Below are 59389 nucleotides of genomic sequence, written 5' to 3'. Positions count from 1 at the left end.
GTAGATAGATATACATAGATAGACAGACATAGATAGATGATAGATTGATGATTGATAGGTAGATGAGAGATAGATTAGGTAGAGAGTTGGATGGGAATTTTGTAGGAAAATTGGCTCATACAGTTATGGATGCTGAGAAGTCCCATCACACCATATACAAAATGGAGAATTGTGAGATTGTATCATGGCTCAGCACAAGATTAAGTCCTGAGATCTAGAGGAGCCAAAGGTGCAGCTCTCAGCCTGAGGCCAGAATTCTTAGATCTAAGAGGCCACAGGTACAAGTCCTGGAACTCAAAGGGTCAAGAACACAAAGAACATGGAGTTCTGGTGTCCAGGAGCACGAGAACATCAGTGTCCTAGCTCTGAGATGGGGGGCGAGGAGAATTTTGGGTTGTGAGCCTAGCCTTTAACGGCTGAGCCATCTCTCCAGCCAGAGGGATGGAAGAATTAATGGAAGAGGAAGGGACGGAGAAAGAAGGGAGAGAGGAGAGAAAGGTGAATGAATGTCTGCCCTTTGCATTCTTGTTCTAACAGGGCTGTGGCAGGAATCTCAAAAGTTCTTATTAATAAAAACAAACCCAGTGCCAGTTACTGGGATGAACGCTGGAAGATCAGAGAAGCAGAACAAGCCACAGCCACCTCACCAGTTCCTCAGCTGATCCTGTTTCCTCAGACTGGATGTCTCTGAGTCCTCATCCAGAATGAATCTCAGCTGAACTGTATGTTGCTCAAAAGCCTAAAAGCTTAACCAGCTCTAGTTCCTGGTTTCCACACCTTTATACCTTTCTGCTTTCTGCCATTACTTCCTGAGATTAAGGGTGTGAGTTACTATGCCTGGCTTTGAATTCACAGAGATCCGCATGGATCTCTACCTCCAGAAGGCTAGGATTAAAGGTGTGAGTGCCACCATTTTCTGGCCTCTATGTCTGTCTAGTGGCTGTTCTGTTCTCTGACCCCAGATAAATTTATTAGGGTTCACAATAGATTGGGGAACACAGTATCACCACACAGGGCTGCATAAATTGCTCAGCCACGTGACAGGACACCTGCTAACGACTTAATGAAGAAAAGGCTTGTTTGGGGTCCTATTTTCTGAAGGTCACAGTCCCATCCATCATGACTAGGAAGACATGGCCGCTGGAGTGTCCTTGTCTGTGCTGTGGCTCCTCCCATCCCTGTGGACTGGGCAGCAGAAATAGCAGGCCTAAAGATGAGAGGGTGGGTGGGTAAACTTCAGGGCCCACCCCTGGTAACCTGCTCTCGCCAGCTTAGCTTTATGTCCACAGCCACCCAAACAGCACCCCCAGCTGGAGACCAGGTGTTCAAACTCAGGGACTTGCTGGAGGATTCAAACTCAAAACCTGTCACAGGCCCGTGATCATTTAAAAGATGCCAATGTCACTGCGTGAGAGGGGTTTTCTGGTTTAGGCTGGTGATTTCAATGCCATTCTCTTCCTGAAGCACTCTCAAAGAGATGCCCAGAAATGATGCTTTTACCAACTGTCTGGAAATCCCTTAATCCAGTCCAGTTGGCACGTCAAGTTAAACCATCTCAGTAGGTGAATCACCTAAGGGAAACACAGCCGTGGAAGGCATTCAGAACCTTGTTCCTGCCATCGCCAGGGCCCAGCTGTGGTATACAGCATCGATGAGGGATGGAAGGAGGCTGTCTACGGAAATGAGATGGACATGCCCCAAAACAAATGTAATAAAATGCTCCAATGGTATCTAGGGCCACGGGCAAGGGGAACCTGGGATTCTAAAAATCCTACCTGGGAAGAGTCAGAAGAAGCCTCATTCAAAGGCAGTGGTTGTGCTGCTGTGTGCACGTGTGTATGTGTGTGCGCATTCATGTGTGTGTATGTGTTTGTATGGAGGTCAGAGGTTGACATTGGCTGTCTTCCTCAACTCCTCTCCACTTTATTTTTTGAGACAGCATCTCTCCCTGAACCAGGAGCTCACTGATTCAGCTACATTGACTTTCCAAAAAGCCCAGGGACCCTCCCTAGCACCTAGGTTACATGTATGCACCACCATACCCAACTTTTTATGTGGGTCCTGGGGATTGACTTTATACTTGTGTGGCAAACACTTTACTGACTGAGCCATATCCCCAGAGTCACACTGATAAGGGCAAGCTGAGCTACATTTTCCCAACTCTGTCACAATTAAGCTCCTGTGACCTTCTGAATTCCTTTTAGAGACCTACCCTGTCCATTGCCTCTCATCAATGACAGCGCTGACCCCCTAAATGGTCTCTTCAGCTTGACTTCAGTGAGATCAGACCGTCCCTCTGTGAAAAACCCTCCAGCGGTTTCCTGGAAAACTCCTGCGTCCTCTGCCACTGCTCCCCACAAGCTCCGTCCTGCCCTCTCTGCACCATTGACCTGTGGACACACCCAAGTCTCCCTCTGTCTTTGCAGAATCCATGGCCTGAAACCCCTCGACAGTTCCTTTCTCCTCCTTGGCCTCAGGCCTCAACTAGAACACCAGTTCTTCTCAGAGACACGCCCTGCCCATCTTTCCTAAAGCAGAACCCCTTCATCCTCTACCAACCGTGTTTCCTAGTCAGTATCTTATTTATTCCATCCCTATCCCTTAACACTGTCAGAAAAAAAATTGGGAATTTCTGGTATACTAGTTCACTGCATATCTCAAATAAAGATAATCATTCATTAATAATCCTCAGTAATAAGACATGAAGAGCTCATTGCGGCTGGAGAGCTGAGAAGATGGCTGGGGCAGTGTTCAAATCTTACCTTGCTCTGGTTGGTTCCCATACAGTCAATCAAATTTTCCTAAAATCAGTCTTCATATCTCTTGGCTTTGATAGCACCCCACTTCCCATTGCAAATAAAATTACTCATTCTGACTTGGCTTCAAAATCACTTGCTAGTTATTGTGGAAAGACTGGAAAGGCCAGGAAAGGAAGGAGGGAAGGCCTCAGCCGCACTATTCGGTGTACTTGCAGCCAGTGTACCATTTCTATGGCACTTCTTCCTGGGCCGACTGCTAGGAATAGTCTAAATGCAATTATCGTGTTGAGAAAGGCATTTCCCTCGTTATAAAAGTGTCTGTTCAACTGTGGGATGCTACAGCAAGTGAAAATGTAGTGCAGTGGGCAGAGCGTCGGCTTGGCATGTGCACAGTTCTGAGTTTCATCTCTAGCAATGTGCAAAGTGGTGATGGTGCATGCCTGTAATCCCAGCCCTAGGGAGGTCAAGGCAGGGGAATCAGAGTTCAAGGTTATCCTTGGCTACAGTGTGAGTGTGAGTGTGACACCAGCCTGGAACTCACAAGACCTTAATGCAAGAAACCAAAACTAAATACAAGAAAAATAAGAGAAAAGAGAAAAAAAAATCACCGAGGTTTTTTTTTCCATCCTTAACATCCTGTTCTGACACACCCAGACACATTCTTTGACAATTCTTTGTAATCCACGAAACAAACTCATTTTCACAACACACCGAGGATGCATGGCTACTTCATGAAAGGTGTTTTGGAAGATAGGAAAGAAATCCACACTGTACCCTGTTCATCAGAACCCTACTCAGATTCTTCTCAATCCCTCAGGCCCTTCCGTCCTTGGCAGTGGGATGTAGTGGGCAGCGCAGCTATGACTGTGAAGCATTAGTATTTTAGGACTAAGAACTAAAAACAAAAGGGTTGGGTGCGTGACTCAGTGTGACTCAGTTCTTGCTTCACATGCATGAGAGGCCAACTTCTATCTCTAGAACTGGAAAGTCCAAACCAACCCTTGCCTGTGATTGAAGATGCAGAACGATCACCATTCAGCTTCTTTATTATTGTGTGGCAATACTTAGCCTCTTTATCAACGGAAGGACGGGGAAATCAAGACTTTTTTTTTAGTTTAGCAATTCTCCTGGCAGAGCCTTCTCCCTGTCACCGTGCAGGTTGTGAGCCACTGCCACATCGAGGGCAGAACAGCAGCAGTCATTGTCTCCAAGCCTTTCAAGCATGGAGAACTACCGCTGCAATCATGGAGTGAGGCCATACCTCCTAGGGCTGAAAGAATGCCTTCTCAGTGGAGAAAATGGGGATGAACTAATGGTCCAGCCTACTGTTAAGTATAGATGCAAGGATTCTGGATTACCAGACAGGGCTCCAAATCGAACCACAAAGGACCTACAGGTACTTTTAGAAGTGATTTTACCAGTCTGTGTTTTAAATGTATCTCTTGGTTGAATGGAGCATATGTGCACATGCATTTATTTTTCACAAAAGCTTTTCTTCTTCCCATTCCCATATATAAGAACATCTTTCCACTGCCTCTACACAGCATACAATTTGGCTGAGAATAAAATGATTGAGTTCTTTCTTTGTTGAAATGCTTGTAATGTGATTTCCCCCTCATATTTAGTATTGTTGTATTATCTGTAACAAACTCCATACCTCTGCTTATTATGGAGTTCCCTTGTGTGGATGCTTACAGTTTCTGCAGTTCCTTGTAGTTCCAACTAGTTTTTTTTTTTTTCAAATCTGTTTTTAAAAAGTGTCTAGAAGTCAAACCGTGCTGGTTAACCTCGATTACCAACTTATTGGCTCAAGAATTGCCTTGGAGATTAGGAAAGGATTTGTCTGGGTGTCTGTGAGGGTGTCTCTCAGAACAAATCATGAGAACTTTGGCTTAAGTGATGGGTTAATCCCTCCATGGACTTGCAGGGTGCTGGGATTATTGGGAGATGATGAAAGGTAGGTAGAAATGCGTCTGTTGTAGTTTGAATATGAAATGTCTTCATAGACTCATGTGCCTGGACATGGGGTTCCCAGCTGGTGGCACTGTGTGGGAAGGTCATGGCCCCTTCAGAAGGCGGGGCTTTACAAGGGGGAGCACATTCCTGGGAGTGGGGTTTAAGGCTATCTTAGTTAGGGTTTCTATTGCTGTGAAGAGACACCGTGGCCACTGCAACTCTTACAAAGGAAAACATTTAATTGAGGTGGCTCGCTTACAGTTTCAGAGTCCATTATTATCATGGTGGAACATGGCAGCATGCAGGCAGACATGGTGCTGGAGAAGGAGCTGAGAGTCCTATATCGTGTAGGCAACAGGAAATGGTCTGAGATACTGGGTGTATCTTGAGCATATGAGACCCCCAAAGCCCGCCTCCACAGTGACACACTTCCTCCAACAAGACCACATCTACTCCACAAGGCCACACCTCCTAATAGTGACGCTCCCTTTGGGGGCCATTTTCTTTCAAACCATCATGAAGGATTTTTTTAGCCTTCGCCCACTTGCTGTTCATAGACGCAGTGCGATGAGTCAGCCTCCTGCCCCTGCCCCTTCTCCTGCCCAGACTGTTGCCGCCTCATCCTCCCAGACTCCCGATCCCCCAGAACAGTGAACCAAATGAACCCTTACACCCCTAAGCTGCTTTCTGCCAGTCAGGACCTTTTATCACAGCAACAGAAATGAAACACAGAGTCCTTTGGGAGAACACCCGCTGCCACATACTCCTGCCCCTGTGATGTTCTGCTCGAGAGCTTGGGGTCGAGTCACCCAGGAACCGAAAACCCTGAAGCTGTCTACCGCAGTGAAATCCTCCCTGCCTTAGACTGTTCTGTCAGGTATTCCGGTCTCGGTGATACAAAAGGAAGGAGCATGCAGACGCTTGGATTTACCTGAAATCTCCTCAGGCTTAGCAGCAGCTACGTTTCATGTCCTGTTCTTGTCCTTCTCCCTGGCGTCATCTCAGCGCATTCCTTGGGAGGACAGACCGGGACAACAGGAAGGCCACGACACGCTCTCTCCTAAGATGCCTTTCATCTTGCTTTCCCACTCGTTCTCAGGCTCGCTCAAGGTCAGTTGGCCCAGAAACTTGACATCATTTCCCCCTGTGGTTTCTGTCAGTTCTTTTGCTCTAGAACGGGGGTGTCTCTCGTTTGTATTCTCCGTGGTTTACTCCGTAGAGCAAGGCTACCGCTGCTTTTTTGCAGCGTGTGCTGGTTGGTTTTCTGTCAACTTGACCCAAGTCAGAGCCGTTCTGGGAGGAGGGAACCTCAGCTGAGAACATGCCTCTAGCAGATCGGCCTGTAGGCAAGTCTATGGGACATTTTCTTGGTTGATACTGGTGTGGAAGAACCAAGCCCACTGTGAGGAGGGTCACCTCAGGGCAGGTGGTCCTTCTTTATATAAGAAAGCAGACTGAGCAGCACATGAAGAGCAAGCCAGTAAGCAGCACCCCTCCAGGTCTCTGCTTCGGCTCCTGGCTCTGGGTTCCAGCCTTGAGTTCTTATCTTAACTTCTCTCAATAATGGACCATGACCTGGGAGTTGGAAGGTGAAATAAAGCCTTTCTCCCCAGGTTGCTTTGGGTCACTGTGTTTGTCACAGCAATAGAAAGCAAACCAAGATAGCGCCAATTCTACCAAGTTATTTCTATGACATATTGCTAAGTGATAGAGGTGGCAGAGGAGAATGAGGTGGCTTAGTGGATAAAGTCACTTTCCGACCACCAAGGGTGATGACCTGAGATGGACCCCAGAACCCACATAGTGGAAGTAGAAAACTGGCTTTCACAAGTTGTCTTCTGAACCTCTATGTAAGTGCCATGATGAGCACCTCCCAAATAAATTCAATAAAAAGTTGAAATAATTTAGTATCGATAAATTTTCCATATTTGATCATCCATGTACATATATTATCTATTATATATCTAATATATACATTTACATATATATGAATATTTCAACTGCTCAAACATTTGAAAACAAAATGCATGTGTTCTAGCATAGCCCTGTGAAGCACTTCAGTGTGTTTTTTTTGTTTATGTTTTTGTTTTTGAGGCAGGGTCTTATGTATCCCAGGCTGCCCTTGGGCTTGCTAATGTAGCTGAGGATGACCTTAAATTTCTGATCTTTCTTCTTCCACTTCCTGAGTGCTAAAACTACAAGGATATGCTGCCATGCTTGGTTTATGCGATTCCGGGGATCAAACTCAAGGCTTTCATGCATGCTGGACAATCACACTACAAACTAGCCATGTTGCTAGCCCAGTACATATCTTTTCAAAATAAGGCCAGTCTTCTTCTTTTTTTTTCTTTTCATTTTTCTTTATTAAGAAAATTTCTATTCACTCCACATACCACCCACAGATCCCCCCTCCTCCCTCCTCCCACCCTCCAGCCCTCCCTCCCAAGCCACCCCACATCCCCACATCCCCCAAATCAAGGTCTCCCCATGGGGAGTCAGCAGAGCCCAGCTCACTGAGCCTAGGCAGGTCCAAGCCTCTCCCTACTGCACCAAGACTGCACAAGGCGTCACACCACAGGCACCGGGCTCCCAAAAGCCTGCCCATGCACGAGGGAAGGATCCTGATCCCCCTGCCTGGGTGCCCCCTAAACAGTTCAAGCCAAACAACGATCTTTCATATCCAGAGGACCTACTCCAGTCCCATGGGGGCTCCACAGCCGCTAGTCTACAGTTCATGAAGGCCAGTCTTCTTAATAAGTGCCACACTGGGATCACAGCTAAGGCATTCAATAACTCCTTAATACCTGAACCTAGTTCCTATTCAAGCTTCTGCCCCCAGATTAGCGTGCTGTCAAGGCAAACATGTTGCTTATGTTGCTTTGCCTCTTCTGACCCCCCGGCTCTACCAGCATTATTCCTGATGCTGGTTTCAGGCTCTCCATGCCTTCCAGATTCATCTCATTGTTTCTTCTTGGGGGCACTTGCTTGCTCTTCCACACCTGCATTTACTACAGAGTGGGGTGTGACAGTGGGAATCAATTCTACTGAAGCATGTTGGGCGACCTTAGGTAGCTAGTTAGAAATGAGCAGACTTGAAGATCAGGGAGGATCGACCTGCCTTCCCTTATCATCAGCTTCAAGCCCCAACCTTGGTTGCTGGTAACACACTGATTTTGCAGGTGAAAAGCAGGGGTGGGTAAATGAAGGGGAACTCCACAGTTGTCCCTCCTTAGTGTTTAGAATACCACCCGTAGGCAGTAAACTACAGGCAACTAATGACTGCTAGGAGAAGAGAATTAGCCTCTCCCAAGGATGAGCCCCCTTGTCAGCTGTCATGGTGTCATGGTCAGCCCTAAAACCACGGACATAATAACAACCAAAATGGATTCAGCAGGTTGGATTTGTACTTATTTGCACATACACACACACATACATGTATGCAATAGTAATAGTGAAAGAAAAAGGAGGCTATCAACTTGAGAGTGGGAGGGGGTCCTGGGAGGGACTGGAGTGGGGAAAGGGAGGGGGTAAATGATGTAATTCTATCTCAATTAAAAACATACTTAGAAAATATCTAGAAAACCAAATGAAACGGAGGACGGTGGAAGCAGCAGCATCACGGATGCCCATTAAAAGAAAGTTATTTCCCTCTGGTAAAGCATGGGTGTTCTTATAGATTTATTACTATTTTTTCTTTAATCCCGTATAATCTACTCTGCTACATGATTTTTGCTTGGTCAAAAGAATGTGATCTGAGTCACATCTCTCTCCGGCCCTGGGAACTTCCTGAACTGCCAGGAATATTCTAAGATCACTACCCAGAAGGAAGCCTTTCTGGAAAGAACAAAGACATCATTGTCCCCACCCAGATGGGCCTGTGTGCTAGTTAGCTGTAACTGCCAACTTGGCACAGCCTCGAGTCACCTCAGAAGGAGTCTCAGCTGGGTGATTGCTCGAATCAGATTGGCCTGAGGGCTTGTCTGTGTGGGGACTGTCTTGATTATTCATGGACGTAAGAGGGCTCCCGGCCTCCACTATGGGTGGCACCACTCCCTGGGCAGGTGGTCCTGGACCTTATAGGGAAGCTAGGTAAGCACGAGCCTGCTCGAACCAGCAAGCAGCATTCCTCTATGGTTTCTGCTTCAAGTTCCTGCCTTGACTTCCTTCAGTGATGGACCTTAACCTCTAAGCTGAAACCAATCCAGTTGCTCTTTGTCAGAGCGCTTTATCACAGCCACACAGAGGGAACTAGAAGAGCCTGTCAATCACCTAGACAGGCAAGTGCCCCTGGGAAAGCTGTCTGCTCCACAGACTTGAGAAAATTGCCTAAAGGCTACCTTACCATGCAGGGCGGCATGATGGTCCCTTTGGCCATTGTGTACTCTGACCCCACAAGTGTGCTTCTCTTTCCAATGGACCCAGTGGCCATTGTCCACTCTCACCTTGTCAGTGTGTGTGTGAGTGTGTGTGTGTGTGTGTGTGTGTGTGTGTGTGTTTATGCAGCAGTTCCTTTGGCCACCGTCCACTCCATGAGTGTGCCTATTCTGTAATAATCTCTTCCTGGTTTCAACCCTGTGCTTTGTGTCTGGTCTGAATTCACCTGAGGGAGATCACAAGGACTGGGGTGAGGGGAGGCTTAGAATGAGGTCCTGGAAACAGTAAGAGCACTTCCTAGGGATGCTTCTGTGTTGCCCCTTGTTCCATTATTAATGACACCGTGTTTGATTGTGTGGCTAAGGCAGTTATATCTGGGATCTCTGTGGTAAAGCTCTATTCCTCCCCCCTTGAGATTAGCAGGCAATTTGGGTGCTTTTTTCTCTTTTTGAGACAGGGTGTCATGCAGCCCAGGCTAGCCTAGACCGAGCCAAAAAGATGACTTTGAACTTTTGATTCACCTGTCTCCACGGAGTGCTGGGGTTACAGGAGGTAGCACACTACTTTTGGTTCCCATGGTGCTGGAGACGGAACCCACAGTTTTGTGGATGTTAGGCATGCATCTGACCCACTAGTGTGAATTCTGTCTTGCGTGTGATTGTTTTGCCTGTGCATATGTGTGTGCACCATGTATGTGCAGTGGTCCACAGAAGTCAGAACAGAACATAATATTCCCTGGAACTGGAGTTACAAATGGTTATGAGCCACCATGTGGGTGCTGGGAACTGGATGCAGGTCCTCTACTAGAGCAGCGGGTGGTTTTAACCACGGAGTCACCTCTCCAACCCCCATTGATGGTTCATTAACTTAAAAAGGGCTCTGTAAAGCCAGTCTCTTTGAGACTTTGGTTGGTTTTATACTCATTAGCAAAAGAAAACAAAAACAAAAACAAAAGTCTTTAAAAAATACTTCATTAGTTCTTTGAGAAATTTGTACCACCTCTTCTGATCATTTTTATACCCTCTTCCAACTCTTCTTAGAACACCCCCTTTCCTACTCACCCAACTTTGTGCCCCCACCCAACTAAACTCATCAAGGCCAATTTTTACTGTCCAAACATTCTTGGATGTGTGGCCTTCCCCTGGAGAGTGGATGACTTATGGGGACTACATTCTTAAAGACGACTGGCATTCCCTCTCCCGGAAGCTGTCAGCTGCCTGTCACTCCTGTCTGAGAGGCGGAACTTTAAGCTCAACTGCCCTTTCCGCTCTGGGACGTGGTGTGCGTCAGGCTTTCACAGTCTTGTGCAGGCTGTCACAACCACCGTGAGTTCCTCTGTCCAGCTTTCACGCTGGCTGTGCCCAGGTGACGGCTTCCTCGTAGTCATCTGCTGCCTCTGGCTCTCACAGTCTTCCTGCCCCCCTCTTTCTTTCTCAGCAACTCCTGAGCTTGGGAGGAGGGGTGCAGTAGATATGTTCCATCTAGAACTGAGCAGGCTGGGGTCTCTTATTTGAGTCTTGGCCAGCTGTGGATCTCTGAGTTCATCCCCATCTGCCACAAATAGAAGCTTCTGCGATCAGGGTCAGGAGATGCACTGGCCTGTGGCTATAAGGGCAAGTCGCCAGGAGTGGCTTTAGTACTGTGTCTGTTTTCCAGAGCGGTAACAGTAGGTTCTCCCCCAGGGCCCTGTGTAGATGAGGTTCTCAGCCCAGTGATGGCCCTAGGTGCCGGGCTTCATCTTGTGGAGCAGGAGAAACCTGAGTTTTAAGCCTGTTATTGCCGGCCATGCTTTTTCTTCCCGTCTTCTTCATGCAAGCACAGCTGTGGTCTTTTCCACATGGATTGCCTTTCCCTTCTATTCTGTGTGAGCCACATCCTCACTTTCGCTCCCTTGAGAGAATACTAAGTCCTCCTTCCCCTTAGTTTCTGAGGAAGGAAGGAGCGGGGGAGGGAGGGATAGAGAGAGAACTACTTCTAGAGATCTGGGCGTTCCCCCTTCCCATACAGGACAGCACTTGTTCCCAGCCTGGCTTGAGCTGTGTGCTCCTTCTCTGCAGAGCTGTGACTCCATGTGACAACTCTCCAGTCCTTTAACTGCTTGCCAAATTCTCTTCCCAGACCCATCGCCAGACACTGAGCCAGGGCCCACTCCCTACGTCTAGCATTCTCCTTTTCTCTGCTCCACTAGGCTAGACTGGTCCCTTCTCAAGCCTCCCCTCCCTGGTTCTCTGAAGTACCTTCTATAGGGCTGGTTGGTACCAGGGCACTTCCTGACAGTGTCTCCTCTTCCTCCCACCTCTCATCATTGCCTCAGTTACTCTAGACACAGCTATAGAAAGAGAGAAGAGCTGATGAGGGACAAGGGGATGCTGGGGTGGAGGTGGACAGAACATAGTTCTTTATAAGCAGCCACTTGGCTGTCCAGCTGTTCAATGGTCCAATCAATACAGACTTGGGGTTTTGGAATCAAGATCAGGTAGTGCGGAAGAGATAAGGGTCCTTTTTTCTACCTCTGTGGTGACATCCAGACAGCCTCACGTCTGTCTCTCTTTGGCTCTCTCAATTTATTCCCCTCCATCTTCATCAGCATTATGGTGGGAAGTTAGGCATTTCAGTGATTGACTGAAATCCAGACTACACTGGGATATTTACCTCTCTTGGCCACGTCTTGATTAAACTGGGTTCTCTGAGAGGGAATGTGTGTGGTGAATATGACGGGCTATAGTCAGGAAGGAGCAGATCAGAGGCCAGACTGTTGGCTCCCTGGGAAATAATGACACCAGTGACCTACTAAGTGTGACAAGTGACCGTTTAGGGTGTGATGTAGATTGGAAAGAGTTTTCTGAAGGACAGAGCTAGGAAGAGAAAGCTTCTGAGCTGGTGTGGTTGGTACAGTGGACAAGGACTCCAGAAAGCATGAGGAACCTGTTCCAGAAGCATGGCTAGTGCCTGGTGAAGATGGAACCCGAAGAATTTGTTTGCAGTTCACAAATTCAAGTCACCTCAGCTGCTGCTACTCTTCCGACACAGTGGGGATCTGAAGGTTTCAGGTGACTTCAGGACACAGGATCTCAAGATTTCAAAGATGATTTCACTAAAGGCACTTGAGGGAGATGTGGGCAGATGATTGTTCCCCAGATAACAGTCAGCACATTCCTCGGCATTCCCTAGCCTAGGAGATGGCTTGTCCCTGTGCTACCCCGGCTCATTAGCCTTGTGTCCACAAGACCCCCCACCCCACCAGGGCCCTGTGGGCCCCTTAGCAAGGTGGACATAGGGTCTGTCTAGTTTCCCACACTCTCATCCATAAATGTCCCAGAATCTGGTCAGAGGAAGTCTGAGGGCGGGCGGGGGCTGGGAGGGCGTCTCTGTGACCAGCACAGCCAACAGAGTAATGATCCAGAGGAGGAAAGAAGGCAGTTAGGTTCAACAGGACTCCATAGCCAGTGTTGGTTCAAACTTTGAGAGTCTGACTCTGAGTAGTTTACTTTAGGCATATTTAAGCACAGCAGGAATTGTTGAAAAATATCCTGGAGATAATGAACTCAATCCCATATGCAGTGCAGTCTGAGATGGGACTGTGTCAAAAACTCCTTGAAGTACGCAGGACATCTTCCATAAAGGTGGGCTCTATGGACTGACTGCGAAAAGCAAATTCATGGTAATGGTCTGGGGGAGGATCCGGTGTGCTCTCAGCCACACAGATATTGCAAAGGTCACCAGGCTATTGACCACCTCTGCTCCCAGCCTTCTGGGCAGAAAACAGTTGTACGTTTCTTCTTCTTGAAAAGTCAACCCTCTGTGTTTAACATTCCTGGTTCCCTTGACGCTTATCTGTGAGCACAAGGACCTTTGTGTCTCCCACAGAAGTCAAATGTTAGTATTTCTCCACTATTTCCACGTTGAAACCTGATCACCAACGCAATAGTTAAGAACTGGAGGTTATTAGATTGTGTGGGTAGAAAACAGGATTGGTGCCCAAGGAGTCTTGAGGCCCCCCTTTTTTTTTTGCCTGTTTATTCTTCTTTTTAGCATGTGTGCATGTGTGGAGGACAAAGAACAGTTCCGTGGAGTCTGTTTTGACTTCCACTTTATGCAGGTCCCCGGGATTGACCTCAGGTCACGGGGCTTACAGAGCAAGCACCTTCAACTGCTGATCCACCTCTTTGTGTTTTGGTTTGGAAAGTACGTTTCCCCTGGCCTAAAGGCTCCTGTGTTAAATCCTTGGCCATTGGGTGGCACTGTTTTGGGAAATGGTGGGGACTTTGGGAGGTAGGGCCTGGCTAGGGAACAGGTCACTTATCCTAGGTCCCCAGAGCTCTCCTTCCTGTGTCCTGCTAGCCTGAGGTGTCACATGTCACATGCTTTTGTTACTATGATAGTCTGCTCCCCTCGGATCCAGAGACAAAAGTTCTAGCCAGGATGGACTGAACATTTTGACAAAATAAATGCTTTTTATGTTTGTTTCTGTCAGTTATTTCGTCACAACTGTTAAACAAAAGCAGCAGTACATAAAACAGGAAGGCACAGCCAGCCAGGAATGGGGGCACACGTCTGAATCTGAGGTTTGAGCTCAGTAGAACTCTGGACAAGTTGAACCATTCGGAGCCAGCTGGGGATCTCTCTCCACTTACATCTTCCCTCTTTGCGCCTCAAAATTACAGACTTCCAGCCAGGCATGGATGACATTCCTTTCATCTCAGCACTTGATATCCATATTGATCAATGATACTTTTATTTAGCATATCTTTTTTTTTTTTTTTTTTTTTTTTTGGCAAAGGGAGGTGGAGCTCTATGAATTCTGGGCTGGCCTTGTCTATATAGTGAGATTTGGTCTCAGAACAAAACAAAAAAATATGGGCGTTCATTTTCCCACTCCAGAGTATGGCTCAGGTGGCTTGGTCTACACATTTCCTGGAACTCTCCCTACCCAGCCTTCACAGCAGCTATAGTTTTTCAAGGTACAAAGACCATACACACGCACGCACGCACGCACGCACGCACGCACTCACGCATGAGCACACACACACGTACCTCAGAGGAAAATCAATGAAGGATTTGTGTACTATAGCAAAAGCCTTCTGTTCATACATATCTACTTCATCATAAATAAGAAAAAAAGAAAGCTAACTCTGGGAAACGGTGTTAGCAATGTGCATGGCCACCAAAAGTTCAGAGCATATTAATTATGCCAATAAAGATGAGACAGACAGCACAATACAAGGATGGGCACAGAAAGCAAATAAGTAATGGCCGGCAGAGAAAGCATCATTGACCAACAACCTTGTGAATATTTGTTCGGCTTTGGTAGGCACCAGAGAAACAATAACAAAAACAAAACAAACAGCCAGAATCCAGATGTTCCTCTTTCACTCCTGTTTTCTTCAGGCAGGGATTTCCTCTAAATGTTAGGGCTTTTTCTCTATCTCCCTCCTTCCTACCGAGGTGGAACGGTGGCTGGGCTTGGGGTGGGCATTCCATCACATTTTTTTTTCTTTTGTGTGAAACTCAACCGGAAAAAGATCCCGAACGCAGAAGTATGGTCTCTCTCTCCCTTTTTGACTGCATTAGCGTGAGGAGTAGCTTGGGAAAGCATTCTGTGGTAGATTCATTCTTCCCTGGCCAGGCTGTTGCAAGGTCAAGCCCCTTGGGTGGCTGGGCCTCTATCAGCAAGCCATTTGTCATTATTTCCCAACTGGCTCGTAACTTGGGCGAGAAGCAGCCCCATTGGCTGGGCTCACCAAAGCCTACAGATTGACTGGCAACAATGGGAAAAATTTAAATGATGCCATGTGCCCTTAGGAACAGGAACAACAGGGCTGGGCACTGCTGCTGAGAGAGTAAATTGCCTGGCCACTGTGAGCTGTAATTAAGCACAATTAAAATTTAAAGATGTGTTCCTGGGGGCAGCAATCCCTCTTTTGGAAGGATCTCCTCACATGAAAGTGTGTGCTCATTCAGTGCAGTTTATAAAAACGAAAAATATCTCAGATGTTCTCCAAAGGCAGAATGAACAAATAAAGTAGCCACTTCATACAATGGAGTGTCTGTCACATAGCTACACTTGCCATTTATCAGTGTGGATACACTGAAAAAATATTTAGTGTTGGGGCTGGAAAGATGGCTCAGCAGTTAAGAGCCTGTGCCACTCTTCCAAAGGTCTGGAGTTTGGTTCCCAGTACCCACACAGAGCGGCTCACAACTGCCTGTAACTCCAGCTCCAAGGGATCCAATACTCTATTATGGACTCCACAGGCACCAGCATGCATGTATACATATGCGCACATACACACATTTGCACAAAAAATTAAATAACCCTTAAAATATTTAGTGATCAAAAGCAAGTTGCCAAAGAAAGTATATTGTATGATATCATTTAAATAAAAGTTGGAAAAGTGCATGGAACCCTCATGAATATGTGTGTTTGAAGCTGGGTACCTATGGTATGTACAAGGCCGTATAGAGCCACTGCTCTATCTTAAACATGTAGGGGCAAAATGTATTTTGATATTCTGAGTTGTTCTGATTTTAGAATCCTCACATGGGCTATACATGATGGAACATATCTTTATCAAGGGGGACCAAACCATGTTTGTATACACTAACGTTTCAAAGTGAAATAATTAATATTCCAAAGTGAAATGCAGTCATTGAAAGTGAGACACACAAAGTCCATAAATAACTTTGTGTCTATTTAGATTCTGTTCTCAAATAAGTTTGTCACAAATTTACAGAATCAGGAAACAAACAGAACCCCATTTGTATCTTAGAAGTTTTGGGGGGTTCAGATTTGTGAATAAGGGAAAATACATCTGAGAATAAAATCACACATAGGGATTGGGGTGTATGAGCAAGACCGTTGGTGGGTCCTGAGCATAATAAACAAACAAACAAACAAATAAATAAATAATAGCCCCAACCCAGCTATAAATAATAAATGACAGCAGCACATGCAGAATATGATGGCTGCCAAGCAGGAGCAGGAAGCAGTTCGGATCGGGGCTGCGTTTGTAATGGCTTTTTACTTTTTTAAGGAAATGCCTGTGGCGAGACGCTGAGATTTAATAAAGCTTAGTGGTGTGGACAAGAGCATATTATTCTTTACAGAATTCTGTATGTTTTTAAATGTGTCATAATAAGAAGCATTGAGTCTTCATAGCGTCTACCCCAGAGAGATAAAATGAGTTTTCCAATCACTCACCTAGTTGGTGATAAAGCTGGAATTTAAATTCTATTTTTTTTAATCCGACTCATTCCACTGGGAGAATTGAGATATTAACCTCTTGTAAATGAAGGTCTATGAATCGATGAATTAAATGTCAGTTATTTTCTCAGAAGAACCTGTAGTGTAAATAACATGACAGAAACTAGCTCCAATTCACACTGCAGCAGAGCCCAGAGCCAGCAGAGGTGTGCTTTCGCCCTACCCCCCCCCCAAGCCCCCCCTCCCCCAACCCATTCCCTGTGGCAGGGAACTCACAGTCCTACGCCCATTTGTCTCTCAAAGTCACCTCACTTCATCGCTTGGAGCTTCAGCTACAATCATTCTTCATTCTTGTCTTCTGGGACGGCGAGTCTGTAGCTGACATCTCCGACCTTTGGGGACTCCCTCAGGGTTCCTGCTTCTACCCCACAGCCCACCAGCACTGTGTTTAGAAACACAGAGCTTCAAGAAAAGTCACGCTACGGGGCCACTTCCTGTCCTGTACCCCAACAATTTTATACAAATGTTAAAAGGAAAATGAACTTGAAGGAAGGGTAGAAAACACAAGACACTGGAGATGCTTTACATGCAAGGTTCTGTGCTAGGCACTGTATGCTCACTACTACATGCCATCATCTCATTATTACTGTGATCAGGTACCATTATGAAAGGGGACCAGGGGACTCATGTCTTGTGGTGATATTGTGTTTCCCAATATTGTGCACCCTAATAAATTTATCTGGGGTCAAAGAACAGAACAGCCCCTAGATATAGAGGCCAGAAAATGGTGGCACACACGCCTTTAATCCTAGCATTCCAGAGGCAGAAATCCGTCTGGATTTCTGTGAGTTCAAAGCCACACTGGAAACAGCTAGGCATGATAACAAGAGCCTTTAATCCCAGGAAGTGATGGCAGGAAGCAGAAAGGTATATAAGGTGTGAGGACGAGGAACTAGAGCCTGGTTAAGCTTTTAGGCTTTTGAGCAGCACAGTTCAGCTGAGACCCATTCGGATGAGGACACAGAGGTTTCCAGTCTGAGGAAACAGGGTCAGCTGAGGAATTGGCAAGATGAGGTAGCTGTGGCTGGTTCTGTCTCTCTGATCCTTCAACGTTCACCCCATACCTGGCTCTGAGTTTGTTTTTATTAATAAGACCTTTTAAGATTTGTGTTACAGTGTCTAATAAAGAGCAGGACTCCAGCAGCCTCAGGATCCAGCTTTCCAAGTGACTTCATATGGGCAGCCGGAGGAGGTAAGAAGATGGCTGGAGAGAAGACCCAGGAGTATGAGCCTTCGTAGGGAATGAATGGGTCCTGGGTCTTTGTGCTTAGTTCCAGCTGGGAGGGCTTCCCCTTTGTCCCTTAACCCAGCATACTCTTGATTCCCTAGCACCCCAATCGGGGACTCCCTAAAGAGCATAAGAAAAGAAGCTCATAGACTTGAATTCTATTTTCTGTAACCGGACTCATTCCAGTGATAGAATCGAGATGTTAACCTCTTGCAAATGAAGGTCTATGAATCAATGAATTAAAATCCAGTTATTTTTCTCAAAAATCAATCAATCAATCAATAAAATCCCCTACAGTGCAAATAACATGATAAGAAATCAGCTCAGAAGGTAAAATATTGAAAAGAGGAAGCTTGGGAGATGGATCATCAGGTACAGGGCTTGCTATATGAGTGGGAGGACTTGAGGACTTGAGCTTGTACTCCCATGTATAAAGGCCGGGTATGGTCACACCTGTCTGTAACCCTAGGGCTGAGGCAGGAGAAGGGCCAAGGACAGGTAGACTCCTAAAACTCATTGGCCAAGCAGTCAGTGCAGTCAGCATGTACCCAGTTCACTGAGAGATTCTGTCTCAAAAGATGAGGAGGAAAGTGATAATGGAGTTAATGGAAGGTCCCTGGACATATATATATCTACCTCTGGACTACATACATACTCACACGCACACATTCTCTCTCTCTCTCTCTCTCTCTCTCTCTCTCTCTCTCTCTCTCTCTCTCTCTCTCTCACACACACACACACACACACACACACACACACACACACACACAGTGAAAGGGGGTAAATGTAAAGGATTGAGAATTACTGAAAAATCCCCCAACCTCGGACACTGTATTAATGAAGAACTGCAACCAGGTATAAGAGGAACTCGCAAAACAGTGGTTTCCATATGTTAGGAGTTCGATTTTTCTTTTAATACAAGAGTTTTAGAGCTAGATGCTCGGGGTATGTTCCAATGACTCAGAGGTGTCAGGGCCAAGTTTGTTTCAGAAACAGATGCTGAGATGAGGCTGCACTCCCAGGAAAGTAGGGAAAAGGCCAAAGCTAAAAGGAGGCTCAAGCCAAACAACTGCCCTAAGGAGCTTTTTCTCTGTGGTGTCCTCTTGGTCATTTTTATTTACACTGCCATCCAGAATGGACAGCTGGCCACCATAATTTTAAGGGGAGTCAGGAAATGTTAGCAGTTACTGTCAGTTCCCTGGTGGGTCTCCTAACAGAACCTGGCTTTGGTTAGTAAGGAAGAAGGGAAGTATGCTGGTTTGATTGATGATATTCCCCACGGTCTTGGGCATGTTGGTAGAGCTGTCTGTATAGGCTTGGGAGGTGTGGTCTTGCTGAAGGAAGGGAACTCACTGGGGGTAGGCTTGGAGGTTTCAAAGCCATGTGCTATTTCCACCTCCCTCCCTCTGTCTCTGTCTCTGTCTCTGTCTCTGTCTCTGTCTCTCTGTCTCTGTCTCTCTGTCTCTGCCTGTCTCTGTCTCTGTCTCTGTCTCTGTCTCTCTCTCTCTCTCTCTTTCTCTGTCTGTCTCTCTCCATCCTGCTCGAAGTTTGAGATGTGAGTCATCAGCTCTCAGCTTCCAGTCCCAGTTGTCATGTTTTCTGCTGTCATGCTGTCCCCAGGGCTGGACTCTAGCCCTCTGGAACCACAATCCCAAATAAGCCATTCCTTCCATAAGCTGCCTTGGTCATGGTATTTTACCACAGCAATAGAAAAATAACTAAGTCAGTGAGTTTGTTAGTTTTTCTGTTGCTATGACAGAGGCCTCAGAAAAAGAACATAGGGGGACAATTTTTTATTTTGTTCATCATTTCAAAGGTTCCATTCCATCATGGTAGAAAGGCATGCAGGAGCATCATGAGAATTACTGGAGCATCATAGGACAGGAAGCAGATAGAACACAGCACTAGCTGAGTGGTTTTCTTCCCATCTCACCTGTATTCTATCTGGGCCCCAGCCTATGGGACAATGCTACCCACACAGAGTAGTTCTTCTCCTTTAGTAATCCTCTGTGGAAGGCCTTTACAGGTGCACCTAGAAGTGTGCTCTCCCAGTCTCCTAGGTTATCTTTGACCCAATCAAATTGACAACAAAGAAGGATAAGCACAAGGAATATCACTATTGCATAGCAACTTATTTCTGAATCCACCAGACAGGGAAGGAAAAAGAACTTTATTCCTGAAGTTATGGAGCATCTTCTTAGGTGGTCCAAAGCTTTGAAATCTTATACTCAGTTCTTCATCCCCTTGTTGCAAAATTAAGGTAATATTTTAAATTATTTAAAATACTTAACTTAAAAAATCCCAGTAACTCTTTTTTTTTCCTGCTTCATTTTTGTTTTTCAGACAGGGTCTCACCAAATAGCCCAATCCTCCTGCTTCAGGCTTTCCAAGTGCTGACATTACAGGTATGTACCACCATGGCTGGGTTCCTAGAAACTCTTCAGCACAATTCACACTCTGAGAAGATGTCTCACATTCGCAGTTCACACTCTGAGAAGATGTCTCACTTCACAATTCACATTCTGAGAAGATGGCTCACATTTACAGTTCACACTCTGAGAAGATGTCTCACATTCACAGTTCACACTCTGAGAAGATGGCTCAATTCACAATTCACACTCTGAGAAGATGGCTCACATTCAGCCTGGTCTTTTTTCACTCACCATCACCCACCCCCAGGTCTGTTGAGGACAGTGTACTGAAGAAGCTCAGCTTACATTGGGAGGATGGAAGGATTTCAGTTTGTTCTCTTTTCGGGGGAAATGTCAGCACATCTCTATAGTACCTTGCATAGTTCTGGCACTAACTCATGCACTCAGAGATGTTTTTCTCCCTTGAATGTTCTCCAGGGCTGGTTTAAGACATGGAAAGCTCCTTCTCCTCTTCTTCATCCTCCTTCTCATTCTTTTTAAGTTTCATTTTACTCTATTTCTTTTTGTGTGATGTGTGTGTTTGTAGTTTGTGCAGATATGCACCCAGGTACAGGTATGGAAGATGGAGAAAGGTCTAGAAGTCCTTCTCTATACCTACCTCTGCTGTATTTCCTTGAGACTGGTTCTATCATTGGATCTGAAGCTCACCAGTTTGGCTCTGCTGACCTGTCAGTGAGCTCCATGGATCTGCCTGCCACCTTTCCCCCAGGAATGGGGTTACAGGCATGTACAGCCATGACAAATGTTAACATGGATGCCAGGGATTCAAACCCAGATCCTCATGCTTGTGAAGCAAGTGCTCTTACCTATGGAATTGTTTTCCCAGCTTGCAAACAGTAACACTTCTCACAAAAGGTACATTTAGCTCAGAGGTATATTTGGGGGACTTTGGGATTCATGGCAAGTTGACATGGTAGCCACAGTCTGAAGACTGTGTGTGAGTGTCCACCCTCTCTGAAGTCTGCAGTGTGCAGCTGTACCAGGTGTTGGAGGAGGTGGAATGTTCTTTAAGCACTTATTTTAGTTAACATGACAAAACCAGCATCTATGGCAGATTCAGTAAAGCAGATGGTGAAATGGGAACTTACGTGTGAGTGATTTATTGACAAAGTGCTTCCTGGAGAAAAGAGGAAGGGGTGGGGATGCCAGGGCTGAAAGGAGGAAGTGCCAAGCAAGAGCGGCTTCAGACAGAGAGCTCTTTCCACTCTACTTCAGCAACTGTCCGGATGAGAAGAGTGGGAGGTGAGACGTGTCAGAAAGAAAGACCAAAGCCAGGGAAGATGGGGACGGCGGATCGTTGGGTATTTGTGAGAAACCTGGCTGAGTTCTCGAGAGGTCGGCGCAGGTGCAGTAACTTGGTAGTCTCATGCTCTAGCAGGACAGCAGCCCTGTCCACCCTTGAGTCCCAGGGAGAAGTAGCTCCGTGTTTCTGATGGTGGATGGGATCCCTGGTTCACCTCACCCTGTAGTCTGGTTAAAACAATCCTTTCCCATCAATGTGAGGCTCCAGAAGGAACTTAAACTTCACTCATTATTCCACTGATTGCTATGTAGACAACACCGCAAATTGCCGCCGAAGGAAGAGGAAAAGAGAACCCTGCAATCGGTCACAACTCTGTGATTTCTCTTTGTGGAGGTAAATTCGGAGGTTTTCTTGTCCCAGCACCTTGGTGAGCCACAGATCGACCTGCCTGGGGGACCACAGATACATCGCAGTGGAAGGAAAAGATGCAAACCACCGACTCCATCCTCAACTTCATGCTCCATTTGCTGCCATCACAAAGCTCCTTCATGTACCACTGTGCACAGCAGCACACGCCTTCTTTCCATCAGGACAGCCGCTGCCAAAGACGATCAAGGGGGGGTGGCTCGGCCGTCTACCTGAACTGATTCACTCCCAGTTCAGTGAGAGAGCAGAAAGTCACTGAGGAACATAGCCAACATCAACCTCGGATCACACACACACACACACACACACACACACACACACACACACACACCATAAAAAAACAACACAGAGAAGTTTGTTGAGAAGTGGTGTGTGTGTGTGTGTTTGTTGTGCTTCTAAAACAAAGAAGTCCTGTATCCGAGACAACAGCTCCGCTGGCTGTCCCATCAAACCCTTACGCACGGGATTCTGGTATTAAAAAGCCCTGCTGCACCTCATACAATGTAAGCTTATTGATAAAACATGCCAAGGTGTCATGCAGTGGTTTTTAAGGCACTGCTTCAGCCACACAGGGCTCAGTCCCTATGGACTTACTATGGGGAATTTCCATGGCCTGTGTATGAGGAGAGCATCAGAGAGGATTAGAAGTCAGACAGAGCCCAGAGGGTGAAGGTATGGGAAGGGGAGAAGATGTTCTCAGACACAAGGTACCCTGGAAAGACAGACACGATAGGACCTCTAGCACCAAGGGGCTGGGGAAGACATAGCCAGAAACCTGGCTGGCCGTTGCGAGCCAGCAGGAACCTGGTTTCATCCGATAAGTTACGTGAAGATTCTGGAGTCTAAGGAGCTGGAAGAGTTTGCTATGTGATGAAGACAGGTGTTAATGAATGTCACTGCAATGGACTAAAGAAATAGGAGGCAAAAACCAATGAACAAGAATGGTTTGGGGAAAGGTAGTTTGTAGAAATTTCAGTATCTAATAAGGTATTAAGTTTGTTGATAGTGACTCTATCCAAAGATAGATTTTTTTTATATCAAGTTCATATGCCCAAACACATACTCCAATGAAACAAAACTTTTATAAAATAATTGTGCTGACTTGTTTTATGTCAACTTGATGCAAGCTAGAGAGTCATCTGAGAGAAGGGAACCCCAACTGAGAAAATATCCCCATAAGATCAGGCTATAGGCAAGCCTGTAGAACATTTTCTTAATTAGTGGTTGATGGGGGTAGGTCCAGACAATTGTGGATGGTACCATCCCTGGGCTGGAGGTCCTGGGTTCTATAAGAAAGCAGGTTGAGCAAACCATGAGGAACAAACCAGTCAGTAAGCAGCACCCCTCAATGGCCTCTGCATCAGCTCCTGTCTCCAGGTTCCTGCTCTGACTTCCTTCACTGATGGACTATGATGTGGAATATAAGTAAACTCTTTCCTCCTCACCTTGCTTCTGGTCCTGGTGTTTCATCACAGCAATAGAAACCCTAACGAGGACAATAGTATTTCTTCATTAGGTGCACTAAACTCAGAAGTAGTTCTATTTTGTTCTGCTTTGTTCTGTTTCATCCCACTCCCATTATTCTGCATTTACTTTAAAAACAACACTGGGAGATAGAGAAATGACTCCATGGTTAAGAGCACTGGCTGCTCTTCCAAAGGACCCAGGTTCAACTCCCAGCACCCACATGGCAGCTCACAACTGTCTGTAACTCCAGTTCCAGGGCATCTGAAACCCTCACACCAATGCACAGAAAATACAGTTAAGTAAATTATTAAAAACAACAACAACACTGGTCACGACCACTGGATTTCTTTCCTGGGATAACCTGATTCTTCCACCTCCTGTGACGCAGCCACTCTTCTGAGGGCACGGCCATTTCCGCAGAGCTACATGAGGGGCTGTAGCTGTGGGTGTGACCCACAGGCTGGGCATGGGGTAGGGCAGCAGGAGCAGGAACTGCCTGTGCCCCTCAAGGTGTGTGGTCTTGAGCTTCGCTGCTATAGATAAGTCGATCTCCTTGGTGGTGGTTTCAGGAAGTGGGGCACTGGGAAGCTGATTAGATTACAAGGCAAAATGGATTCGAATGAGATCACTGCCCTTATGGAAGAGAACTGGAGAACGCCCTTGTCCCGTCCACTGTGCAAAGTCAGAGTGTGAAGATGACAGCTAGGAGCCAGTGGGCTGTCACTAGAATCTGAATCTATTGGCGAAATTATTAAGGCAACTCCACATAGTTAAAAGGGAGGTTTATTTTGTGGGGTAACTTACAAGTGAAGGGATAGATTACAGGGTCTGGGAAAGGCATGGCACAGTCCGGCGGTGTTCTATGGAGAACTCTGCTCGGTCTACCTCCAGCAACCAGGGTCCAGGAACCAAGAGAGCCCTTGCATCCGGAACTGGGGTCTTCAGCATACTCTCTCAGCCCCACCTTGTAGGAGTGACCATTACCGAAGTCTCAATGGGGGTTGGAACTTCCAGATCAAGGCTGGAATGGCTACCCACTACATGGATCTGCTGGTGCCTTGACCCTGAACCTGCAGCCTTTGGAACAGTGAGGAGTAGATGACAGAAGATTGAAGCCTCTTGGTGGTGATATTTTGTTACAGCAGCCGGACTGGACTAAGAAAACCTTCCTGATCCCTCCAAAGGAGCCAACACTGCTGTGTTGGCTCAAGGTTGTGGCAGGCATCTTCTGAAGCAGTGGCTCTCAACCTTCCCAATATAGTGACCCCCAACCACAGAACTATTTTCATGGCTACTCCATAACTGTAAGTTTGCTGCTGTTACAAATCATAATATAAATATCTGATATGCAGGATGGTTTTGTGTCACCCCTGTGAAAGGGTTGTTCATCCCCCACGGGGTCTCTACCCATGGGTTGAGAACCACTGTCCTTAGGTAGGATCATTCTTGTTGGAGAACCTTGGGAATCTCTGTGTGTTCCTTAAGGACAGGAGATGTGTCCTGCTTTTACCTTCTTCACACAGAAATTTGGTACCTGCCGAAAGCAGTGCTCATCACACCGTGAGTGCATGGGTCCCATGGCAGAGACAGCTCAGACCTCTGAGCACCTCTTTTAGGCCAGGCAGTGCACCAAAACTAACTCGCTGGAAATTACCTTAATCTGCGGGTAGAGAAAGAGGCTTGGGAGAAGGGGAGGAATATGGTCCCCTGAATGGAGAAAGTCTTCATTTTATTTAGTTCGCTCCCTTGTCTTGTTCTCTTGTCCTTCTCTGTCCACATCCTGTGCTGTACTTAGTTTCCAAAGGCCAGAGATAAAGCCTTCCTGGGTCAGCATTTATCGCATATGTCCCTTGTGGTACACAACCTGAATCTTCTGGGGTCATGCAAAATTCCAGAGATCTTTCATACATGTGTGTGTCTTCCTTTGCCATTGGAATCTTGCTTTCCAAAGTTAGAATGGTGACTGCAGGCTTAGGGAGCAGACAGAGGGACAAGCAAGACTTCGTGTGTGCATTGCCTCAACCCCTGACTCATGCTTGCACTACTGATGAAGAGGGAAAGAAGAGGTAATTGTCCAAGGCCACACACAACAGATGGCAAGGCTGGAATCTGACCCGAGAGCTTCTAGCACTGTTAGCCATAGTGCTTGGGGGTTTGGGGGAACAAGAATGGGGAAGTAGAGGAGAAAACAGATGCTCAAGCTTTTGGACACTGCTGAATATTCTCAAGGAAGACCAAAAATAGAAGAGGAGCGAAGAGAAGCAAAATAGAATGCCAGCCAAGCCAATGTGCATAGCACAGTCAAAGACCCTGCTTCCCCAAGGAACGATTTCAACGTGTTACAAAATGACCATGAGCAAAATGAGAGGGACTGGGTACAGGAAGGTAGGAAAGTGCCTTCCTTGACTCTCCCAATAATGAGCAATTCCCCAGATGCCAGCAAAGTCCCAAGAAGCCTATTTTTGCCATGAGTTCTCACCCTGGACAGATGCATTTTTTATAAAGACTGTTTTTAATCTAGAGAGGAGAGTGTACAGTCACGCAGACAGCCTTGGGGCTCTGACAGCTCAATGGACCAGGAAAGAATCCCCATTTACCCTGACTCTGAGTGAATGGTGGGGTGGCTGGGAGCCGGGAGCCAGGGAGGAGACTGGAGCAGAGGGTAGGTGGCTGGAGTGGCAGCCAGAGCTTTATAAATAACCGCTCCTCCCTCTGCCTTAGAATCACAGAACCGTGACTAGCTGCAAAATTAAATGAAGTGCAGGCATCACCCCAGAGAAACTGAAGTGTCAGGAGGGGCAGGCCATGCAGGCAATGAGCCGGAGGCTCAGGTTTATGACAACCAGGTAAACAGACACCCCTAGGAGGAGTCCAGAGCCCTGGGGTAGGGGAGAGGGGAGTAGAGGCAGAGACCCAGGAATGGTCTCTGTATCTCACTCTTCCTCTGTTGTCCTAACCAACCCAATCAAACTGGATCCCCCCCCCCTCTCTCTCTGTGTGTGTGTATAAAGGTTTGCATAGCCCCACACTGTCCCTGCCAATCCAGCTCTCCTTTCATTTCCAAACATCATTCCAAAACTGTTTTGTAGGAAAAGGGTCCTCAACTTCATGTCCCCTTGTCCATTCTGGAAGAGTGACTGAGGAAACGGAGCAGCGGCTGCCCCAGACCCGGAAGAGCAACACTCCCTCAAGAAAGTCCGGGGGCTCCTCACAGAACTGCCTTCTGACTCACAGAAGTCCAGACAAGCAAATCCACTCACCCAAAATTGTGCCCCCAGTGGACAAATGCTTCCTGGTATTGTCTAGGGCAGGGAGGTTTGTTTACTGGGTGAGTAACCCTCCTTTCTGGTCGGTCAAGGGTGTCTGGGGAGATGGCTCAGGCTGGCTGCACAGGAATAAGGACCTGAACTCAATCCCCAGCATCCACATAAAAACCATCCTGGTGCTGAAGAGGCAGAGATAGGCAGATCCCTGGCACTCACTAGGCATCTAGCCTGGTCCTGGAGTCCCAGGTTCCAGAGAGAGACCCTGTCTCAAAAACCAAGGTGTACAGACAACTCCTGAAGAACCACACTTGAGGCTGACCTATGACCTCCACAAACATTTGCACACACATGCACATGCAACTACACATGCGTGCATGCACACATACATACATACACACATAGAGGGGGACAGAGGGAGGGAGGGAGGGTGTGCTGGCATGTGGAGTGGGGGGACTTGTTTCTTTACTGGCTTTATTGATGTCTGTTTTTTTCATTCTAGCTTCCTTTGGAGTCCTCACCTCTCCCGGGTATTATATCTCTGGGTCCTCATCCTCCTGCCTCTGGCTTTTCCACTCTACAGCAGTGTCCCCAGCCACAGGTACGTCCCTGAAGAAATAAATGCCAAGCCAGCCCTTTCAAGTCTTAAGTAGCACTACTGAGGCACAACACTGAACCAGCTTCCAGTGAAGGCTGAACTCTGGGACATTATTCCTGTCTTCAAAGGGCTTTGTAATCTGATCGGCAATATAAAAATGATTACGAGACACTGAAAGGCACATGTGTAGTGTCTCTCAAGGGCATGCATACACCGTCTGACTGGAACAAGTCTATATAGATCTGTGTATTCTGAACATATTTGGTTCAAAAGCGTCCTGACCATATATATGTACTATATCACCCCTACCCACACTTCTCTTTCAGATCCCAGAGTGGCTTTGCTGTGTATCCCTAATAGGATGAAGCAAAGGCTTTTAGCCTGGGTGAATTTAGCTGAGAGATCACACCTGACTTTAACAAATGATATCGTGTGAATTAGCTGATAGAATAAAGTAGTTACTCCCATCCAGTGGCTGCACATGGAGAAGACGTGTCCTGGTCCCAGGACATCTCTATCAATCTGAATCAAACTGAATTCAGCCTTTTTCTTTGGATGAGTTTGAAGGCTAGACATGTTAGGCGGCTTCCGCCACCGTCCTAAATGCCTGACGTGGTTGTCTTGGGAAAGCCTTGTCTGGGCTCCCAGTCTCAGAGATTTCAGCCCTTGCTCAGTTTGCTCCACTGACTTGGGATCTGTGGCAGCATAGTACATGATGGTGGGGATACATGGCCACTTATCTCATGGTTGGGAAATGGAAGAGAATGGGGCCTAGGGAGGCAATACCTGTTCGAAGACATGACCTCAAAGGCCTCCCACGAAGCCCTACACTGCTTCCCAACAGCGCCAACCTGGGGAGCCCGCCTTTAACACAGGGCCTTTGGGGATGTTCTAATCAATACAATAGCAGAGCTGTGTGTCTTCTTACCCTATCCCTTTCACTGGTCATTTAAATATTTACCTTATTTTTTTTCCCTACCGTGAAAGTATTTTGTAACATAAGGAGAATCCCCCAAGCAACGCTGTCTTCTGCTGGTCCAGTCTAGGGAAGGAACTTCTTTCAAATCTCTGAAATTGCAGTCTGAGCCATCTCTTCCAGAACCCTCTTTCAGGGGAAGGCCTGGAGTTAAGGTCGGCTTTTCAGTTGTTACAGAATTATGGAAAGCTATTCCAGAGAAAACGTTGCCCACTTTCAGAAGCCTTCCTGAGCTACATGGGTTCAGCCAGAGTCCATTTATCTAAGGCTAAATGAGAGCTCCCCACGTACAGAGGACTCTAACATCCCCGATAAACAGTTCTCCAAGAAGAAAATGCAAATTCTGGCTTAAAGTCAGCCTCTACTTCTGTGCCACGAATACCAATGCGGCTTTACCCTCCAGCGAGGGCAGGGGCGCTGCTTGCTCTCTATGCAGATCTCTGCCCTGCATAGATTTGTTTCCGGAGACAGTTAGAAAAACAAATAGACTATTAGCTACTTGCTTCAGGAGCTCTGCAGGGACAACAGGGTTAGATACTGGTCTCAAAACACCAGGTCTGTGCCGTGACCATACCTTAGCACACACCAGAGCTGAAGCGAGCCTGGAACAAATTATTCACAGTTGATAGGCTGTCTGGTGCCAAGCTGGGGTTTGCAATCAAGCTTTTGTGGTCAAGGGTCTGTTAGGAATCCATACAGGTAAAGGTGGGTAAGAATCAATTGGACCTTCAAAGGACGAAGTATAGAAGGCACGAAGCACCAGCTGGGAGAGGACTACTTCAAACCCTGCCCCAGCTCTAGTCACACTGTCCTTGACCCTTTTTGGGCTTCTTCTTTCTAACCACCAACCCCTGCCAGGGATGGTGGCCTTTCCACCTCTCCCTCACTGTTCTCCATCTCTCCCACGCTCCTCCTCCTCTGCCTGTTGCTGGCTCACTCCCTTGGACTGGAAACCCATTGTGTGGGCACCGTTTTGGCTGCTAAGCCTTTATCCGGTGACCCGAAGCCAGCCAGGCATGACATGGGAGGATGGACTGGACAGCCTGGCTGTGTGGTTCCTTCCGTGAGAAGATAGGAAATGACCCTGTTTTTAATTGTTATAGGCTGCCTCATCATAAAATCTTATGAGTTTCTCACTGTTTACACAGCCAGTTTCCTAGACACTTGGTGACAGTTCCTCCATGCATCTGAAGGCACACATAGTTCTTTCCCTAATACACGGTTTGGCATGAATCAACAGATACCCTTTAAATGGAAAAAACAAAACAAAACAAAAAAAAACCCCAAAATCTTAGCTGCTAAAAACCAACAACAAACATTTTATGAAACAGAAAAAAACTGAAGTTACTCCTATTAATTCTAGAAAAAGACAGTTGCCACCATGGCTGATTAACATAGCTCTGGAGAATTTAAATAATACAGCAAGACAGAAAAATGAGTTGATTGCAAAGAAGATAAAAGTATATTTTACAGGTATCTGGACAACCTAAGGGTTTTTAATAAAATAATATTAAAATTAGTGTGAGAACTTGGTAACACAGACAGATAAATATATAAACACAGAACTTTGATCAATGGAAGCAATAAACCTCTGGGAAGGAAAGTGGAAAACTAGCCCATTCATAATAGCACCAAACATTACAAGATCCAAGGGTTGTATTTAACAATGAAATGCATGCTATTTATACCAGTAAAATGATATAAATGTATTATAGGACATAAAAAAATCTTTCAACTAATGGAGATGTACAAGCCATATTTTTATGTGGATAGACTTAATATCATAAAAATGACAGTCCTTCAGAAACTAATATATAAATTGAAGACATTAGAATAAAATTTTAATGGCACTGTAGATTCCTGCTTTCAAAAATGAGATAAAGTAATTTAAAGTTTTATATGGGATGAAATAATTGAAAATTCCATGTTTCCAGAGAATCATGGAATGAAATGACAGATGAAAGAGATCTCCAGGAGACATTAAAACCTGGATCAAGCTTCCTAGACCAACTATCAGCTACCAGGACCAACCATCAGCTACCAGGACCAACCAACTACCAGGACCAACCATACCAGGACCAACCAGCTACCAGGACCAACCATACCAGGACCAACCAGCTACCAGGACCAACCAACTAGCCACCTGGACTAATCAGCTACCAGGACTAACCAGCTACCTGGACCAACCAGCTACCAGAAACAACCAACTACCTGGACTAATAAGCTACCTGGACCAATTAGCTACCAGAACCAACCAGCTTTTAGGACCAACTAGCTCCCAAGACCAACCAGCTACCTGGACCAATGAACTACCAGGACCAGCCAGCTGCCAGGACCAACCAGCCTTGTTACCGGTAGTCAGGATCTAGTCTGGTTGTTCCCAGGTTCTTGGTCTCTTATGCAAAGAACTGAAAACAAGGGTTCAAGAAGACTTCTAAAAAAGCAAGAAAAGTTTATTGTGAGCAAAGGGATAGTACAGATTAGAGAGGGACACACTGCCAAGATGGACAGCGTGCCATGCGAATGAGTTTTGTTACTAAAGGGCATAGGGAGGGTGGCTTTTTGTCATGTATCTGACAGACACATTTTTCCTGCAAGAGACTGGTGTAAATAGTAACTGCTCAAACATAATAGAAATTATTCACCAAGAAAAACAAGCCTGTGTGGTAGTTTACACTGTAACCCTAGCCTTTGGGGTGGAGAGCATCAGGGGTTTGAGGCCATCGTCAATCACTTATTGAGTTTGAAGCCAACCTGGGAGGCTACATGAGATGTCCCAACCCAACCCAACAAAACAAACAAACAAACAAACAAACAAACAAACAAAGGTCTATATTTGCTTCTGTGAATACAAAGGGTAACAGGTGTTGTCACAGTTACTGGTCAGCACTGCTTCGGAGGACTTAACTAATACAATAAGACAGGACAATACATTGACTAAAACAAACATTGGAGACGAAGTTCAAAATATCTTCCAAAATAAGGCAACTGTTCCATAACCACATATGAAAACAAATCCTAGCTCCACTAGATACTTACTTGTTGAAATAAAACATTTACCCAGTAGAATAGGATTTAGGGACATATTTTATGTAACTTTGGGGCAGGAGAGACCACTTTCTGGTAAGAATATCACAAGCCGCCAAGATAGGGTAGATATAGGGTTGGAGGTATAGCCCTGGGATAGAGCACTCAGCATTGACAAAGGTCTAGGTTCATTCCCTGGCACTGGAAAAAATGATAACTATATATTGACTAAGTGAAAACTAAACATTTCATAGATCAGGAAAAAAATCCATCCGTGAAATTAATGGGCAAGCGATAGAGGCAGAAATAGATTTTCTAGTATATAACAAATAAGTGGGCAGATATTTCTTAAAACATTGAAAGAGTCTCTATAAATTAATGTGTTTTTAAAAGACAAATTTCAAACACAGTGAGAAAGAGACAAAGGCGTGAGGATTAGCAATGTGCAGAGGAGGTGAGCTACACATCTAATGACTGAATGAACAGAGGCCCAACCTCGCCAGTCACTGGAGAATACAGAAAACCAGGCTGGATGACAGCTAAGCTTAGGTTGTAGGCTAACTGACCTTTCTCTGTTGCCTGGGAGTCTTTTCCAGTTTTGAACCCTGGGCCAACTGGAATGGTCATCCTTGAGGAGAGGGAAAGCCTAGACTGGGAATGTGAGCTTTGCGTGGACTAGGTAGGAATTTACCAAGTGAGACTGAGTTAACCCCTCAATACTTTTATTTATTTTATTTTAGTTCATTTATTTTGAGAAAAAGTCTCATGTAGTCCAGCCTGGCTTTGAATTCACTATATAGTTGAGGACAACCTTGAACTTCTGTTCTTTCAGTCTCTGTCTCCCAAGTGCTGAGATTACAGACGTGTGCTCCCACGCTCGGTGTATGCAATGTTAGGAATCAAACCTTCATGCATGCTAGGCAGACACTCAAACAACTGAGATGCATTCCTAGTCTCCAAAATAGTTTTAAATAGAGAGAGAGACAGTTATCTTTAACATCCTTAGTTTGCAACTTTGTGTTTTCTTACCTTAAGGGACCGAGGGCTCTGGGTCAAGAAAGCAATAATTACAGAAAGAAAAAAAAAAAAAGCAGTGAGAAAAGCTGTGTGAAATGGCAAGAATTTGTACGTCAAGTTGGCTGAAGCCTCATGCACAACCGATGCCCAGCTTAGGCCTGTTTGCCCAGCTGTGTGCCCTGGCTTGAAGCTGGGCCTTAAGTGACGGTGACAGGTGAGGGGGGCACCTTTACTTTGTCCAGTGGTGCTGCATGAGCTAGAACGGACCTGGCTTGGCACTGACTGTCTTGTTATTTGTAGGAAACACAGGCGATGTACCAAGCCTAGGCTCATACCATTGTGGCACTTGAAGACATGCCTCTGTGTGGTCCAAGGCAATGTTTCTGAGAGGTGCCTCTTCCCTTTTCACTGTGCTATGAGAACCCACCCTGACGGGCAACAGGGTTGGTTCGGCACTCTCTAGAGCTCTGGGAGTGGTCAGCTCTCAGACACATCAAGATGACGGCACCAAATGTCCCGCCCCAAAAACTCAGATCTCACCACCTGTATTCTGCAACTGGCATCTTACTACATCCATTTTGTTACCATTGCTTACCTACCCATCTATTTATTCATCCCTCTAATCTGTCCATTAATCCACCTTAGTTCTGAACCTATCTCAGAGTCAATTATAAACCAGGACACATCTCCTCAACTGAGCATGCAATCATTAACTAGGGTTCAATAGTAGAGTTTTCTTTTGAGTGACATGTACAAACTATGCAATGCTCTCATCTTAAGAGTGCGTTTACTGAGTTGTGAAAAAGCAAACAGTTCCACAGTCTGCACGCCTATCTGCAAAGTCCCCTCATATCCTTCCTCAGCCCATTTCTTTTCCTACCGTCCGGAGGCGACTTCTGAGTGCTTTTTCTATTCCAGGTTAGATGCGTCTGTGCAGAGCCTTACAGAGATGGAATCCTACGGAATGTGGCCTGCAGGCGAAGGCTTCCTCTCCTGAGCGTGATGTCTGCCAGGGCCACCCATGCTGAAGGAGTACCACTGCCTGGACTGGTCTTTGGAGCCTTCCCATTTCTACTCTTGCCGAGCGAGCGCGGCAGTCTTTCCTCGGTAGCTCTATAATCACCTGGCTTTTTGGTGCTACAGCATACCTTTTTAAAATGTAAGGAAGGAAGGTGGTATGAGAATGTGAAATATGCCTGGTAGGTTCACGTGTTTGAACACATACTCATCAGCTGCTGGTGCTGTTTGGGAAAGTTGTGGAAATCTTGGGAAAGGTGGAATCTCACTGGAAGAAAAATGGTCATTGGGGGCTGGACTTGGAGTCTTATAGTCCCACCTCACTTACCATTCACCTGCCTTCTGAGTGGAGGTGCCACGTGACCAGCCAGCCCCCAACTCTCATCACCATGCCTTCCTTGACTCTGACATGCCTTCTCCACCACAATGAACTATTTGCTCTGGAACTGTGATCCAGGGTTTAAGGGACCATTCTCCCTTAAATCCCTCTTGTCAGTGTATTTTTATCACAACAATAGGATAAGAAACCAAGACAGGAGGGAGTATTTTGCCTCCATCATGTGGGAAGGGGGTGGAGGCAAGACCCCGAGGCAGATGCTCACATTGCACCTTCATTGAGGAAGCTGAGAAGTATGAGGGCTGGTTCTTCCTTTATAAAAATTTTGAATAGGAGAGCACAGCTCATGGAATGATGCCATCCATATTCAGAGTGAGTTGTCCCATCCCAATTAGCCTACTCTAGAAAATCCCTCATAGACATGCCCAGAGGTTTGTTTCCATGGTGACTCTAAATCCCATAGACTGGAAAAACAAGATTTACCATCACAGTATCTGAGGGGCATTGGCTCCAGGATTCTCTGCAGGCATCAAAGTCTGTAGATGCTCCAGTCTCATTATACATTTCTATAGCATTTGCATATCACCTATGCAAACCTCCTGTATCCTTTAAATCATCTCTGGATAACTGACAGCATCCAGTGTGGTATAAATGTACTGTGCAGAGTTTTCCCATTGTATTTGTTTGGGGGAATGACAAGAAGAAAGAATCTGTGCATGTCCCTTACACAACAATTAATTTTTTTCTTGGATGTTTTCCATCTGCAGCTGAATCCCTGTATGCAAAGCCCATGGCTATGGAAGGCAGGCTGTGTCTCCTCACATGGATGCATGCATCATCGTTGTCTTGATAAGCTCTTGGGTTTCTGCCAGTATGTGCCCACTGGGACTAATGTATCTGCTCTGCATTTTACAAATGAGGAAAGTGATGCCCAAGGAGAAGTGATTCGCTGAAGGTCACACAACCAGTGAGGGACAGAACCAAAGTTTAAATTCAGTCAGATCTGATGGATGTCAGAGTCCAGAGAGTCCTTTTTCGTGCTCTGTGATATCTTTGGCTATCCTTGGCATGGGCGGCTTGGGAAAGAACTGACAGGTTTGAGATATGTGCCGTCTTCTTCTGACTACTTTGCACAACAGTTGGAAAGTCCGTGGGCAGCTGTAGGGCTTTGCTATTCACTAATGAGGTTCTTCTGCCTCTGCACCCTGGACTCTAAAATCGAGTAATAATAGTAAGATCCTTTAAAAAAATATTTCTTTTAGTTTTTTAAATTGTAATATAAATACATCATCCCCCCCTTCCCTTTCCTCCCTCCAAACTTTCTCATATAACTACCCTTGTTCTTTTACAAATTCATGGCCCCTCCTTTCATCAGTTGTTATTTAGGAATATGTAATATTCCTAAACATAAGTACAACCTAGCAGGACCCTTTTATAGGACTGATTAAGTCCTGTGACAGTGCTGGGCATACAGTAAGTACATTCATGTACTTAACCTTACTAATGTGACAGTTATCATTGAGTATTATCTCTGGGCTGGATCCATGTGCTGGGTATAAAAGGTTGGTGGACATATTGCATCAGAACTCCCAGTCAACACCTCATACCACCTGGATGGTCCAGTTGTTCTCTAGCCACAGGTGAGGAAGCATGCACGATTGCCTGTCCACCTTCTCCCTAGGAGGGCACTCATCTCCCAAGGAGTCTCCCTGGCACTCATGCATGGGCAGCCTGTACGAACCAAGGGTGCTACCAACCCCAGGGGGACTCTTGACCAGTGAGGACAGCAGCTGATGGAGAGTGCGACTCTCTGTCACTAGAGAAAAAGATGTTGAAATTCTCACTTTTTCCTAAACATCTGAAAGTCCAGCAGGTGTGAGTCCCCAAGATCCCAGCAGTGACTATATGTCAAGAAGAAATTTGCATGCTACCTCTCCCTCATGTGTAGATCGATATTTCCTGTTCTGACTGCCTGGTCCCAAATAACTGACACAGAGGCTTAATGTGAATTATAAATGATTGGCCAGCAGCTCAGGCTTTTACTAGCTAACTCTTACACTTAAATTAACTCATGTTTCTATTTACACTCTGCTACATAGTGGTACCTTTATTAGTATGGCATATCATCTCCTGCTCCCTCTGCGTCTGGCTGGCAACTCCTCCGACTCAGTTCAACTCTACCCTTCTCCTTCCCATCATCCTTAGTTTGGTCACCCTGCCTATACTTCCTGCCTGGCTACTGGTCAATCAGCATTTTGTTAAACCAATTCCAGTGACAAATCTTTACAGTATACAAGAGGGTTATTCCACAGCACTCATGCTCTGCTGGCTTTGCCCAACCCCCCACTCATTCCCACTTCTTGGCTTCTTCCCCAAATTCAACATTTCCCTGTTTCAGGCTCTGCTGATCAGGAAGAAGTGAGGCTTGGAACTCAGACAGTCATCAGGCTACTGGAGGACATAAATGAAAAACCAAGGCATCTGAGAGCTGGGTCTACTCGGGGGTCCGAGAAAGTCTTCATACAACTAGTCAACAGTGTGGTCCCATGAGTATGTTCTGTGAGGCACAGGGTTAGCCTCATGTGACTCATTATTCCTTACCCCCCAGCCACAGTGGACACCCAGAGGCTGGCAGGCAGGTCTTCTTCTGTCACAGAGTCCGATAATAGACCTCTAAGGACCAAAAGTTCCCTGTGAGGCCTTGCTGTGCTCAGGACCACTTCTGTCCCCTATCCTCTCCCCCTCTGGACTAGAAACTGCTGGAAGGCAGTGGTAGGTTTGACTTCCATCACGTTTGGACTCATGCTGTCCATTTTACACAAATGAATGCATGGCCATGTGTGTCTGGGAATGCACTCCAAATAGCGAGCATTTGTGTAAATTGTCCTGGAGAGCGTGAAGAGACTGTTGAGAATTCACGGCAGGTTGTCTTCTCCAGAAAGGGTACACCCACTCTCCCTTGATCGGAGAACCTACATCCAGGGATTCAAGGCCTACAGAGCCTGCATGACTTATACCCATGTGGCTGAACCACTCTGTTCGTCTTAGGACAGACCTGAAAACTGGGGGCCACTGGGTGTTGGGTCTGGGAACATACAGCAAGCTGTTACAAAAGAGGCACATGGAAACATGGCCGAGCTTCCTGTCTGCCCTGCAGAGACAGGTGTAAGGATGTGGGGCTGGTCTACAGGCATTTTGTCTTCAGGCATTTTGCCTCTTGTTATTAGCTAGAAAGGAGGGCTCAGGAAAATGTGTACATTCTGCCCCCCTCTACCCAGACCTCAGAGAGGCAGGCTTTGTGTTGTTCTCTCATGTGTTCGCCAGGTTTTCATTACCATGACAAGATGCCTGAAATAAATCAACTTACAATGAAGCAAGGTTTATTTCAGTTCACCGTTTCAGAGCTAGTCTCTTGACCCCATTGTTTGGGCCTGTGGTGATGCTGTATATCATGTATGTCATGATGGGAGCGTGTGACAGAGGACTATCCCCTTCATGACATCCAGCAAAGAGAGAGAGAGAGAGAGGAAGAAAACAGAATTTTCCAATATCTCCTCCAAGGGCACATTCCCAATGACCTACCTTCCTCCCACGAGGCTCCTCCTCTCCAAAAGTTCTGCCACCTCCTAATAGTACCATGACCCAATGACAAAACCTTTAACACACAGGCCTCCTCGGGGGACATTGAGGACCCATACTATAAGCTCTCTCGTGTCACTGATGCTATCTAACACTCACAGGCAGAGACTCATTTAAGTCAGCAGCACCAGGGGCCGGTGGCCGCGGGAGTGACTAGCACAGACTGTTATTTAATTGTTTTGGACGTACTTTTAAACGGTGGTAACATTTATATCATTAAGCTTGCCATCGCAACCATTTTCAGTTTCATAGTCTGATGGTGTCAAGTGCCTCACCACCGCCTGTCTCTCGCATGCTCTTCATCTTGCAGAATCCAAACCGCCAGGTTAAACCCTAACTCCCCAGTCCCCTTGTCCCCATGCCTGGGAGCGGCCGTCTGTCTGTACTGACTACTCCAGGTACCTGGGTGCTTGGAGCAGAGCTTGTCTTTCTCTCCTGTGCTTATTTCACTTATCGCAGTGCCTTTCAGGTCTCACGCTGCCACAGCAGGCACCAGACGGCTCCCCCTTTCCACGGCTAGATGATATTCCACGTGCGGATACTTTGTCATTCACCCATAATAGATAGGTCCCTGGGGGCTTCATTGTGGAGCTGTTGTGAGTTGTGCAGCTGTGACTACGGTGTACCAATGTCGCGTCAAGGTTTAGTTCCTCTTGTACCTAGTGGTGGGACTGCAGATCCAATACTGTTTGTTTTCGGGGAACCACAGACCTGTTTTCCATCCCGGCCGGGTCATTTCAAGCAGATACAAGAAGACCACTTTCTGATGCCTGAACTGAAAAGTGAAGACTGAACAGACTATCCCAGCGGAGGAGAAGAGCGGCCAGAGGGTCGCAGCCTAAGGGAGAACATGTGTAATATTTGGGGAGTCCCAGGGGAGGGGACATTTGAAGACAGACCCAAGAGTAGTGAAGCTTGGGTAAGGTGTGGAATATGGGCAATGGGGAGAATGGGCCTGACTTGGTGGGGGTGGGGGTGAGTGGGGTGGAGGGTGGGGGAGGGGAGGGAGGAGTGCTGTGTGAAGGAGACAGTGCACATTTCTGTAAGGGTGAAGGTGACCAAGGCCCCGAGGGGAGGGTGAGGCTGAGGCGGTCTGTAAGGCTGTTTCTGTAACCTGCTGGGAGGTTTCACTCTTCAGGGGAAGCAACCATAACAGGCGGACATGGCCTGGCCAGGCAGCCTGAGCTCTCAGGGTGAGCTCGTGTCCAGTCTTACTGGTTGCCAGTGCTGGCCCATCTCTTATTCAGTCAGTCTGTTTGCAATGGTTCCTCAGCCAGAGGCCTCTGAGGCCAGTTAGATCTTGACATCAATGCTGTGGCCCTGGGCCACAGAAGGACACGGTGTGAGCATTCCACCATCCTCACCTCATGCCTGGCCTCCTGGTGGGTCTAGGATGGGGTGCTGGGTTTGCTGTACCAATGTGTGACGTTTCTAAGTCTACCTCTCACGTTTTGCCTGGTCTCCATCAGCTCCAAGACCTCATAGACTGATCCAGCAACATGGAGACCTCCTAAGGCCCAGAAACCCTCCTTGGTCTCCTTGTGTGGTGTCATCCCCTGGGGTCTAGACTAGGTCCTCTGCAGATACTGGATGAAGGGACAGTAGAGAATGTCAGAGCCAGAGGGGACTTTAGGAGTCTTCTGTTCATGCCTCAGTATGGAGAAACTGAGGCTCAGAGACTATGTGGGGGCCATCTTCAAGACTCTCTGGATCATTCTCATCCCTAGCTCCTTCAGAAGCTCTCGGCCTCACCGGCCGGTGAGGTCATAAAGAGGGAAATCAGTAGAGACAGGCAGGCTGGACTCTATGTGACCTTCTCAGGGCACGCTCTGGAAAGGCTGGCTGCTCTTTCCAGCAGCCATTAGCATTCAGAGAAGCAGCTCTGCCTTGCCGAAGAAGCAAGAAAAGGACAAGGAACTTGGAGGGGAACCAGGCTCCCTGCCCAGCCAGCATGAGTCATACACATTGGAGCTTCTCTGGAGATCAGATGGGGACTGGGGGGGAAGGGTGACCAGAATGCAGAACAGGTGTGCAGAGTGAGGGAGAGCTGGAGTGCGCACATCTGTCCACGGTGCCATCACCAGGCTGCTGGTGAGCCTGTGTGGGGTGGGGGAGGGCTCCCTTCCCACTGCTCCACTCTGTGTCCTGTGGTCACCGCCCCTCAGTTTCTCCTTCTCCACCTCCTCCTCACGTCTCCCCTCCCCCAACCCTCTTGCCCTTCCCTAAGCTGAACTTCCAGGGCACAGTGAATTGACACTGTTGTCAGTGACTTTTCTGAAAGAGAGCCCCGCAGAAGTGGCTTGCTCCCTTTTCTGGGGCCTCCGCTTCCCTCTTTGCCTACAGGAGATATTTCAGGCATTCTGTGGAGACCGAGAAAGAAACAGAACCGGACGGCATCTATCTGCCTTTCCACCATCTCTCCATGAGGCTTGGGGAGGGCGATCTCAGATCTTCGTGAGGGGGTGGGGTGAGGGGTTTATTTTAAGAAAAAAAAAAGGATGCAAAATGGTAAGTACAAAGTTAATACAAAAGTTAATATTTATACAGAATGTGAAATCATAACAAATTACACATTTCAAAGCACTAACAACACAGTCGTAAGACCCCAGCAAAACCGACAACACAGTTTATGAATTATTATGGATCATTGGCTGCCACTCATCCGTAATACTTTCATCTACAAGCTTTGGCTGTACACTTTCTGATGTCTTCATAAGATGGTAATTCTGTGCCTTCATTTACCACAGAGATAATTAAAAGATAACTCCATCTTCCTGGTATGCATGGGGAGCTTATTGGTAACATGAAAATGCGTTTCTTCCAGGTTTCCTGTTTGGTCTTGGTAATGCTGTGGCTGCACCATCTTGTATTTCGGTGTTCAAACTCCTTGGCAGGCAGGATCTCCCTTAGAGTGGCTCATAGTCCAACCCCAAGAAGATGCCTTGGCTTAGGCATATGTATAAATAATGTGGTGTTCACCTCTGCCTGCTTCTGGTTCTATGGTAAAGGGCAGTATAGCAATGTGGCTGGGTCATCATGGCCTCTGACTGGGCTGGGCAGGGTCCTGTATGTGGAGTCTTGGTGAGTGAGATCCCGCAGTAGAGTAGTGTTTGACTTCAGCTGTGGCGGTGCACCGTGTCCCAAGGGGATTCCTGTGGCCTTTTGACCATGCTCCAAACAGAACACAGTGACACAGGGGGGCCCGTGCTGAGTGTGAGGCCATGGGCTGTGGGCTTGCGAGGTCTCAGAGGCCCCTCTTATCCCTGACTAATGTTTCCCAGAATGCCCCTGAGATGTCTGTGGTAGAGAGGATGCTGTGGTATCTCTTTCAGTTTGAGCTGCTATGATGGGGTGCCATTGCCCGGGTTGCGTATAGACAGCAAGCATTTGTTTTTTTCTGGAACCCTCAGATCAGGGCACCAACAGCACAGCTCCTGGTGATGGTTCTTTTCTGGGTTGCAAACATTTGACTTCCTGTTGTGATAGTCTGTTGTCTGACATGAGCGTCAGACAGGAAGAGAATTCTCTGGGCTCCTCTCATTCATAGACCCCACCCTTATAACCTACCTACCTCCTCAGGCCCATATCATAGTGAGGATTAAATGTCCCGATGGCTAATCTTCACGGTCAACTTGATGGGATTGAGAATCACCACGGAAACACAGCTTTGAGTCTATCAATGAGGGTGTTTACAGAGAGGTTTCCCTGCGCGTGGAAGACCCAGTACCACACTGTGGGGTAGGGTCTTATACTGAATCGAAAGGAGGAAATAAGCTGAGTGCCAGCGTTCCTCCCTTTCTGCTACATGACCATGGCCACAGTGTGACCAGCTGCCTCATGCTTCTGGTACTGTTCCTTCTCTCTCATCATGAGCCACACTAAACCCTTCCCGAAGGGTATTTTGTCATGGTAATAGGAAAAGTAACAAATACATGTGTCAGTATAAGTTCTGAGATACACACACACACACACACACACACACACCATCATCTATGGGAAATCCCACAGAACCATTACAACTGAACTCTCTGAGAAGTCTTTAGTACAGGACCTGACAGCTGGCCTCATGGCCCCTCCTGTAATCTAACCCAGGACTCTTCTCTCAACCTGCACTTACAGAAACCATCACCCAGAGACTCGAGAAAAGGGAGGGGAGGGGTGTCCAAGACCCACAGAAGGGACCTCACAGCAGGAGACCTCAGGCTGGCTTCTTCACCAGGAAGTCAGCTCTGTCTGAGGGTTGTCCTTTCCAGAAACGCTATATTCAGTGAGGGTTAGACACAGCTGTGCACATCCCTGACACAGTCTTGGGCTGGGCTTGGTGACGGGCGACAAGATTGCTGTGTCCACACTGAGAGCTTGAGAACATCTGGGTGAGTGGGAAGACTGAGTGGTAAGGTCAGAAGCACCATTCAGGGTTTGAGGGTCAGAGAATGCTTTTCAAATCATGTCCAGAAAACCAAATTGCTCCAGACACAGGGCAGTTAGACAGCTTCGGGGTGTCCTGGAAACTCCAGGTAAAACATGTTGATGGCTGAACTGGCCTTGCCTACGAGGAAGCTGTGCAGGTGCACGAGACAAACTTGTATGAACCTTGTTGCTTTGGAGGCAAAAGACTTCAAAATATTTCTATGTGGGTAAGTCTATGTGCATTTATTAACTCATTGAGCAGACAGGAGAAATGGCCAGTGTCGCAGACGGACCAGGCACTGTCATGTCATGGTGATGCCAACTGCTCAGCGTCTTGCTGAAAATATTATTTACCTTGACCTTCCTTAAGAATGATGACAACGGGCACTTTCTAACAGGCTGATGTGATCCACACGGCGTCAGGCCCCTGGTATCTGCTCGTCTTATTTAACCTGCACAGCAAACCTGCCACACGGGAAGTAGTGTTCTCTCCATTTTGTGTATGAATACATGGAGGGTCAGAGAGGCTGAGCAACAAATAAAAGCCCACACAAGCTACTGATGGTGGAGACAGGTGGTAAATCTGAGTTTGGTCATCCCCACTTCCCCCCCCCCCCACGAAAAAGCCTATTCCTTTTCACCTGACTGTAGTTGACTGTCAGAGAGCATTCTGGGGCAAGAACAGCTCATATCACCCTGTAGAGTTTGCTCTGAATCCTGACCTCACACCACAGGAGATGGGAGGAGGACTGGAGCCACTGGGGTGTGGATGAAAGCCTAGGAATCTAGGAGTAAGAGCCAACCTTTCAATCACCCAAAGCTTGCGGTACCACGGACTCAGATGAGAACCACGGGCCTCCTGCCCAACCACTGGCACCCTGTTACTAACCTCTGGCTGAATTTGGTTGGCAACTGCCATGCCGCTGTGCCTGTGACTTTGTCACATGAATGAACTACAAAGGTTTGTACAACACGTGGGAGTGCTTGCAGATACAGCATCACTTCCATGGCTTGTCGGTACCTTGAAGTTGTGGTGCTTAGCCTCACAGAGGATGCCGTCATTTACTAATATCACTCAAAACAAGCACAATCACGCTATGTACTAATTTTTGAAATCATTGTCATGATAGGGTTTCAACAGAGCTCAGTGGCTTTGTTTTGCCATATGCATTTAAGAATACCATTCTGAGAAAGAATTGTCAACTTCACCATGTAGCTGGAGTTTTTCTCTCTGGGTCCCACCAAGCCCCAGCAGTCCCGGAGCCCACTTATAAAATAAACACACAGACGCTTATATTATTTAAACTGCTTGGCCATTAGCTCAGGCCTACCATTGTCTAGCTCTTACTCTTATACTCAGCCCATTTCTGTTAATCTATATGTCGCCACGTGTTCCGTGGCTTTACCTGCTGCCTTTACATGATGCTCCCTGGACGGCAGGCTGGCGTCTCCTCCTCTCTGTCTTCCTGTTCTCTCAATTCTCCTCTCTGCTAGTCCTGCCTATACTTCCTGCCTGGCTACTGGCCAATCGGTGTTTTATTTATCAATCAATCATCCACAGCATCACCAGGCTGTCAAAGGCCTCCAAATACAAATGGTTCAGATACCTGACTCAGGACATGGGTTACAGAACCAGGTCCAGCTGAAATCATTTCAGCTATAGGAAGTGGAGTACATATCAAAACACACGGGAATGCATCTCCTTAACCAGAGATTTTCACACTTGGCAATACTAGCATGTGGGTTGGCTGCATCTTTGTTGGCATGTAATAGTCACTGTCCTTGGCACTGAAGGATGTGCAGCAGTGTTCTTGGTGCCTACCCTCAAGATAGTACCCCATTCTCAGCACTTGGCTGTACATCCATGAGCCCTGGGAGAGGGCACAAGAAGGTTCCAGTAGAGAAGTGTTGTGCTGAATACACAGCATGGCACTAGAGGATTTCTTTTAGAAGTTAACTGTGGTAAGGTGTCAATGTTTGAACACACAATAAGGGCAGAATTCTATCCCATTTCACTTAGGGGACCAGGCTTCAGCAGGTTCAAGATCAAGAGGGACTGGTCTGAGATGGAAGCCATGGAAGTCCCTCCCCACAGTGTTAATAGTCTTCATGACAGCAATTCTGACAGGGAGTCCTGGGCTCCCGGCCTTGCTGAATCCACATTAGGATGGGGCTCTAAAGACCCAAAGAAACCACTTGACCTGGAAGGTGGAGGATCAGGGTCCTAAACCCGGGATGGGCAGGAGCTATGGAGATGATTAGCCTAGCCTAAGAGGACCTTTGTTTTCCCTACAAGTCAGGAGAGCAAGGGCCTCAGGGACACACTATTGGCCTGAAAGCTGAGGCAGGTCACCAGGGGACCAGAAGAAAGGGGGTTATTTCTTGATTCTTTAAGTACGAAGAGGAAATATGGTCATGTACCACATAATGACATATTAGTCAATGCCGGATAGCATAGCCCACAGTGTTTCCAAAAAGATTATGATGGAGCTGAAGAGTTCCTATCATCTAGTGACGTGGTGGCTGTTACAGTTCCTTGTACCATGCACCCTCATGTTGATGGTGATGCTGTTGTCAACAAAGCTGCTGAACAGCCTATTGTGTATGACATATAGTTCTGTGTGTCATACACTAGACCTGATGATGCTAATGACCAGCTGTGTTTATGTATTGCTGTACTACGGTTTTATTGTTATTTTGGAGCATAGTCCTTCTACTTAGAAAGAGTTTAGTGTGAAACAGTCTGTCATATTTTGACCAGCAGCTTCACACATCTGCTGCCTACCCTCCACCACAACCTTGTGTTTTGAGGTGAGGTCTCTTGTAGCTCAGGCTGGCCTCGAACTTACTATGTGGCTGAGGATCAGCTTGAACTTCTGGTCCTCCTGCCGCCACTTGACTCCACCTCCCCAGTCTCGGGATTACAGGTGTGTACTGCCATGCCTTCTTTTTTCTTCATGTCATGCTACGCATAGAACCCAGGGCTCTGTGCATGGTAGCTCAATTAAGTGAGCTGCAGACCCAGCCCAGCTATGTCTCTCGATGGAATCATGTCTACTTTGACCTAGATCTAGGTTTGTGTAAGGGCACTCTGGTGTTGGCACAAGGACAAGATTGCCTAACAATGTATTTTTAGGCCACTTTATCTTTAAGGGATGCAAGGCTATAACAGAGCTGGGAGCAGCTCCGGTTTCTGAGTGTTGGCGTGACACCAGGAATGATCCTAAGTAGTCTGTATCATTATGTTTAATCCTTTCAGCAAACTCGGGGAGGTGCCATTAGTGTCCTTGCTTCACAGGACAAAGATAAGAGGCTTAGATGTCAGTTATCACGCCTGGCTGTGCTTGTATGAGCGACAGTGCTGACAGGGGCTGAAACCCAGGGATGAGTCAAACCCACGAGTTTAACTGAAGGGCAGCCCTGCCCAAGTGCCCATCCCAGTGCCCCAGTCCCCAACGGCAACAGCACTAAATCACCTTTAGGAGCCCATAAGGAACTGACATGCTCATCTGAGACGGTGTTTGAAGGAAGTGAAGGAGGTGGACGTGTGACCTATGGACTTGACAATTCAGTGCTGGTGCTTGGTGTATCCCAGAACAGTGGTTAACCCATGGTCATGAGCCCCAAGATGCAGCAGTGGCTGATGAAAAGCACCTTAGGAGAATAAAGACAAGTGAAAGAAGTGGAAAAGGATGCAGAACAAGCCAAAGTGGGCAGCTCCGTTCTTCCTGATGCCTTTGCTTTGCTGATGCTTGAGGGTGCAGCTGTAGGGGAGCCTGCAGATGGCTGGTGCTTGGGGGTGCAGCTGTAGGGGAGCCTGCAGATGGCTGGTGCTTGGGGGTGCAGCTGTAGGGGAGCCTGCAGATGGCTGGTGCTTGGGGGTGCAGCTGTAGGGGAGCCTGCAGGTGTTTGGTGCTTGAGAGTAGAACTATAGGGGAGCCTTCAGATGGCTGAGGACGGAGCTGTAGAAGACCCTCTGGATGGCTGATGCTTGAGGGTGGAGCTGTAGACTATTTGGATGGCTTTCCACAGATCATCTGTCCACCTTTCCCATGACATCCATCCACAAGTGCAGATATGATACTTGAGTTGATTGCTATCAGGTCAGGTTGTCTTTCTGTGGGTTGAAAACTATGCCTCAAAGGGCCTAATGAGCTGCCATGGAAGTTGGTGCAAACTGGAGATAACTCACCAAGCAGAGTATTGTCCTTGTAAATATTCAGGGAGCAAAACAAGTGCCATTCAGCAAGAGGATGCTAGCAATGTCTCAGAAATTGGGAAGGGAAGCCATGCTATAAACTTGTCTAATAAAGATGTCATAATTAAGATGATAGCCAACAGTCTTAAATATGAACCAGCACCAAATGTGTTCTGATCACATTATATGAATCAGCGAATTGAGCTCCTCCCTGTGGCTATATGAAAGAGGTCCTATTACTTTCCATATTTCACAGTTGAGGACACATTGAGCTATAGCCTCACGACAGTGTAATGGCTAGCACATAGCCATGATGGAGAGTCTCAATCAGTTCTGAGATTCTGCTAGTAAGCATGAGAAAGAGAGGTTAATGTAGCCCAACGTTCGTGGTACAAATTCATGAACAAGCAGTTTGTCTGTAGCCTTGTGGGCCCCTGCTCAGACCTGAGCTACCCTCAGCCAGTTGTGGTGAAGCACACTGGTTGGATTTGCTGAAGGAGACAGAGGCAGGAGGATTCCGAATTTGAGGGCGGCCTAGGAGGCTTGCTAAGGAGAAGCTTCAACCAGGGCCCAGGCACAAACGGCAGTGGGACCATGGAGGCAGTGGCTGCTGCTCCGAGTTGCTGGCTCCTTCTCATTGTGTTGGTGACTGCAGTGATGCTGCTACCTGGGACAAAGGATTTGCTACTGCTTGTTCAGAGAAGAATTGCCAGGACCATTGTGTTATAAGAAAACACCGGCAAAAGTCAGTTTGGAAAAATTTGGCAAGACAAATGGTGGGGAGAAATTGCTGTGAAGATTTTCTCTTCTAGGGAAGAATGTTCATGGTTCCGAGAGACAGACAGACATCAGACAGTGATTGCTCCAAACCACAGAGGAGGAAAAAAAAAAAAAAAAAAAAAGTCCGCAGGGAACCATGACCACGCCTAACAGTGACTTTCAAAAAGATGACAGGACTCCACAATGATGATTCCACATGGACTATAGTAAAGCCATTAAGCTGATTAACGCCAAGGAAATATCGACTTCAGACTACAAACTGGTCAGGATAATTTCGAGATGACTAGCTGAGATGATCGTCAGAGACAGAACAGCCACTAGATACAAAGGCTAGAAAATGGTGGCACTCACACCTTTAATCCTAGCATTCCAGAGACAGAAATCCATCTGGGTTCAACATTCATTCAGAGACAGAAATTCATCTGAGTTCAAGGCCACATTGGAAACGGCCAGGCATGGTGACACATGACTTTAATCCCAGAAAGGGAGCCTTTAATCTCAGGGAGTGGTGGTAGAAAGCAGAAAGGTATATAAGGTGTGAGGACCAGAAACTAGAAGCATTTGGCTGATTAAGCTTTTAGATGGTTAAGCTTCAGGCGTTCAAGCAGCAGTTCAGCTGAGAGCCATTGGGATGAGGACACAGAAGCATCCAGTCTGAGGAAACAAGACCAGCTGAGAAGTTGGCCAGGTGAAGTTAGCTGTGGCTTGTTCTGTCTCTCTGATCTTCCAGAATTCATCCCAATACCTGGTCCAGGTTTGATTCTATTAATAAGAACTTTTTAAGATTCATGCTACATCAGAGTCTCAGTCAGTTCTGAGATTCTACTAGTAAGCATGAGAAAGAGGGGTTAATGCAGCCATGGGTTAATGCACACATGCAATCCTAGCATAAGAAGCAAAGGAAGTATTATGAGTTCAAGGGTCAGCCTGGGTCGTGCAGTGAGGCCCTGTTTCTAAAAGTTAAAAAGGAAAATGACTAATGTGCACCCCCAAAAGATGATGGTCACTGTGCATCAAGTAGCTAAGCTGCCTCCTTCTCTGGGGAGCTTCCCCCTGGAGGGGGGTGGCCTCGCCAATGTGCTCACAAGAGAATGGTCTCTGCTTCTTATTGTGCATGTCAGCCTCTCTCCTGGGCTCATCACACCCATTATGAACCTCCAGGACCTAACACAGTGACAAGTCATGCTTTGGCGTTGCATAAATGTTGACAAGAGGCTTGGGAGGGATCTAGGGAAGCCTAAAGTGTGAAGGGAAGAGAGGACCCGAGGCTGCCGAGAGGAGGGCTAACAAAGGTGACTGGGACAAGCGTGAAGGAAACTCAACCAAAGACCAAATGAGAGGGGAAGATAAGGAACAAGTGTCTTCCACCAAGCCTGGGGTACTGAAGGACCTTGTGGAGTCTCCTTTCCTGGAACCCTTGGACATCCTGGGAGGAGTCATGGTAAGACATTCCTAGCCTCTCATGATGTTCCCAGAGCCAATAAGTCTGTAAGAATGGACTCTGAAGTCTAAAAATTGGGCTGCACTTCTCTGCCTTTGTGAGACATGGAGGAAACTTACACGTACATGACCAGTGAAAGAAGCCAGGCTGGAAAGCTTAAGTACTGATTTCAACTGCATGACCTTTTGGAAAATGCAAAACTAAAGACACAAGAAAGATAAGTTGTTGTGGGATACTTGTACACTGTATGAAGATGTATTGCTGTGATTGGTGTAATAAAAAGCTGAATGGTCAATAGCTAGGCAGGAGGTCTAGGCGGGGCATCAGGGCAGAGAGAGAACTCTGAGAAGGTGGAGTTGACAGCCAGATGAGGAGGAAGCACCATGAACAGCACAGAGAGATGAGGTGACAAGCCACGTGACAGAACATAGATGAAAATAAATGGGTTAATTTAAGTTATAAGAGCTAGTGGGACAAGCCTAAGCTAAGGCTGAGCTTTCATAATTGGTAAGAAGTCTCTGTGTCATTATTTGGGAGCTGGCTGCCCAAAGAAAAATCCAGCTACCATAAGTGGTTGCTGGTGGTGGGTGGGGTGGGAGAGGTGTCCACAGGGTGAGCATAGAGGAGGCTTGGGGCAGTGAAATCACTATGTTATGATCCCAGTGGACACATGCCATTACACATGCATGTAAATCTGTGGGAGGCAAACACAAGGAGCCAATGGCAATGTAAGCTACAGAACTTGGTCAGCACTGTACCAAATACGACTGCATCCCACTGACGAAGGGCAGTAATGGAATCCAGGGACACGGGGTTGTACTGTTTGAGCAACTTAAAAAATAAGTCTAAAACTGTTCTAAAAAAAGTCTATTAAAAAGTTGGGGGAGGGTACAGGCCTGTAATCCCAGTTTCTCTAGAGGTTGAGGCTGGAGGATTCCAAGTTCAAAGCCTGCCTGGAATACAGAGTGTGTTCAAGGTCAGCCTAGGGCTGCTAGAGATTCAGCTTAGTGGTAGAGTTCTCGCCTAAAACGTATGAGGCTTTGGATGGGTTCAGTTGCCTGCACCACACACACACACACACACACACACACACACACACACACACGATGCAGGGGTAGAGATCTTGGACACCTACAGCATGAACAGAAGTCTGCATCAGGAGTCACAAGAATGGACTGCCTCACCCTGAAGTGTGGCTTTCTTACCCCAAGACAGGCAAGATAAACAGGCTTCGAAAGAGATGAACACACTCCCTGGGACCAGAAATGTCACACAATTATAAAGAATCCAGGGGCTTCATCAGGCCCACGGATTTCTGTGGGATTTTAGTTGTTCCAAGTCCTTACACTAGAATGGACTCCACAGCAACACTGTTAACATCTGTGCCTCTGGCCAAGGTCAACTATAATGGGGGACTACGGAAGTGCCATGGGAGCCCAGAACTTCACAGGGCTGTTAGCCCTTGACTCCCACCCTTGCTCAAAATGAAGGCACCCGTTGTTAGGGTGTAAACCCTTTTTGAGGGAAGTAGGGCACTGGAATGGGCTGCTTCTGAGCTGCATGTGCTCCGGAGAGGAGCTAAACTGAGTGTCACTCTGAAGTTGGTGTGGGGGTGGGGGGTGGGCTTGAGAGCTAACAGGAGTGGGCAGTTGCTGAAAGAGACTGGAGACCAGACAGAGCTGGGCAATCCTTGATTCTTGATTAAAAACAACAAAACAAAACAACAAAAACCACCAAGAAGATTGCCACTCTGTTGGAGCCAAAAGAGATCGTTAAGACATGTTTAATTCTCACTGAATAGCCGAGGAACTTGGGGCTTAGAGGGGTCCTCCCTACCCTGATTCTGAGACCCATGCTCTACAAAATTGAATTTGCCTCCAAAGTAGCTCTCAGCCCAGCTTACTTTGCTCCATCACACCATGGTCATGTCCTGATTTCAAACTTTTCAACGGCTTCCCTTTCCTCCAAGACAATCTACTAACCACAGAGCGTAGACCCAAGCCTTCATGGAGTGGCCCTCACCAAAAGCAGATGTCTTCAACTTCTAGATTGTAACCGATTATTTCCCAGTTCTATTGCCCACTGAACTAGGGAGCACAGCTGGCCTGCACAGAGTAGGTCTATAAATATTTCTCCCAGCCTTCAGGCAGATGTCAGTCTGTTTATTTGGGGTCCATTGCATGGCCCTTCCCATACTCCACCTGCTAGATTTCTTTCTCCATTAACTTCAGAGGACCATGGGCCAGGCCTCCTGGGGCTACCTGACTCTCAGAAACCATGCATGAAGCTCTCAGTATGTTCCTGGCTCATTTTCAGGTAGCCAGTCACTTTGGTCACCAGAATGATAAATGGCAGGCACCCAGACACTGGTTTCTTACCTAGTGTGGTGTGGTACACTGCCCAGTATGGCAGTTAACCACATGCACAGTGACACACACACTCTACATTAAGTTTTATGACTCCAGGGCCATCACTCTCTGGGGCCCTGTTTTGCTTGCTAGATCAGGAGGTATCTTACCTGTGGACTTTCCCCTTGGGACTGTATTAACTTTTATGCTTTAAATTCAAAACAGACAATACAATGAAGGAAGCAGGTTAGTGGTAATCTACAGGGCTGCCTATGGAGATGAGTGAGTCATCAGAGTCTCTGTGGGGCCAGAGGGCTTCTGAGGTTCTCCAGCCCTCTGTGAGCAGGGCTGGGCTGGGCTAGAAACAAGCACAAAGGCCCGATGGCCCGTGGACTGAAACTTCCATTTACACAAAAGCTTAGTATTCTGGAGCTGGGGATGGGCTCCCGGGAGTACAATTCCAGGAACAGATGTGGCTTATCTCAGGCTCTCTGCTTTGGATAGCCCCTAACAAGCCTCATCGGCAAACACATCAGAGAGCCAAGGGGCCAAGGCTGGTCCAAAGTATGTGGGAGTCAATCTACAGGACAGCCACTCCCCAACTCACCCGGGACCTGCAGCTGCCGGGTCTCTAAGGCCCTCTGTGTCTGAGTGCTTGACCTACATCAGCTGCTGTCCACGGCCCGGCAATGCAGGCAGGGGGAAACTATTCTAAATTTCTGCATGAAGAAACAAAGGCCCAGTGAGGCTAGTAATTGATCGAAGCTCACGGCCAGGTGGTAGCAGAGGAGACAGGCTATGAAGCCCACTCTCTCCCGTGATGCCCTGGAGGTAACAGCTAGAGCCCGAGGCCGTCTGAGTGAGAGGGGATTGGAACGCCCATTGTGCAGAGGGAGGATGGAAGACACTGAGCCTCATGGGCTGTGGACCAGGAGTCTTTGCATTTGGTAATCTTGGACTTGCTGGTGGCCAAGGACCATTTCTGTAGTGACAGAAGGCAGCCTTCTCCGTGTGCCAGCTGCGAAGCCGGGTGTAATTAGGTGGGAAAGGGCCTGAAGCATCCACACAGGCAAATCACAACCTCGCAATTAAGAAAAGCTACAAGGCAATGAAGGGTGAAGACGCCCACGGCTTGTGCTGTGCTCATGATGGGGACCAGGCAGTCAGAACTGGCCTGCTGTGCAGCAACTTAGACGAAGCCCTGAGCTGGGCACTGCCCAAGCTGGAGGAGAGTACCTGTGTCAGCCTGGCTCCCTCTCCCACAGCCAGGCTTGTTTCCATACTGAGGAGGTCTGTGGAGGGGGGGGGGCTGCTCCCTCACACCACAGGGACTTGGGGATATTTTATAGGAATGATGTTGGGACCACACCAGGCTTGGACTCTCACAGCGGTTCTTTCTCTCAGAGGCAACTACGGCGGGAAAATAGACTACAGGTAGTGTCTGTGGGGGAAACAATGGATGGGAACACAGAGCTGAGGGATGGCAGGCAGGGTCCGAGTGACTTGTCTAGGCATTGTGTGATACAGCAGTTGAGTAGCGGTGACCTTCCCACCAGGCTGTCTGAGAACAATGCTGACGAACTCCATGATGTCTGCCACTGTCTTCCTGGGGCCTGGTGGCAACTCTGTTCTTGGTCCCCAGGTCAGATGGCTGTCCTGCTGCTAGAGTATGTACTGGGAAGAGGCAGGATGGTCTCAGACAGCTCTGGGTGCCTCTTCCGGTGGGCATGAGGAGCCAAGGTCTGGCTCCCTGGGAGAGGGTGCCCATGGCAGGCCCAGTTCCCCAGGGCATACACTGTCAAGGCAGTGGCACTTGAGCATACCTCAACTCCTTTGAATAAGTGGAATTGATGGTATGGGACTGGGCCGCACCAGAGACAGGTTGTCACTCAAGCAATCTGGGATTACACACAGTTGTCACCCTGGGCTCAGCACCATCACCACCCGGGGCTCCGGGCACCGGTGGCTGTGCATCAGGCAGGGCAAAGCTCACCCTTTTCATGCGGCGGCTCCTTCTGCTGTGTGTTCTTAGGATTGTGTTTTATTCCCATCACCCATGGTCACTGTCACGCGCTTCTCACCCCCCTCACTCCACTCTACTATTAAAGTCACGCTTCCAACCGTCATTTTCTTTTTAATTTTTAATCAGTCTGTGTCGAGAGAAAGCAGGACTCGATCCAGCTTCCAGCCCTCACTGCTCTGTGCACAGTGATTTGACGGATGAGAGTTTGTTTATATTTGTCTAGAACCCAGAGGAGGGGTGGAATCGACGCCACGGACCAACATATGTTTGAAGAGACATTTCTGGACTGGGATTCTTTAAAAAATCAATCCGTTTCTTAGGCACAACACCCAGTGGGCGCCATGAGACCCTCACAATAGGAATACAGGATGGCGGGCAGGCAGGCAGGGCCAAAGGCCCCCCTGAAAGCAAGAGAGCGGGGTGGCTTGGGGCTGGAGGCCAGGACAAAAGAGGGAGCCGGGGTTGGGGTGATGGGCGCCAAAGATCTGACCTACACCTTTCTTTGGATGCAGAATGTGTTTTACAGAAACTTTCCGTTCTGGAAAATAAAAGTATGTTTACGTTTTAGGGTCAGGGACAATGTGATAACAATGACCCACATCGGAAGGCATGAGCAGATGAATGTGAGTGTAGTCCTTCTGAAACACCCAAACCAAACATTACCAAGTTCCTTGGCCCACCACAAGATGCATCTGAGTGTGTTCTCACCATGTGTAAGGTCACAGGTTTATCCCACACCATGGATTCACTGCCAGATCACAAATACAAACACTGATCATCGCTCGTCACCAGAGGGCAGCCCAGAGCACGGGGAGAGGGGGGGCCTCTGCATGAGGAAATTTCCAGAAAGCAGAGTCGGCTGGCTTCTTTTTCCTTTCCTTTCTCATTCCAACCGCCACATCCGGCTTTGACAGTTGTCCAGGTGCCGAAGATGGTCTGAGTATTACATGAGAATCTTTCCTTGGGAGCCTGTCCCTTACTAATAAGGGCAAAGAGAAGGATCTGCTCCTGGGCTGGCCAATTAACTTGGGCTGTCTACAGAGGTAGACCTGTCCAGATCTAGTGTCCCCAGACAGTTCAAAGCAGATTTTAGAAGCAGATTTACACAATGTGACATGCTTTCAGAGGGGCCGGGGGTGCTGTTAACATAAGCCAACGGGATGTGTGATTTGTCAGGGTGTGTGTGGCACTGTCTACCGCTCTGTAGCCAGAGACACTCCACACTGTCATGGAGGTGACACAGAGAGTCCCCTCTGCCCTTTGTTCCCTGCAGGTCACGGCAAACCTGTGAGTCTCACTGAAAAGCATTACCACTGCTGGCACTCAGACCCGCAGTCCTGTTGGAGATGTGTGGTGTGCCCCTCACTGTCCCCATGTAGATAGATTAGAAAATGCCCCCTTCTCCCCCAAGCTCTGTCCTCCTGCGGCCTCACTCCAAGGTTCAAGGCTCTTTTCCCCAAAGGGGACAGTGGAAATCACCAGGACGTCACCCGGCTAGGGATCTTCTTCCATTAGAGGGATCTCTGGAAAGGAAGAGATGGTTATTTGCTTAGTATAACCGAAAGCTACATGATCTGGAATTACGAGCCTCATTAAAACTGCTCCCATCCCAGAAATCAGTGAAGAAAGGAAAACATTCGGTTCCATGCATCCATTAAAGGTCAAATAAAACAGTATCCCCTCTTCCCGCCCCGTACACCATCTATTTGCTAGAGAACAGTTTGTGATTTTACATCCAGCTCATAAAAAGGATAATATTAGACTTTCACCGCAGGCTCTCGCCATCACTCGAGCCAAAATGTTACGATCTCAAGTGCAGAGAGGCAGGGTGAGCACAGGAAGAGCACTCTGGGCCAGCAGGCCGGCTACTGCCCTGCTTCCCCTGTGTACTGTGGCCACACTCTGGAATCAATGCGATTTTGCAGAGCTGTGCTGGGCTTCCTTCCCCTGGGAAGTGGAGACCTGATTACTTCAACCCATTTCCCCATTTCCACGGGCTCTGAGCCTCCCCGCGGCAGGTGCATCTCTCCCTTCACATCTGGTAAAGCGACTTCTATGCACACAGTGTTTCTCTGGGGTCAGGTGGGAATGTGGTGCCCCGTGGGTGAGGCTGGCCGCACTCCTCACTGCACCGGCCTTCCAAAGTGGGAAGGTAGGGCCCAGTGTGCATGGCAGCGTAGAAGAACCAGCCTCCTTTATGCCCGTTTTGCAAGATGGGCTGGGGCCCGGTGCACACGTCTAGATTGTTCCTCTGCCTGTGCGTCCTGCTTGTCCTATTCAATCAAAGGACAAGAAGACAAAACCCCTGCATAATAGGAGGCATCAAAATGGACGTGCTGTCTGCTCTCCAGCCTCTCAACTCCATGGCGTGGTACCCTTTGGGTCCTCATGCAGTTTCTACTCCTGGGATCATTACTCACAAAATACTGATCATTCTTTGCCACCCCTGGCCTGTCGATAGACCCACAAGCAGAGAGAGTGAGACGGAATGGCAGCTGGGTAGGAAGCAGGCGCATGGCCTTGACCCTGTGCCGGGGAGCTAGCCACAGCTCTGGAAATGCTTACCATCCGCGATGTCGATGCCCGGGCTGGTGGACGCCACCTCCCCTGCTGTGCTTGAAATCCTGTCAGGGGTGTCTGGGGCAGGGTGGCTGCCCCCTTGGCACATGGGGGCTGAGTATAGACTCTGGAGCAGCTCAGAAGAGCCCGAGGTGCTGTCGCAGGTTTCGGACTCCCCAGGGCCTGTGTCCGTGTCCCCGGAGCCGGGGTAGGCGGGAGGGCTCTGGTCATCCGCAGGTAAAGGGCAGCCCTGGCCCACGGAGGCCAGGTACCCGGGGCCTAAGGCACTCGAGCCGCCTCCGTTCACAGCCTCATCATAGGTTGGGAGCATGACGGGCACTCCGTCCACGACCACGAAGTCGGGGTCACTGCTTGAACTCCTGGGAGGACCCCTGTGCAGAGGAAACAGTGAGAACACACACGTCAGGGTCTGTCTACACCACTCCAGGAATGAGGCAGTGTGGAGACACAGCCTCTTCTCTCAGGGGCTCCCGGCAGATGTGCGACGCACCATGGCCTGGTTTGGGGGCAGGTTTCCCTCCATTAGGATGGCACTCTCCATCCTAAGGGCGGGTGGACACTAAGTGCCCAGATGGTACAACCCGTCCATGCTTCTTAGGCTTCTTCTTTGTAAAAACAAAACAGAGCAAAACAAACAAAAAGACCATACCACTCAACTTGAAAGAGACAGACAAAACACAACAGAAAATTACAAAGGCAGGCTGTTAATCACCCCTCTGACTGTCATGCCAGTCACCCAGGTTCATGGCCCCCTCAGACCCGATGCCTCACTGTGGTGCAGACAGAACCTGCACAGTTGCTGTGAGGGTTTCAGGTGGCAGGGAAGCCAGGCTGCCCTCCCTGCTTCCTCACGGAGCGCATGGGCAGCTCCTGGTCTGGCTTGTGCCGATGCCACTGTGACCAGACGGTGGTGCTGGACCTGACCCTAGCAGAAGTGTGTCACCGCCATCTGCACCCATATGACCGCCAGGCTCTGCTGCTGGCCCCAGAAGAGCCCAGAGCAGTAAGTAAAATGGCCTAGAGTGTGGCTGCTTACTCCTTCTGCCGGGAACTGCAGAGGAAGAGGGGACCAGAGGACGACACAGCAGGAAGCGGAGGTGATCTGTTCAGGGGTGAGGATGCCTGCAGCCCTGAGTGCTTCTGGGAGGGCATGTGAGATGTCTGGACATGGCACTGTGGGGGAGGGCAGTGTCAGCCTGTGCTGTTCGCCAACATGAGAGGGGCGGCCTCAAGGCCATGGCTATTTGACACACCCCGCAAAAGCTTAGGGGTTACAGCAGCTGCCTTCCTGCTCCAGTCCTTAAAGGCTGCCCAGAGAAGACAAGAGACCACCTGGCCTGCACTCTCCAGCAGGTGGAAGGAGGGAAGAAAAGAAGGAGGGAGGGAAGGAAGAAAGGAAGGAAGGAAAGGAAGGGAGGGAGGGAGGGAAGGAAGGAAGGAAGGAAAGAAGGGAGAAAGGGAGAAAGGAAAGAAGAAAGGAAGGAAGGAAAGGAAGGGAGGGAGGGAAGGGAGGGAGGGAGGGAGGGAGGGAGGGAGGGAGGGAGGGAAGGAAGGAAGGAAGGAAGGAAGGAAGGAAAAAAGAAAGGAAGAAGGAAAGGAAGAAAGAAAGGAAGTGTGCTATCAACCTGGCGCTGCTAGTGCACCCAGAACAAGCTGTGCACACTCCACTCTGCCCGTTCCATGCACACTCCTCTCTGGCCGTTCCATGCACACTCCTCTCTGGCCGTTCCATGCACACTCCTCTCTGGCCGTCCCATGCACACTCCTCTCTGGCCGGTCCATAGTCTCCCTAGCCTTTTCGGCTCACTCGGGGCTTCCTCCCTGCTCCTTTCTTTCATGTTGTCAGGCCAGGGCAAGCAGCTACTTCTGCTCATTTCTCACCCTAACGGTCCATGCTCGGGCCACATTCCCCTCTGCACAGCTCCACCCATGCCATGGGACTTTCATATACGTTGATAGTAAACACCTGGGACCTGGGGAACACAGTCGCCCGTCCTTGGCATGCCCTGACTGCGTTCCATTCGGACAGATGCCAATAACTTTCCCTAAACAACCAGAGGACAGTGTAAGAGCATCAAGTGAGTCTTGAGACGATTCCAAAAACTCTTAGTAGTCCATATCTTAGAAAACTCTTCCAAACACACACACACACACACACACACACACACACACACACACACACACACACACACACACTAGCTTTGTGGGCCATCTGAAGGTCTGCTAACACATTATAAATCACAGCAGTGTAGTCTAGCTTTTTCATGTGATCCTTTGGACTTCTTGAGAAACTGTAATTGCTTAGTGATAGAACACAGTGTCCTGATTAGTAAATAACAATGCTGAAGACCCAGAGAGCAGGTGGAAGGTTTGAGTAGAGGAAAGGAAGGTTCTGGAACCTCAGCAAAGGCTTGGTGATGCCACCAGGGAGGTGCTGACACACCTCTGGGCCTGGGGAGGACCTAAGTGACCCCTACATCCAGCACACGTAGCTGGGGAAAGTGAGGCGCCTGCTGGATGGGACCTGCGGTGTTTCTGCTGAGTGAGATGAAGCTGTCGCGGGGCGTGAGGTCTGGGGAAGCTGACACTCCTCTGCCTCTCCACACTCCTGGGAGGTGAGAGCTACAGGGCTGTGTTGGAGGGAGCAGAGTTGATTCTCTAGCCTCCTCCTCATCCGGATTATAGTCCTGTTTTCAGATGGTGGCACATATGAACTTCAGATTTCTCGTTCTGATGATCAGGTACCACGGTGAGGGCAACTTGGGGATGAGGATGGCTGATTTAGCGGTAAGGAAAGCTGTGGGGTGACAGGGCACAGCTGTAAGGACCATTTTGGTGTGAGGAGGACACAGGGGTGAAGACACCAACCCGAGCCCTCTGGTGCAGTTAAGGAGGCTGGAGAGCCACCGTCTGAAGCTTTGGATCCCCTCCCAGGCCCTTCCTGATTTCCCACTCATAGGCCTGCTCTGCTTTCTGGAGCTTCCTGACATATTCGTTGACCTCTGCCATGTCACATCCCTGACCTTGATGCCTCCCCAGGTATATGGAAACCACTCCCTAGGGCCACAGCAGGTGGATCATGACGGGGGGGGGGGGGTGTGCTCCTGATGGGACATGCCCAGCTTGTATCCCTGGCTTGGTCCTCTCCTCCAATCCTCCACCGCGCCTACTCCAGCCTGGTCTGCCCAGGGAGGCAGGGGTGAGGCTGTCTCTCTCCATCATGGTGCTCTCTCCCTGACAGCGTACCCAGACCTTTAAGCATGGCACTCATCTGTGCTCTCTCTGCTAAACTGACCTGGTGGGGAAGTGGGCCTTGAACTTGGTCTGGAACATTCTGGCCAAGATGACGAGCAGTAACACCAGCAGCACGCTGGTGGCCGTGAATGCCACGATCTTCCATGTGGTCAGGAGGGTCTCGTGGGTGCTGGGCCACGTTTGCTCTGCCGTGAGAGATAACAAAGCCCGGCATGAGGTACTACATCCCTTTAGTGGGTGATCATCTGGCACATGAGGTACCCATGGTATGCTGCCTGGGACTCAACAGATATACCCTACATCCAGTACAGTACAGCTTGTAAATCACGTTAGGACCCACACAACACTGAAAACCATCTCTAGCATGGGGGTCCTGCTGGGTTGAAGACATATTGGCAGGTGATGGCCTTGTAGATACTAATGAGGCTTTAGACATGCATGTTCATGGTGCAGGAGAATCTAGGACAGGCCAAAGCAATAATATAACTGCTTTTTGGGAAGAGAGTGAGAGGTGTCCTGCCCTGAAGAACCCGTTCTGACATGGGTCAAAACGGTGTTCTGGGGTACAGGACGGAGTGAAGCAAGGGTGATGAAGGACAAAGGAACATGTCTACTCCTCGGCCATCACTCCACCCTCTGTGGTGTCTGCCAGGTAAGAGAAGCAAGAGAAGACCCTTCCAGAACGTATTCTCGTCCATTTGCTCCCAGCATACCCCATCCCATCATTCCACTCAGTGGTCATTCTCGTAGACTCAATGCCTCTCCTCTTGCTGACCCACACGATATCTCCATGCCTCCAGATACCAAGCATCACATCTGCATCCAGAAGAGCAGCATCCAACCAACACTGCTGCTTGGGGCAGAAGCCATGGCAATGGTCTGGAAAATGCTGGACAGAGTGGGCAGAAGTGGGAAGAGCAGGTGAATGGTGAGTGCTGGTACTGGGTCTCCTCTATGGGGCCACTGCCTGGGGGTGCTGGGACCCGGGGCCAAGGGGGCTTGCTATCACATATCACCAGGAGGCAGGTGGAGCTTGCATACACTTTCCACTTATGTGAGATCAGTTCTTACCCACAATAATATTACTCCTATTTGGATATGTGCCCCTCAATGGAAGAGAGATCCCAGAGCTATGTACATAATTCTGATTACAGCCATGGGCCTGCATTCTTGCCAGTGGGTGGCACCAAGTCTGTGAGAAACTGCAGAAGTTGGCACTCCATGGGTGCCAGGGCTATGATTCAGTTCATAAATATTCCTGAGCTTCTGGGAAAGGCCTGGAATCCCTTGGCAGAGTCCAACACAGCCACCCATATCCATAATAGTTGACT

General features: G+C 47.9%; 1 protein-coding gene and 2 long non-coding RNA genes across 5 annotated transcripts in view; 2 read left to right on the top strand and 1 right to left on the bottom strand.

Annotated features, from left to right (window-relative positions):
• Positions 1–14100: 14100 nt before the first annotated feature.
• LOC143267848 (uncharacterized) lies at positions 14101–27489 on the top strand. Of its 2 annotated transcripts, XR_013043468.1 has the most exons (5): positions 14101–17545; positions 19925–19986; positions 21568–25995; positions 26239–26477; positions 26915–27489. It is a non-coding gene; the product is annotated as an uncharacterized LOC143267848 (long non-coding RNA). The 2 variants fall into 2 exon arrangements; XR_013043467.1 differs by having other exon boundaries at positions 21568–26477.
• A 24837-nt stretch (positions 27490–52326) lies between these two features.
• Susd4 (sushi domain containing 4) overlaps positions 52327–59389 on the bottom strand; it is a 131357-nt gene continuing 124294 nt past the window's right edge. For both annotated transcript variants that reach the window (XM_076548123.1, XM_006988600.4), the window contains exons 7-9: positions 58099–58243; positions 54789–55174; positions 52327–53746 (exon numbers count right to left, since the gene is read on the bottom strand). In XM_076548123.1, the coding sequence (XP_076404238.1) occupies positions 53718–53746; positions 54789–55174; positions 58099–58243 (560 nt within the window). In that variant the 3' untranslated portion in view covers positions 52327–53717. The remainder of the gene's footprint in view (positions 53747–54788; positions 55175–58098; positions 58244–59389) is intronic.
• LOC143267847 (uncharacterized) overlaps positions 58693–59389 on the top strand; it is a 7263-nt gene continuing 6566 nt past the window's right edge. The window contains exon 1 of the long non-coding RNA XR_013043466.1: positions 58693–58986. This is a non-coding gene — a long non-coding RNA (uncharacterized LOC143267847). The remainder of the gene's footprint in view (positions 58987–59389) is intronic.

The sequence above is a fragment of the Peromyscus maniculatus genome, chromosome 11, assembly GCF_049852395.1.
Source record: "Peromyscus maniculatus bairdii isolate BWxNUB_F1_BW_parent chromosome 11, HU_Pman_BW_mat_3.1, whole genome shotgun sequence".
Lineage (NCBI taxonomy): Eukaryota > Metazoa > Chordata > Mammalia > Rodentia > Cricetidae > Peromyscus > Peromyscus maniculatus.
Note: the sequence above shows the minus strand (reverse complement) of the source record. Positions and strands in the feature narration are given on the sequence as shown.